This window comes from Cupressus sempervirens, chromosome 7 (assembly GCF_028749045.1).
Source record: "Cupressus sempervirens isolate cs-2001-9-10 chromosome 7, ASM2874904v1, whole genome shotgun sequence".
NCBI classification, from domain to species: Eukaryota; Viridiplantae; Streptophyta; class Pinopsida; order Cupressales; family Cupressaceae; genus Cupressus; species Cupressus sempervirens.
In genome coordinates this window covers 515712196-515784284 of record NC_143124.1, presented here as the reverse complement: position 1 = coordinate 515784284, position 72089 = coordinate 515712196, and positions in this window count along the sequence as shown.

The following is a 72089-nucleotide window of genomic DNA, read 5'->3' as shown; positions in this document are numbered from 1 at the left end:
CCAAGCAAAAACATGCCTGTAATTTCTAAGTAGGTCAATCATTGCTTTTCTGATTTGAACTGGCAAATCTTGGCCGATGTAAACTCTTTTAGGGAATTCATCCGTTCCCAAATTCATTTCTTCTAGCTCCTGCGGTTTGGGGTCCTTTATTCCCGATTTTACTCTGTCTTGGTTATCAAAAATATTCTCCAAGACTACCAACCCCTTAGGCATCTTATTTGTTTTTAATTGCATGATTTCTTGACCAAAAATGGTTTCCTTCCCATTTATGGTTTCAATCAGTCCATTGCAGTCCATCTCCTACCCATGGTATTTGTCTTCATTTAGCAAAAAATTTGTGATATCTTTGTCATCTTCAAACACCTGCCAATTTTCAATGTTGTCAGGTATAGAAGGTCTATTTTGGGCCTCAATCTGGGAGATTCTTGCAAATGATATTTCTTTTGGTTTGATAGCTACATTGGCCAGAAGATCAGCCATTTTATTCTGGGTCCTATCTCTCCATGAGATCCCAAATGCATCAAAGAATTCTATTTGATCCCAGACTGCGTTTCTATATTGTTTTAATCTCCTATTTTTTGAGGAGTATGTTCCTTTAATCTGAGAGATGATCAATTTAGAATCCCCTATAACACAGAATTTCTTAATTTTGTGGTGTGTGGCCACTTTGAGACCTAGCAGCAATGCTTCATATTCAGCAATGTTATTAGTGCAAGCAAACTTCAAGGTGAATGAATACCTGAAGGTGTTATTTTCAGGGGACACAAAGACTACACCTGCCCCTGCACCCTCTTTAGAACTAGCCCCATCAAAGAACATTGTCCACAATTTTGGTGAATTCATGCAACATTCAACCTCATTTTCAATGATATCAGGTAAGTTTTCCACTTCCTGAATAATTAATTCAGCCCTAAAAGCATTAATCCCAGTGTCTAGGAAACAGGTGGTATCTTTGTCAATTTCTTCACCTAAGATGTGGTTAACCCTTGGTTCCCTATTTACCCTGACAACTTTGTCCCCTATATGGAAGGTGGAATAAGTAAGGTCACATTGTAGGCTTCCCCCCATGGCGGCACTCCATTTTCTGGAAAGTAGCATCCCGTAGTGTGGGGGTATATCCACTACAAGGACAGACATGGTTAATTCTACCTTAGGAAATGCAGCCAATTTGAATGGTAAGGCATTTATAGTACCTATTACTGGAACCTCTCTAGCATCCATTCCTCGGCATCTACCTTGCTTAGTATCCACCTTCAATCCTAGGGCTTCCATTACTTTAAAAGGCATTATAGTGTTGGAAGCTCCAGAATCTATCATACAATTTTTCAAGGTTTTCCCTTTTATGATTAGACTAAGGAAAAAAGGATCAATATCTTGTATGAACGCAACTGATGAATCATCTAAGAACATTTGAGGAATCTAGGATATAATACCATTGTCCTCTATTATTAATGGGGTCTGTTGGGCTACAGTTTGATCATCAATACTATTGTTGTTTGCTATTCCACCCAACCATGACAAAGCCTTATTTTTATGCTCTTCAATTCTAAAAAGCTCAGACAAGGGTACTTTCACAGTAATTTGAGATAACATGGCAATCATATCAACAGGTTCAACCACAGTAGGTTTTACAATAGTACCTAGAATCGGAGTCTTTTGAGTAGTGGGCACCACTTTTTGCTTGACAACATCCGGTTCTGATTTCTCTGGTTGCACTACGGTCTTTGTTGCTTCACCTTTCTGAAATTGAACCTTCTTTTTTGGTTCCCATTTTTGACCCTTGTTCTCCTTGATCTTAGACACATCTATACTGGCTTTCTTGTGTTGATCATCTGTCTTATGAGTGGTGTCTTTGATGAACATACTAGATGGCCTTCCTGCCTCATTATTTATTGCTCTATTTCTCAAATTGTAATTACTATGGACTTGTGAAATCATCTCGGCTGTAATTCTATCAATTTCCTCCTTGGAGGGGATTCTTAGGTTTGTGAAACCTACTTCAGAAAATGTATTGCATACCTTATCTGTATCATTCTTTTCATCATCTGAAAATATTTGCTGATGATGTAACTGGTAAGCAATTCTCTAGCTGGTAACATCATTCTCAGGTTCTTCTGAATCAGAATCTATCAAATCATCAGATGTGTTCGCCATATTGCAGCTTATATCATCATGGTTTTTTTCTTCTGTTTCTTCTTCTGCTTGCACTCCTTGAGCTTGGGCGAATGACTGGGCAACAACACAATAATCAGCAAAATGAGGTGATTGGCATATAATGCACCAAGGTACATCATCATTCATATTTACAGTGTTCCTTTGCAGGGGGTCTGGGGTACCCTTATCTTTCATATTTTGGATCTGGTTGGGAACTGGTTTACCATCTTTCCATTGGGTGGTGTAAGGGTAATTCTGCATTCTAGGCTGTCTATTGAAATTGTTGTTATTCACAGGGGTTCTCTCAGTAACATTTGTCTTATTGAAAATAGTGGGATTCATCTTCTTGAGCATTTCTAAAACATGGCCTATAGTAGGTTCTTCAGGCCTTTTTCCTATGGGAGTTTTGTCACCTTCCCTTTTATTATTATTCTTAGGGTTGAAAAGCTTAGGATCATCCCTCCTCCCTAATTTTCCAGAGGCCTTTCTATTATTTTCTGTATTCACTGCAACTCTATAGGCATCTCTCAAAGTTTTAGGATCCTTATCTCTCAGTTGGTAGGCCATTTTGCTATCAAAGGCATTGAAATAGGTTGTAAGATAGACGTCTTCATTTAATCGCATAAACTGAAATAGTTTGTACATCCCTTTCTGAAATCTCACATTGAAATCAAATGTGGATTCATTTGGATTCTTCTTGATATTTTTGAACTCATTCAACATGAATCCTGCATTAGTATTGTCCCCATATTGTTCTTTGAACAATTTCTCCAAATCACTCCATGAAGTAATACTATCATCAGGCAACCTCCTGAACCAATCCCTTGCATCCTCTGTGAGTGAATGCACAAATAATTTCATCACCATGTCTTCATGTTCAACTTCATAATCATTGAGCATGTCAATGAAAATTATCAAATGTTCTTCACCAGTAACAGCATTATTTTTAGAAAACTTAACCACTTTATCCCTTAAATCAAAAGATATGGGATGGGGGGCACCAAGAATACAAGCAAATGATATTTGTCTATATTTTTCGAGGTATATAGGTTTCTTCTGGAAACCAGGAGCGTTAGAGGTACTAGCTGCATTAGCTTGAGTTAGGAGAGCAGCTTGGGATAGCTGTGGTGGGACAAATGGGACTTGAGTGCCAATATTGGAAGATGAGGTAGGAGCAGATTGGGGTGCTTTCTAAGTCAGGATTATGGGAGCATTAACTGGTGTAGGATTTGTAGGTGTGATAGAAAAACTAGGCCATGAATTCAATGCAGAATTAGACTTTATGAATTGGATTTTCCTTCTGGTTTCTGTGGCCTGAGCTTCATTTTCAACCTTCTCAAGTTCTTTTGCAAGGTCTTCCCTCTCCTTTCGAGCCTTCTCTAGTTCTAGATCTAATTTTGATATGGAGGGTTGTATAGGTTTGCTCAGTATGACTTGAGGCTCATTTATTTGGATTCCTATAGCCTTGCCTTTCCCTTTATCTGGAACTGTTCCAGTGGCTCTATTGGATTAACTTGAATGGGTTTATAAGCTTGAACTTGAGCAATAATTGGTTCTTGCCTTTGATTTAGGAGTTTTTCCTGTTGTTGAACTTTAGCTCTTAGATTATCAACATTTCCAAAGATGTCCTGATGGAGAGTGGGGGTATTCTCTTCTAATTTTTTATTTTTCTCTTTCAAAGCAGCCATCCTTCTTAGCAGAGTATCTCTTTCTATTATTGCATCCAAAGTGGCTCGCTCCCTTTCCTTTTTGAGACGGATGCGCTTAGCTTCTTCCTCAGCAATCCATTTCTTCAAAAATCCTATTTTAGATTGCACTTCTTTAGAATCAGCAGAGGTTGCCTCAGAATCAGTAGGATCATCTAGATCTATAAGGTTTGGTTCCATATATGGGGCTACTCTGGGATTAAAAAGGGTATCAGATGAACTCCTAAATCCTAGCCTACAATTTATATCTGCTACAGGCCCTGGTCTTGGTGAAGCAATTCCCATAGTAGATACGTCTTTATCTTGAAAGACTCTCTGATTTGGTAATGGGGTACTGAAAATACCACCTAAAAGTCTTGTATTTTCGGATTCAGAACTAAGCGAAGATGATTCTCTTGCTATTATCGGTTGATAATGGGAATTTACGGAGGCATTACCTCTAGGCTTCCAAGTAGGATTTGGATCGATTCTTTTCTTATTTTGGTTCTTCCTACCACCTTGGGGTAAATCAGTATACATTGATACATCAGGATTGGCTCTCATGTAAGCCCTTGTGTTTTTTCTCTTGTCAGCCATATTCTCCTTTTGTTACAATAAGCACTAGCTTCAAAACCTTGACTGAGTCGCCACCCTTTTTGGGGAAAATATAATAACACTTCTTACTGACAGAAAGAAAACAATACACAAGTGGGAATAAAAATACGGCACAAAGAGATCAATCACTGATGTTGTAAGACTGCAACTCTTGCTTGTTAGATAAGACACTCAGATAAGCTGGATGCGTCAGTGTGTAGCAATGGTACTTGGGTTTATATCTTCTTTAAATTCTCAAGTTTTGACACTAGAGATTCCCCCATAGCTACGGGCAAAATAAAGATCACACGACACAAACTTACTTAGTAAGACTAAAGACAACTGCAGTACTTTTTACAGATGTGTTAGACATTCCCCAACAGAGTCGCCATTTTGTTGGTGTTTTATTTTGATGTTAACAGTGCTAAAACTACTAGGCGACAAAAGGCTTAGTACCTAGATATCAGTACATACACAACCTAAAGAATAGCCAATTCTCATTATCACTTGCATATGCAAAGTACTAGGGCCCAACTCCAACAAAACCTTAGACGGTTTTCTACTCTTTTGGCTCTGTAAAACCAGGGCAGGTGCACCCGGGGATGGTTCAAAGATGGAATAATTGTATGAGAATTATCCTTAGTTTCATTTTGATTCTCATCTCTAAATCCTCAAACATATATGTAAATAACTGATAAACACATCCCTTGAACAGATATGGCCAAGAAATCTTCTATAGCTCTGCAGATGTTTCCAACAACAATGGCTAAATGAAGCTAAAACAATCCATGCAGGCAAGTGCTGGCCAACTTTGAAAATCTTACAGGAAAGATAAGTGAAAATTGATTTTATGATGTATTTTGAAAAAAGTTAGTTATAATATACTTCTCTTTTGGCTGAAATACTTTCGATCAGTGCCTAATCCATTGGGCATTCAGAGTCAAGTAAATTCTTAGATCTAATTTGTTGCCTTGCAACGAATTTTCATCAGCAATTCTTACCAGAATTTATCATTCAAAAATCCTTATTAACACCCAAGCAACCTCATCACATTCATCAGAGCCTTTATTTAATCCATTGAATTAACAACAATAACAAATGGATGTACAGTCTTACTATATTGCAATCAATTGCATAAGCTTTTACTTACACAACATCAAGGTAGCTAAGTATTAAAAAGGAGACAAAATTTAGAGAAGAACAGATATGGGGACAGTTCATAATTTGTATTCATTTCCTTTGAAAATGATATATCCTTTACAAAAGACCTAGAAAAATCTTCAGAGAAGAAGCACAGTTCTTTCTACCTTCATCCATATCTCAGAAGTTTTGACAGAAAAAGTATACTATAAATCTCTTTCCCAAAAATGTTTGGACCAAAAACAGAACTAAGCATAATACTTAGTGAAAACCAAATTCGGACCCATCTTTAGCCTTGGGATCTCACTTAAATAATGTGAGATGCAACAAGCTTCAGGCTACAGAAGGTGACAGGTGTCCTTCTTTTAAAAAACAAAAACAAGAATAACAGAAAGGTTGATTACAATAGCACTTCTTGGCGGGTCCCTTTCTGTTATGCTTCTTGGTCGTTATGATCTGCTCTCACAATCATTACTCATCTTCAGAGTACATACCCATAAGGTCTGTAAGTGATGTATCATCTTCTGTTACATGCAAACTCACTTTAACCTGGGGATTTTCTATGTCATCATTGCTGACTACAAAAGTAACTATTACTCTTACATCTTCCTCGTCATCGTCTCCTGACATCTGTTCACTAAACTGATCTTTCCATCTGTTAAAAGTATCATCATCTGGCCAATCAAAACTTAGGGTTTCTCTTTGTATCTTTATTAAAGAATTGGCATTTTCTTCTAAATCATCGAATTCTTTTCTTATATCAGCATAATATAATTGTATTTTTACCAGCTCTTCATTTGTCTTTGCCCAAAACCAATAGCCAGTCTCACTGATGATGTTTTTTATTTTGTTATCGAATAATTCATCCATTTCCTTTTTCCATTTGTCCTTTTCCTTTACTGTATCAACAAATTCTAAGGCACAAGGAAATAGGGTGAATTTTTTAGCAAGATATTTTGAAAAACAGAGTATCAATTTTCTCTGTAAAGAATCTCTTTTATTTTCAAAATTATCTAATTGATTCAATAAATCAAAAATCCTTTCAACCTGATGATAAGGCATTTGAACTGTAGATATACAAATAATTGTAACATCATTATTTCTCTGTCTCCACTTCTGTGCAAGAGAATCTAGTCCATTCTTTTCTTTATTTAACTCATCCATGAGGGTTACAATCCTTGTCAACTGATCATAAAAATTTGACCATTGTATTTTATCCCTCAAGTATGTCACACCTTGCCTCCATTTCTCTTCCTGGTGATTTCTAAATTCTATCTGCCACTCATGTAATTTGGTTTTTTCTGCTTCAAATTCCTCTGCAGTATAGAATTGGGGTCTTTTAGGGGTGTCAGGTATCTCAATAATAGGGGTTAATCCCACAGATGACTGTGGGGGATATGCAATTCTTAATGTACTGGATTCTGCCACTTTTCTCTTTCCAAGTACCTTTTCTAATTGAGATACCCTATTTTCTAACTCAATTCTCCTTTTTACCTCTTGGTTATAGGCTTCCACCACTATTTCATATTTATTATGCATATCAATCATTTCTTTCTCTCCTCTTTCCGCAGTAGCTAGGGGAAATTTAGAATAATCCACATTCATGTGGGCTGCCTGTACATTTGAAGTGTCAGCAACTCTTCTTACAATGATACTCCCTGTTAATCCTGAATCATCAGGCTGTGATGAAGTAATTCTGGATCCTCTTCTCAGGGACCACATAACAAGGGTAGCTTGATCATTGCTGAATGTTGTACCCAAGAATTCCTCTTTATTTGGATCCTGGAGTCCTAAATTATTTGAAACAGAATTAAAAATTAATGCGTCATCAATGTCCCAATTGGGAAATAATAAAACATTAGCATTTTTTACCATCTGTCTTCCCTCATCAGGGGTTATATTTTGGAACTCTTGCACCATTTGTTCCTTTATTAGATTTTGAATGGAGGTCTCATCCATTTCTGGATGTTCTGCTTTCATATTATTACACCTTTGCTCAAAAATGTGCATGTTTACTCTCCACGCAAACTGATGGAAAGCCCTAGATCTTACAAAATTGTTATCAGACAAAAAATGCTGACTGGCTTGTTCCAAAACAGGGTCCAATTCCCTTCCTCTGAAATCTGCTGTAGTTAATTCAAAACTTGGTATAGGGGGTTCCTGAGGGTTCCCTTCATCAATCTCTGCTTGTGTAACAAAAATTTCTCCTTGTGACCCCATTTGTTCGAATTGCTCACTGGTGAGCTGTTCTTCCTCAATTCTTATTGGGGTTTGAGAAGGTGAGCCACTTTCATCAGGGGATTCTTCCTCCCTTATTATTCTCCTTCTTTTGGGGGAAGGTTCAGGGGGTCTTTCTTCTAGGACAGTGCTGGTGGATCCACACCAAAAGAAGAGATTTGGGTGATCATATACATGAAGCTCACCGGAATAAAATCTTCTTCGCCCTCTCCGAAGACTCTGCACAGGGTCCTATATATCTCCACTGCCCTGGCATTAAAACATGATTTCTTGAAGGGCTCTTTAGAAGATGATGTTATGGTTGGGAGGCCTCCAATCCGGCCTATGTGGGCTTTCAGTGCACCCTGTCTAACTACATCCCTCTTGGATATATATTCTTTTTCTAAATCTATCAGATTAATGGGCACACGATACATGGTGAGGGGTCCCAGACTAAAAACCTTCCTAATCTCCTTGGGACTGATGGTAACTAAAGCCTCACCATCTATTCTTCTCACTACCTTAGTGGCTTGGTCATAGTTTTTTGCTATAGCTTCAAGCAGGTCAAAAGCCATCAACATGCTGGGGACAACAAGCTTCCCAAGATCAAAATTCCATATATTGGCATGAGGGGCATATAACTTCCTTTCTGCAAACCATTTTTTAAATAAACTCAAACCAGTTTGAGAAGTTTGAGCATCCCGGACCCAATTACCCTTATCATACAATCCATCAGCTACCCTAAGCCTAGGGTTGAGTGAGGTTAACCTCTTAACTTGCACCGTTTCTACAATAAACTCAGGAAGTAACTCAAGCAAATCATCATGCACATTTCTATCCAGGTAGTTTACTGCACCTGTAAATCCCTTCTTAGGAGGCATCTTGGGCTATCCTTTTTAAAACTTAAAAGCTCACAAAGATGATGGCAGTTTTACTTACTTGAATTCTGTCTCAATTCTCCTTTGTATTCCTGCAAAATTTCAGCGAACAGATAACTTGACAATTTTTTATCAACCTTGGCACGCTTTTCTTTCAGTAATGGCTTCTGCACAAGAATGGCTTCAAATCTTTTCTCGCGTGAAATAAAACTGATGCAATCTCTCTATATTATACTCTGTTTTTAGTCACGGACGAAGCTTTCTTGTCTAATTAATACAGAGAGTGGCACTACATTTTTTATTTAAAACTGCGCCATTGATCTTCAAAGATCCTACGATCATGTGGTACAAAGAGAACAACTAGGAGTTATATTTTCCATGTCAGTGATTTTACCCAATGAGAGCTTGCCACGTACAGAATTCTTTCTTTTGATGGCACTTACATTTAGACCCACTGACGACGGAGAACACGTGTCAGCATGTCGCTACTTCGTTATGGATAAAGAACAAGCACCTTGCCATGACGAGGCGGCGACAACCGTTGATCGGATCAAGAAATGATCGAAAGATACGCTACAGGACTTCTTAAGAAAGAAGGCGGCGGGCCCAACTCGCTATGTCACTGTAATTATCTTCCTTGCAACTCTTCATAGCGAGGTAGCGAGCTCCGTTGATCCACTTCAAGCTGACGTTCAAGATTTCTTGTACATTTAGTCAGATAGGTATTAATGAGAATCGGATCTCTGCATAGCTGGCACATGTCAAAATTTATCACAGTCATCTGTCATTGCACATCATCAAAGATCTTGCCAATCTTTTGCCATTTTACGGGGCCTCGCTAACTCGCTAACGGTGAAGCACCTCAATTTTCCGATAGCGAGGTAGCGAGCTTCAGCACTTAAAAGGATTCCGTGTTGGAAAATGCAAGGGTTACCCAGTAATTACTTCTGTTAATTAAAACTGATTCTGACAATGGTATTTATGACTGGTCATGCCACCTGGTGTAATTATGATACAAGCAAGATGCAATGTCATCATTTTTAGATTTTCACGTGGCCTCGCTACTTCGCTAACGGTGAAGTGCCTGAATTTTCCGATAGCGAGGTGGCGGAACTTCCGAAAAAATCAACATTCCAGCTCTGATGTCAGATATTCTAGTGGGTCCTTCTCCCCCCCTTTTTTTTTGTGGATGGCGAATTGCAAAGTGTACCTGCACAATAAAACATTTAAAGCAAATCTCCGATTGCCGCATCTTTACTTCATGGTCCCACCGCTTAAAAAAAACTCAACACTCGCTATCTCGCTATACTTAATGAGCATGCAACTCTCAATAGCAAAGTAACACCAGCGGTAGATCTAATCGGATCCGACGGTTGGGACAAATAGGAAGAAAGGTAACCCGGGAGAAAGGAAAAGGAATATGAAAGCATATTCGCCTTTTTTGAAATTTGAAAATTTCGCGCCTGACCATTTATGAATAGGGATGAATATAGGGCTTATATGGCGATTATTTCTTATAGATGGTTTATCCAAAACCCCATGCTTCACTTAGACATAGAACATCTGACTTTTCTATGGTTTAACTGAAAAATTTTTTACTGCAGAAAAAGTCAGATCAACAGGTACCTTGTTCAGAAGATTCACCTTCTTCCTTGTATCCAAGACCAGCTTTACCCTTTTGCTTATAAAAATTCTGCTCATTTTGCTGATTCAATTGAATCATGTCTGCTTGAGATTTCGTCATCCTTTCATTGACTTGCTTTTCAATATTTAGATCATTTTCCAAGCTTTCATTGATTTTTCTCTCAGTTCTTAAGTCATTCTGTAGATTTTCATTTTGTGCTCTGAGAATCCTGATTTCTTCATTTGCATTGGATAATTGATCTGCTAGATCTTCATGTTCAAGGGATTGATTTTGAGTTTCATGACTTCTATCTTCCAATTCTTCTTGTGCTTTGTTTCTTTGTTCCAAAACTTCACATAGCCTGATTGACTGTATTTCTTGCTCTCTTTTAAGCTTTCTTACCTCTTCTTGCAGAGATCCATTCTTTTCTAGAAGTTCTTTGATTGCTTTGTCAGCTTCTTTTGAATTACTTGATGGTAACAAATCTTCAATCCTTTCTTCAACATAAAAATGGTCATTTATTTGTCTTGCAAGTTCCTTTCTTCTTTTTAGGGATTGAGAAAGATGTTCCTTTGCTTCTTTGAGTTGAACCATGGCCATCTCCAAATCTAGCTTCTCATTCTCAATAGTTTTGTCAAGTCTGAATATCTCCATTGTCCTTGATCTTTGCTCAAGCTGTCAAGCTCTGTCTTGAGAACCACAAAGCTCTGATACCAATTGTTGGAAATATTCAGGTCTAACAATGTTACTGAGAGGGGAGGGGTGAATTAGTAATTTTTAAAATTTAAACCAATTTAGCATAATAAAAAATTCACCATTCATTCATCTACTTTACTGAACGCATGAAAAGATTAACACACTGATTTGGTGACCCAGAAACCTTTCAAATTGAAAGTAAAACTGGGGTGGGGATGATGCCCACGAAACTTCAATACTGCAGTATAAAGTTGGCCGGTTAAGGCTTACAATGATCACTTCTGGTGATCTGCCCTGTTAGGAGCAAGTAGGACTGCTAGATCAAATTGAAAGTAAAACTGGGGTGGGGATGATGCCCATGAAACTTCAATACTACAGTATAAAGTTGGCCGGTTAAGGTTTACAATGATCACTTCTGGTGATTTGCCCTGTTAGGAGCAAGTAGGACTGCTAGATCCACCTTGTTAGAGGATTTACAAACATACAATGAAGTATGCACTTTGTTAAGAGATTTACAAAAGACTGTTAAGTCTACCCTGTTAAAGGATTTACAAAACTGATTCACCTGTTAGGATGAAGAAGTGGATCTGCTTGCAACTAGTTTGCTGATTAGATCTTATGTACTGATCACTTGATGTGATGGATATATCTTTGTTGCTCCTTGATAACCTTGTTGAATATTCCACTGCTGATTCTCTTTCAATTCGCTCTTACTTCACTGTTACTTCTCTTCATCATATCTGTTTTCTTATATTGCAAATGGCACAATACATTACATATATACCATTCCAATATTTACAGCAACAAGGTCGGCCAAACACAAGTGGACAAAACATTACTGAGTCGGCCAGATAGTAGAAAACTCAGGTTCCTCAAACTCACTCGGTGACCTTCTGACACTCAGCATCCACTACATTACATGACATCGTCATGCACTTGGTAGAGGTAGGGGCTCGGTCCATACTAATCACTCTGAGTAGCTTGGAACTTGGTAACCACTGGTGACTCGGTAAACATTGTGTCACTCAGTAGAAACTAACTCCTTCGATTCACTTGGTAAGCACTGCATACTTCTTTTACCTTTCTGTCTTGATAATCACTGAAACCTTCATTTACCTTCCTGAATCGGTAAATACTAAATCCTTCATTTACCTTCTTGACTCGGTAAACACTAAATCCTTCATTTACCTTCTTGACTCAGTAAACACCAAAACCTTCGTTTACCTTTCTGACTCGGTAAACACTAAAACCTTTGTTTACCTTTTCTGACTTGGTAAACACTAAAACCTTTGTTTACCTTTCTGACTCGGTAAACACTAAAACCTTTGTTTACCTTTCTGACTTAGTAAACACTAAAACCTTTTTTTACCTTCCTGACTCGGTAAACACTGCTGAACATACTTGGTAACCAACGAATGCTCGGTATGAACTGTAAACTGAGTGATGAACTCGGTAAGCATTCAGAATCAAATAAGTGTTGTAACTAATGACAAATGTATCATTATTCCAACAAGTGGTTGTTATAATCACATGACTAGAGATAAAAGTAAGTTCAATTCCCTTGTGCATTATGATGGTAATAGTGTTAGGTTTGGAAATGATGCACCATGTCTTATCAAAGGAAAATGATCAATTAAGTTAACAGATAAGATCATATGTGACAATGCTTATTATGTAGAAGGAATTAACTATAATTTTCTAAGTGTGTCACAATTGAATAGTGCTAGATGTAAGGTTAATTTGGAAACATAAAAGCTAAGATCTATGATGCTAACAGAGAACTAATTGGCAATGGTGATCAAGTTAGAGGTAATCTGTTCTACCTTCACATGAATGATGCTACTTGTCTAGTTGTACAATTTGATGATCTGTGGCTATGGTACAAAAGATTATATCATGTAAAGTTTGATAATTTGTTCAGTATCAGTAAGGTGAAGAGAGTCAGAGGTTTGTCAAAACTGAAGAAACTAGATAATGTAATTTGTAAACAATGTTAGTCAGGCCAGATGACAAAATCTAGTTTTAAAAGTAAGACTCACTCTTCAAAAGATATTCTTGAATTAGTTCATACTAATTTATGTGGACCAATAATGTGATAAGCTACAAAGGTGACAAGTACATTATCCTATTTGTTGATGGTTATTCTAGGATGATGACACTTATTTTTTTGAAGCAAAAATCTGATGCATTTCAAATATTTAAGTTTTACTTGGCCAGAGTTGAGAAGGAAATTGGCAAGAGATTGAAATGTCTGAGATTTGACAGAGGTGGAGAATTTACATCAAATGAGTTTGAGATGTTCTGTAATGATAGAGGAATCAAAAGATAGACTTCTGCACCTAGAACCCCTCCACATAATGGGATTGTTGAAAGCAAGAATAGATATGTGATGGATTGTGTAAGAACACTCATGATGGAGAAGTATTTTGCTTTGAAATAATGGAGAGAAGTTGGCAGTATAGCTATCTATACCTTGAACAAAGTACAAATCAAGAAAGGTATGAATTCCACACCTTTTTAATTATGGTATGGATATTCACTCAATGTAAAATATTTTAAGCTATTTGGAAGTAAGTGCTACATTCTTCAGGATAATAGGACTGGAAAATTTGATGCTAAAAGTGAAGAAGGTATATTCCTAGGCTATTCCATAAGAAGCAAAGCTTTTAAGTGTTTAAATAATAACACTAACAAAATTGTTAAAATTGTACATGTTAAGTTTGATGAATATACAGAGGTACATGAAGCTAAACCTACAAAAGAACCTAAAGATTACAAATCTTTTTTGCATTTCTATGATGACATGAGTGATGATGATGTTGTAAACCATGTTGAAAATCAACAACAACAAGTTTCAATGATTGTCGAGTCACATATAATGAATGTCAAGTTGTATTCAGGAATCGAGCTACATTCAGTAACCGAGCTACATTCAGGAGCCGAGTTACAATCAGAAGCCAAGGTACATTTTGATAATGAGATCAATGCACATGAGAGTACCTGATAGAGAAGCACACAATGATTTTGAATTTGAAATATCTATTGAAGAAAACAAATCAAAACAAAGATTGTCAAAGTATGTCAGAAGATATCACCCTACTACACAAATTTATGGAGATAAAGAGGCTAGACCTATGGCAAGAAATAAGTTGAGAAGTGATACATGTATACTAAGCATGCATGAGACTAAGTCAATAAAGGATGCATTAGAAAATGATGACTGGAGTCAAGCCATTAGAGAAGAGATTGAGAAAGTTGGGAACAAAACTTGGTCACTTGTACCTAGACCAAAGAACAAGAATGTTAGTGGAACCAAGTGGGTATACAAAAATAAACTAGATGAGAATGGTGAAGTTACAAGGAATAAAACAAGATAAGTTTGCAAGGGGTATGCTCAAGAAGAAGATATTGACTATGGAGAAATATTTGCCCCTATTGCTAGATTAGAAGGAGTAAGAACTTTGCTTACTTACTCTGCATACAAAGGTTTCAAAGTTTATCTGATGGATGTAAAATCTGCATTTATGAATGGTATACTAGAAGAAGAGGTTTACATTGAACAACCTGAAGGATTTGTTTATGCAAACAACAAGAACATGGTATGTAGACTACTCAAAGCTTTATATGGTTTGAAGCAAGCTCCCAGAGCATGGTATGAAAGACTTCATAATTATCTTGTGAATATTGGTTTTGAGAGAACCGATGACAACAATAATCTATACTTGAAGACTAAAGGTGATAAAGGTATTTTACTAGTTGATTTTTTTTGTTGATGATGTCGTATTTGGAGGAAAAAATGCATTGTGTAAGATATTTGTTGATGAGATGATTAAAGAATTTGAGATGTCCATGTTTGGAGAAATTAAATTATTTGTTGGCTTGCAAGTGTATCAATTGAAGTATGGTATTTACAACACTCAGTCCAAGTATGTGAAGGAAATATTGAAATTATTTGGTATGGAGGATTCAAAACCAGTTAGCACACCTATGGTCACATGACATAAACTATTAAAGATTGATGATTCTGCCAAAGTGAACCAAAATTTGTGCAAGTCTATGATTGGAAAATGCAATATGTAGTTCATAGCAGATCTCACATTGCATTAGCTATTGGGATTGTTGCAAGATTTTCTACAAATCCTTAGGAGAATCATTTGATGGCAATCAAAAGGATTATGAGATATCTTAAAGGAATAGAGGACTTTGGTCTATACTACAAGAAAAATGATAATTTTGAATTGAGAGCCTAGACAGGTGCTGATTAGGCTGAAAATGTTGATGATACAAAAAGTAAAAGTGGTGGAACATTTTTCTTGGGAAAGAGACTAGTTTCATGGACTAGTAAGAAACAAAACTGTATATCACAATCTACTATAGAAGCTAAATATGTTGTTGTTGCATTGAATTATACAAATATTGTATGGATCAAACAACTACTCAAAGGAATGAAGAAGGAAATTACTGAACCTGTGATACTTTATTGTGATAACACAAGTGCTATAAATATATCTTAGAACCCTGTGATGCATACAAAGAAAAATCACATTGCAATCAAGTATCATTACTTGAGAGAGATGGTTCAAAACAAAGAATTGAAGATGGGATATGTGAATATGAAAGAACAAATAGTTGATATATTCACAAAAGCTTTACCTAAAGATGCTCATGAGTATCTAATAGGTAAACTAGGGGTGATACCCCTATCCAAAGTTATTTAAGAAGCATGAGAAGTTCCCTGCATCAACTAAGTTGAATGCCATATTTTACAAATTGATGTAGTGGATCTTACTTTAGGAGCTACCTAAAGTAATCAAAGAGATGGAACAAAAGATCAATCAAAAGTGAGGTGATAGAGGGAATTTTGAAATTGTTAACATTTGCATGTTGAGATGACAAGTCTTTGGCATTGTTGAAAAAGAGGGAGAAATACATAGAAAGAAAATTACCTTGAAAGAGGAAGAGTTACCTTGAAGAAGAAATAACTTGAAGAGTAGAAAGGGAGATATACATTAGAAAAGAAAGAGGGAGATATAGTCAGAGAAAGTTAGTAAGTTTGAGAAATCAGAGTAAAGGAGAGATTAGAGATATAATATAGAGGGAGAGATATGAAAGAAAGAAGAAGATTGACAAAGATACATTACCCTACATAGAGAAAGGACACATATAGATAGAGGGAGAGATTATAATTCATTGTATTAATTTTCTTTTTGGTATTGTTGTTGGAATTGGTTTGTCATCAATTCTAAAGAGGGATATTGTTGAAAACAAGATTGTTTGTATGGAATCTGGAACAACCATTATATTGTCAATGATGTCAAACCCGCTACTTGCTAGTGAGAAAATTTCTTGTTTGGCTTGAATGCTATCATTTGTTTGATTGATGAAGAGGATTTGACCAGATGAGATAATAATAGCACCTAGAGGAAAGGTTGGGTTATTTGGCATAGAAAAGGAGTACTAAGACCAAGTGAGACATGGATGATATATTCTATTATTTATCTACTTAAAACTGAAGTTGATGGATACACTAGCTAAGTCTTGAAGAACAAGGAAAACAAAATGAGTCTACTAAACTTGATTGAGTGATTAGTTGGTACCAAGAAAAGCTAGTTCAAGCTGAGTAGTAAATCAGTTAGTGCTGAGCAAAGTGAAGATCTAGTGTATGCCGAGTGAATTTAGTATGTGTCAAGTAAAGTCTAGTGAGTGCCGAGTGAAAGTAAAAGACAATATGTGCCGAGTGAACTTTAGTGGATGCCAAGAAACACAATATGTGCTGAGCATCAAAGGTTAGTTATTTCCAAGTGATAGCATTTTGAGTTTGATCATGGATTCACTAAATCTAAGCTGACAAAGTTGATTTCTTGGATTATGTGAAGCATGTGGAAGATAAGCTTGATAAGCTAGAGGCATAGAATTCAAGATAAAACATTTTGAGGTGAATTCAAAGAGGTTTGTAGAAGAAGTTTCTAGAAGGAACAAAATGGAAAAGAGGGAAGATTCAATGAATCTAACCTAACCCTATAATGGACGATTGTTATTGAGCATAAAAAGACCCAAATTCTCTATAATGAGATACAAGGCTTGAAGCAATAGTTGGCATGTGCGAGAACCCAAGGAAGACAAGGAGTCTAGGGTGTTGCTTCATATAGTGGCAAAATAATAGAGTCTATAATTGGCATGCAAGGCAAAAAGTTTTAAGAGGATGCATGCTTGAAGGGTGAACAAGCTATTAGAGCTGAAGTGAATGAAGCCAAGTAGAATGTAGGACTAAAACAAAGATTTGAAATTTGCAAGATGATTTGTTATCAAATCAAGTCCTACTGTTACTTTCTAATCATTGTATCATTTTAGGATAAATCCTTTGAATTAAGTTTGACCTAATAGTCATTTGTAAATCCTTTACCCGGGTGTCATTCTAATGGAATGTTCTAAAGTCCTCTAACAAGGCTCACTCCTAAAAGGGTGATTGAAATCCTTTAACTAGGTCACATTTAACAGTGTGTATTGTAACCTTTAACAAGGTTGGCCTTTCATAGGGCATCACTTTAGAAGAGTGAGAATTAGTAGCTTGTTATTGGTGGTTTTTCCCAAACTGGGTTTCCACGTAAAATCCTTGTGTCAAATGTGTGAATGATTTTGTAGTGTTTAATGTTTACATTTCTGCAAAGTGATTCTGACCTAGGACAGTGACCTACTAAGTTGATGGAATTTTTAGGTGCATGAAAGATACATGATAAGGATATATATATGTATGAGTTTTGTTAAGTGCCGAAAAGTTTTATTGGGAAATTTGGACCTTGAATAACTGATTCACCCCACCTCTCAGTTATTCTAAAGTATTCCAACAACTTCATTGTATGTTTTAAATCCTTTCATAAGGTGGACCTAATAGTCCTTATTGCTTCAAATAGGATAGATCACTAGAAGTGATCAATTATAAGCTTTAACAGGCTAACTTTATACTACAGTAAATAAAGCTTGTGGGTATCATTCCCACCCCAGTTTTACTTTCTATGTGGAAGGTTTCTATTTTACCAAATATTGTGTCAAAGTGTTATTAATGTTTTATTACTTTAATTCTTTCATGCATGCAATTAGATTAGATTATGTGGATGTTTGATTGGTGAATTAAAGTATAAGTTTTATTGGTTGTTGATTCACCCCCCAGTCACCTAGTCTATACTACATTTCCAACAATTTATAGATGCAAAATTGACTCTATATCAGAGTAGTATAATTGTATGTACAATTTTAAATGAAGAACTGCAAAGGTAGATTAGACATTAAAGATATCATCACTATACAAGGTTATTGTGTCTATCACTATCGATAGAATTGTATAGTTATTTATGCATGTTTGAGTAGTGGGTTCATCTTGAAATATTTTGTATTATAAATACCAAATCCTAATAGGACTGAGTCTTCTAACAAGGCCTAGTCCTTAAAAAAGGATAGATATACTATGCAGATGTAATAGACTCCTGATAAGGTCAATATCTTTCACAAGATACTTTTTATTAGTGGATCATTTTGTGGGTACCATCCCCATCAAGGTTTTCCCTTGTCTAGGGTTTTCCTAGTTAAGAAATAATGGTCTTATGAGTTGCATTGTGTTATGGTTATATTTACTTTTTAATTTGATTATCTATGCATGTTTAAAGACTATTAATTATATCCATATTTGGGGAAATGTACCTCCTCTTTGTATTCCCTATTTCCAACAACTAGATCTTCCATTTATTTTATTCCATGATATATAATCTTTAGTGAAAAATATCATGGACATTGAGATAAAGTGGAGCTATAAAACTAGATGTGAGAAAGAACATAATTGTGAAAATATTCAAAGACATTAGGAGAATTTATACCAAGGAAAAATAATTATGGTAACTAAAATAGTGGTTAAAATAATCACATTTAACTTTCCATAACAATGTATAATTAATGCTAACACTCTATATCCACTACAATGTGATTGACCCCATCCATTTGATTCTAAATAGACTAGATATTATTATAAGGTTGATTTATGTGATACTCCCCTTAAAACCACTTAGAAACTCAATATGATTTTTCATCTTTTCATCTTTCTCATATGTTATTGTCATCCTAGGAATTGACATGTTCTACATAAAATTAATGGAATTATTAGATTCATAAGAGTCTTATATCAAGTGATACCATGTCTACAATAATTTTGGCAATCTTATTAGCTATCTTATTTTCTTCCCAATCAATATAGGGAAAATAAAAGTCCTTATGAAGATTTATGACCTCCTTAATTTGAATAACTTGATTCTCTAGTTTTTAATTTAGTATTTTGCTTAACCAAATCACTTAAATTACAAGTTATGAATCTCCTTACATATGATTTTTAGTACAATTGAGTTTTCTTCCTACCAATAACATGTCAACCTTATCACCTTCTTCTTTTCCATTACAAGTATCTTCTCCTATTTTTTTTTTTTTACCATGACATGCCTTGATCTATCCATCTTCAAGTTTTCACATTCTTCTTGAGAGTCAAAGCTAAACTTTATGCAACCTTATTCTAGATATTTTCATTTAATATTTTTCCCCACATAGAAGAATACACAAGTTTTTTCAATTCCTTTTATTCTTATGTATCTTGTCTTTATTAGATCATATATCTATACTAAATTAATTGTGCTTTCTATTATGAATGTTTGTCTCTCCTTAGCCATGCTTTTGGAAAGGTACTTTGGTTTCTATTTTCCTATCTTCCTATATTGTGATTAAAACAATTCATTATGAGATACTACGAAAGACCAAATCTCTATTAATTTTGGGCCATATATTAGAAAATATTATCAAGTTATGCCACCCTACTTTATCCATGTTACACTTTTCTAGTAGAATTTCAAAATTTCACATCTCAAGAAAATACGTAGATAACTATATCCTTTTTAAAAAAATTTATTATTATTATAAATTTTTTGGTCATACAAAAAAAATCTTATTTTTCCTACCCTAATTAATATTATATTTTGGAATGCCACCAATTAACATGTATTAGTTTTTGGGATGAGTTTACAATTCCACATTAGATGTGTTGGCCAATTCACTTTTCGCACTAATTCTTTTTGAACTTTGTGACTCCCCCACCCAAACATATTTTAATCTTATCTTCTTCCTCATACAACTAGATATATCTATTCTAAAGAATCTATTTGAGTATAACATTCAGATTCTCATTTTTCAAGTATTTCCACATCCATAATAGATGTCAATCAATCATTTCTTTCTTGACATAGACCTTGTAATTCAAGTATAATTTCTCCTTCAGTACACAACATTTCCCCCTCTTTTCTATGTATTGGTTATATATATTTGAAAACTAAATGTTCTAGAGTAGCAAAGTGTAGGTTGAGAGATATAGCTCAATATTTTTAATAGATAAAAACTCATGGACTATGTCAATTAGCATACCTATTTGACACTTTTTCCAAAATTAAAAAAATGATTAATCTATAGAGAATCCTAATACAAAATATAAAATTTTAGTTAATGAAATCTTTTCAAGGACTAAGGCACCCAACATGTTGGTTTGACATGTGTCTAGGTTCAAATTTCAATGACAGGTGCCTTACTATGCCTCGTTCCCAAATCTATAACTCTTTGTTTTCTTTTTTATTGTTTTGGACCTAGTTGTGTGTAATAATGCCAGTTTCATAGTGTTTTACCTAGTTATTGCATCATCTTATCCCTATAATGTATAGTCAATCATTTGAAAAGGAAAATATTGGTCAATATTGGTAAATTCTTCTAAGAAATTGATGTTGAGACTAATTGATTATTATACAAAGAATGTATGGTGGGAAACAATTCTTAATTTTCATGTTTGATCTAGAAAATTCCAAGTTCTTGTCATTTGGTCAAAGCTTTTTGTAGTAACCTCTTCGGAGGAAGTAGCTTTAGGAGTAACATTAGTATTCCCCTTTCTAGAAGACATTGCAAAGGAAATAGTGGAAGCAATAACCATCTCAACCCTTTTATGCTTAAAATTTATATTCTTTTCTAACTTCTATTGTGATACCTACATAGATGCTATTATTTTGTTAACCATATCCTTACTATAAACCATTATGTCCTCCATATTTTTTGCCATTTATTTTCCAATTCTTTTGCATAAGCCTTGTTGGCTCTTGAATTAATAACTTTTCAATAACCTAGTGATAGGAACAAATACATCTAAGGGAAGCTAATTCCCATCTACAATATACCTATTTAGAAACTAGTGCCAACTATAAGGCTATACTCCTTCTTTAGGCTCTGCAAAACCTAGGCGGGTGAACCTATAGATTCTTCATATGGTACCAATGTCAAAAGGATACAACTGAATCTAGACAAAATAGATAAAACCCTTATTTATCCTATACTTATGTAATAACAAAGATGTGCAGTAGCAAATTGAAAATTCTATGAAATCCACAAGTTGAGTGAAGGCATCCTTTCAGCTCTTAAATAGAAAAGGAAATGGATGATTATAAATTTGATTTCAATAGATCCCAAATATACAATAGTAAGAAACATGTTGATCTTGTAGCTGATCAGTGCCTTATCTATTGGGAAGTTCCATAAATCACACACATACATCTATGATACAAGTGACATATTTCATACATCAAGATATCATATCTATCCTATCACTTTGTGAATCAGACACCAGTGTTCATAAAGATCTCACATTGATGTAATATCCTTCTTAAATAACCAAAAACTTTGTCAAATATATCAAGCATTTCCTTGGCTCTTTGTTCCAAAAACAAAACATACAACCTTAAGGGGATGCAAAAGAGTTTAAGTTCTTTGTCCCTAAACCACAAAGCATTACAAATTACAAAGATAGGATATAAGAATCAGAATGAAACTAAGAAGCTTGCTATTCATTGTATTCATTTCTTCAAAACTATACATTCAAGATGCATACAAATAACTCATAGAACCACTAAATAGACTAGAACTATCTATATTAGCTTCATTACTGCTGTTCATACAAGAGAGAAAGCCGAAGAATGGTGGAATCATAGCTATGGATCCAACCTTGTGGTATTATAGGCAAACTGGAACTAACCCTTACAAAGAGAGAGAAAGATGAAGATATAGGAAAGGAAGAAGAAGTTGGATCTAATCTAGAAGTGACACATGTCCACTTGAATCTCCATCCCTACTACTACAAAGCATCTCTCTTCTCTCTAAAACCAAATTCTAAAAGGAATCTCATCATTGTGCCCCAACAAACCCAACAAATCTCCTCTAACTAATGAGAAACCCTTGTTTTGATAAAATCATCAGATGTGCATCTGAAATGCTGATAAATCATTCAATGCTGATAAATCATTCATTAAACTAATTTATAGGTGAAAATATCATCACTAACTGCATCCTTACTACCTTTGGCACACATCCAGTTCATCATTTCACCAAAAATCAAATCTGAACTGTTATAACATAAAGTGGTTGAAAAATAGGCACCTGGTACAAAACCCTAAATATCTTGAACATGTGGCTTCTTATTCAAAATAAACTCCAAATCCAAAAAGTTCATTTCAAGGCCTTTCCAACACTATATGATAGTCCTATACCCACTTATCGAAAACACCTAGAAGATCAGTTTGAAAATCAGGTTCCTAGACATGGCTCTGAGTCGACATTTCTTTGCAAATGCAAAAACTTAACCTTTTCTAAAGTTAAAAAGTTTAGGATAATCCTCTAATTATTTAAAATGGCCTTGTACATGATTTCAAAAGGAAAATAATTAAAAATTAATTTTTAGCACTTTTGAAAATTTTCCTCAATTTATACATTCGAGTCAAACCTGGGTTGACCACCCTGACACATGGCAACACATGATTGGCTCGTCTTTGCTCCATCATTTCCACCTAGGTGCCACATGGCATCCTCTGATTGGTCCACTGATTTTCCACTTGTTTTTTGATAGATTTCCATGTGGCAACTTCTCATTGGATCTCATTATGTGGTCAGCTCTCCATGTCATCCACCTGTTGGGTGCCTAACCACTTCATTGCCAAGTGGCATCTCCTAATTCATTGGATCTACTATGTGCCATGTCATCTTCCACTCAGGTCCACTACCATGTGTCACGACTGTGCTTTCCCGTATTCCTTAACTTTTGAGCATCTTTGAATTGAGGGGATACGCCAGCCATCAGATCTGACACGTGGCAACATCCTGTGAATTGCTCCCAGAATCCTCCACATCACCATCGACCATCACATGTTGTAATGACACTTGCCCACATTCTTTAATGACCTTGCATCTTTAAAATGTGGGGAAGCATTCGATTTGACCACGTGTCACAATCTAAAGCCTTTGATTTTGGACCTGCCATGTCATTGTTCCTCATTTTCTGTACCACGCTCGGAACTATTTACCATGTGTCACTTTTTGGTTGGTCTGGCAGGTCTAGTCATATTGCCACATCAACTTCCTTGGGCCGCGTGTCTAGTCAAATTTTTTTTCACATCACCTGTAGTTGACTGGGGCCCACGCATGAAGTTTATCTTTTGTGCATAAAACATGTCTCTTAAGATAATTAGCTACTAGCTAATATATACTTTATATTTAAAATATGCTGAGATGTATCGAGGTGTTTAATTTTTCCAAATTTAATTTTTATTAAAAGTGAATGATGAAAAATTGAATGCCTCAATACATCTCGACATATTTTAAATATAAAGTATATATTAGCTAGTAGCAATCGCAACATGTGTAACACATTAGGGGTAGCATTTAGGATTGCAACTTATGTCATGGTGAGGTTTGCCTACAGGGGTATATTTTATATCATATTTATCCTTCTCATTAGAGTTAGTATTTAATTTCTAGTTTATTTTTTATTTTTTTTGGTTTGCATTTATTTGGTTAGGATTGGAAATATAATTAGGTTAAGGATAAAGGTTGAGATTTGGTTAGGGAAATGGTTTGGGTTTGGGTTTGGGTTAGGGTCAAGGTTAGGATTAAATCTTGGATTAACCTTATGGTTGCGATTTGGTTTAGTTTACGATGATGGTTAGGGTTAGGGTTAGCATTATGGTTTACTACTAAGATTTAATTTAATATGTTGAATCAACTAATATAATTAGGGTAAGGGTTTCATTTACAACATGGTTCGGTATGAATTTAGGTCCATGGTTTACCATTTACAATTAGGCTTTAACAATTATGATTAGGTTTTAGCAATTATGATTATGGTTTAGCATTTAATAAATATGACTTTGGCTAGAGTTAGGGTCTAGAATTATTTTGTGGTTAGGGCTAGAGTGGGTATTTAGGTTAGACATAGGATTAGGATTTAGGTTTAGGTTTTAGACTATAATTAATGTTCTATGGTATATGTCATGGTTATAGTTAGGGTTTTGAGTATGGCTAGTACAAGGCATAGAATTATCATTACAATTATGGTTTAGGTTAGGAATACAATTAGGTTTACATTAGGGTTTGGTTAGGGTTATGATTTAAATTATGCTAAGGGGTAGGGTTAGGTTTTGGTTCTAAATTATTCATCTTTTTATATTTAGATTTATTCTTAATTTAGAAAAATAGTTTGGATTTGGGTTTAGCTTGCATTTAGGGGTTAGGGTTTAGAGTTAGGGTTACTGGTAAGATTAGGGTTGGATTTAAGATTATGGTTAGGGTAATGGTTTATTTTATGAGTAGAATATGGTATATTTTCAATCCAAGAATCAGTTTAATGAGCCCAAGCAGCCTTAAGTTGCAACTCTAACGTTTTAACAGTAACAAAATCACAATTTCAAATTTGGATGCCGCTTGATAAAGCCATGGAAAGCTCGTTCTACAATGTTATAGTGATGTTACGTTCAAATAATGGAAAATGGAGGAAATGCCAGGCGCGAGGGTGATGAATGAAATGCTTATTTTCCCCACCAGCAAAATCTTGATAATCAACGGCGCCAGAAAAAGAACCGCCGACTGGCAATCAGCGAGAGAGCCTTCTCTGTTCGACATATGCTTAAATTATGTTGCAGAACATTCTAGTGAGGACGGAGTGTGGCACATAATAATTTAAGTACGCACATTCAGTATCTCCCTCCTTTCCATCATCTCCCAGCTCTCAAAGCCACCCTTCCTTAGTTGAGAAAAGTCAAAAAGACAACAGGGGAGGATCCCAAATGGGCATTTTAGAGAAGACGTCTCCATCTTATCAATCAAAACTTACGGGTGCCATCAAAGACTCCCCCTTTGCATGAGAAGTTTTGCCTCTGTTTGCAACTTTTTACTTGTAGCCAGATTGTCATTAAAATGTGTGGATTGCCCATCACCCTGAAACCTTCTCTCCGTATGCCATTCCTCAATCAGGCTTTCCAACAGTTCAAGAAGATGTAACCTCACTGGAAAGCTTTTGAGCAACCACAAGAAGCTCTAACCCTAAAAAAACTTGTCTAGACTTTCTAGTGAACGTTACTGCAAGAATATCCCTCTGAGAACCATTGGAATGTCATAAAGGGTGTTACATCACCATACTACTTTATTTACCCTCATTTGTGCACACATTCTCTAGATCTTGGACATGTTGTTAAGGCTTAAAATCAAACAACATCCCATCTGATGAACACTACCCATCTGGGACTGAATGATAACTTTTACGCACTAAAATCTTAATGATTATAATCATTATAATATCATCTAAACAACTTGAACCCCAAACAATTTATCAATTTGCTGAAGTTAGTCGGGTTCCCAGAGTGGGCCCGTCTAAAAAAAATTTCAAACTAAAACACCTGATCTCTTGAATTGATCCTTTAAGCCTGCTATAGTGATTAAAATCTAAAATTCATCACTAATTGACTGTTTAACACTCATTCTACCTCTTTCTGCAACTTGTCAATTTCATGACAAAGGGGTCCTCCTACTGGCCTTAAAAACTGACTAAAACTGACAATTGGGCCTTGAGAGCTATCATACTGATTCTCTGTTCCACATTCTCTTACCCTAACAAATCTTGTATCATGACAACACCTGGGTCAAAATATATTGACCAACAAAGTTTTCCAGTTGAAACTGCCTGCAAACAATCATGTCAGAAAACCATAAAATGCATTCAGTTCTGGCTTTGGAAATGGGTCAAAGTGACACTTAGGAGCTTGAAAAATGGGGCATTTGTTCATTATCATGAGGAGAGTATTAATCTCTGATTTGGGCTCATGAAGAATAACTGAGAGAATTTGGAAAGCACGTGAAGCGGGGTACTTGGATTTGCAGAACTACGAACACTGATAGAAACATGATTTTTACAAATGGAATGGACTTGGGAAAGTGTGCAAACAGATTTGTCAAAACTTGAAAATTGAAAGACTTAAAGAATTTTCAGAGTAGAATCCAGCAGTATAATCCATTTGGTTTCACCTATCAAAAATTTAGAGTTATGACATCTCGAACAAGGATACTGATCAATTTGTATTTCTTGACACCAGTAAAATTTTAGAAATTGCATATGGAATCAAGTTCAAAAACAAGTCAAATGGATTCATCATAGGCTCAAATGTGAAACATAACAAGTCTTTGACCTCTAGAACACAATATAAAAAGAATTTTATCATTTTGGTCAACTGGGTCAAAGTTACAATTGGTCAAATAGGGCTTCCCATAATTCTAAACAATTTACATAAGCATGACAATAGTAAACAACTGACTTTGAGGGATTCAAAACCAATTCAAAACATGTCAGATAGATTCTTTGATATGTATAATAAATACTTCCAAAGCGGTGAGTTATGAAACATAACCGGGTGCAAGATATTCAAATGTAAACTAGGATTCCTATCGTTGTTTAACACTTAGGCAAAAATGTAGATTTGAACATTTCTCAAAATGAGACTACATAGAATGACTCAGAATGACAATTTATCTTCACGGGATGTATGGATAGACTGAATGCTAGGTGTTAGAAACATTAAACACCTCTTAGGCCTTGAAAGGATAGTCAAGTACACATGCATTAAATGCACTTATAGGGGCTCAAAGTGAATAAAAAAATTGGAATGGCACTCAAATTGGGAATGCAATTTTGAGTCCCAAAAAGCCCAAACCATATCATCAGTAACATTTGAAGGCTAATCCATTATCGTATCCTAGTGCAGAGGCTTGATTTTTTTTATTATCTTGACCTTTGTCATGCTGAGTTGATCCAAAATCATTTTAAGGATCCCATTTTGAATGCAATAGGTATTACAAAATTCATTTAATTTAGCTTATACTTATGGGTTTAAAGAAGGGACTACATTGAGCCATCTTAATTTAGTAGACAATTCCTTGCAAATGACCAATAATGGGTGGTATAAGATTACTAGAAGATAAAGACTATTCAAGGGCCCTTGACAAGAAAGGGGGGCACATTGAGTCAATGTCATCAAATCTTTCTTTCAAGGCTCTCAAAATCAAATTCTCTAATTTCAAAGAAGTAGACGAAGAAAAATCCATAGTCATAAGGATATCTAGTGTTGGCATTTTAGGTAGGGAATTATCTCCTTAGAAGTGGGGGCTTTCTAACACAATAGAGAAAGAGGTTACAAGGTAGGGAGTGATTCAAATTTAAAATCGATGAGGGATTAACAATGTAGGAAAGAGAGGCCTAAGATGGGATGAGGCTAAAATAATGGTTTTAGAGCCTAGAGACTTAGCCCAAATGAATAGGGAAACTATTGGTTTATAGTAAACCACATTGATTAATTGCATACAGAAGATTGAATGTGGAAGGAAAAAATCATTTTCATACCAAGTCTAAAATGGTTGCAAATAGGAAAATGTTGATAGAAAAAAATCTTTTAAACTTTCCATCTAGGATAACACAACCCATGAAGACCTTGACATTTGGTTTCCATCCTATGTGAAGGTATTCATCCATTCTATAAATGGTTGATCTCTTCACCTTTGGAAAAATGATCATATTATAATATGATATAATATGATTTTAGTCATGTCTATTTTTATCACGTATTTATGATTCTTGAATTCTTTATATTACTTGATTATCTTATCAAGTCACAAATAACTTTACATTTTTATCTTTCTTATACAATTATCTTATCATATTTCTCATATTGTCAATTATATTTAGCATTATATATATTTTTTATCTCACACTATTTGGTCATCTTTACATTCTCACTTGTGTAGCTAGACATCAATTATGTTCTTTATTCTCGTATCTTACTTGTTGAACCTATTTTGTACTGTGTTACCCATGTAGTACAAATCACTTTGGTACGTACTCTCATGAACATATCCTATATCATTTTTCTTGCATCTATATCAAACCATATTCTATGGTACATATCATTAAGTTAGATAGTATTATATATTGTGTATTTTCTATCTTATTTTTGTCAAGCTATTATCTTCACAACCATTTTCACTTTCCTTTGACCTACAGAACCTTTAAGGAATTATTACTATAATCCTTCCATTTTGTTTGCATATAATTTGAAGTCACAAAAAATACACTTTTAACTTATTATTAATCCCTCCTTATATATAGTAGGCCATTCCGAGGTGCTTCTGACAATTAATTTTTATAACCAACATTGATGAATTTGTGAAGTTAAAAATTACTTTTATTTTTAAATTAATTTTCAATAATTTTTTTTTTGATTAGCTAAAATTAATTTTAGTAGGGGTAAAATTGATTTATTGATACAAAAGTTATAAAAATATTTATTTTTAGAAACTTCTTCTAAATCCTTTTCAACCATTTAGGAACCTCTAAAATTTTCTCCACTACTTCATTCCAAAAGATTGATGTTGCTCTTGCAGAAGCACTCGAAAGGATGAATTGATACGCACCCATCAGACACAAGCATATGCATCTTTTTAAGAGGCCAAAATTCCCAAATGGTGCACAATATTATCCCCTCCAAGTCTGCTTTGGTGCCAATACGAGGAATTAGAGTTTCCTTATTGAGCCATTCGAGAGAGTTGAAGCAATCTTCATAGGATACAGGGAGACGGTGCTCTGGAACATGCTTGTAGTCCATAGACACACAAATGTCTTAATTGGATTCTCTTGCCAAGAGGTTTAGATAGTTGCAATATGTCAGGGTGTCGTCCGATTCTATGCAGAAGCCCACACTAAATATCCACAAGCATTGGTAGATTTTTCTAGATGTAAATACCCTTTGTTGCGTCCACTATTATAAAAGTCTTGGAAAGCCACATGCACTCCACTATTCTCAGGAGGCATAGTAAGTCATACATTCCGCGGGCATTAGTGAATTGATAGTAAAAAAACCATTGTCTCCCAGTCTTTTCTTATCTTTGCACTTTCTACGAGTCTACAAAATCTTGTGTATTCTCCAAAAGTTCACAAACGATGAAATAACATATTTACACTTATAGAACATACTACAATATTTGACATTTCATTGATTTTATATGGAGTCGACTTTCGTTTTCTCAATCTTATTTGTCATTTCTTTCCATTATTGCCTTGAACAACCACTGTTTGTCATTAGATTATAAAAATTGCTTGTACGCACTATACCCGTGTGAAGGAATATCACAATTTACTCACTACAACAAAGTTTTCTAATTAGTATAAAATTTATGATTTTTTTCTAAATGTAATCTGAAGTCTTTAGATTAAACTAAGTTATTTGAATTCATATTTTTACTATCAGTAAAATAATTTTTAAATAATATTTTTTTTACCTAAAATTATATATAATTTTTATTATACAAATATTCTAAAAACATTTCAATTACTTTGTATTTAAAATTTAATAGAATTATTATTTAATATTAAATAAAAATTGCTTAATTCCAATTTATTATTTATAATACAAAATTAAAATTATGTTACTTTCTAACAACAACGATAATCTTAATTAAATAAATCATTAAATGACTCCTTAAAAAAACTAAAAACTAATATTCCCTCCCATAATATATTGCTATGGAGTGAGTTCAACTGATATTTTCCTTTGATTAGCCATCAAAGTGTTTGCATACAAAAATTAGCAAAAAATAACATAATTTTGTTCTTAGTTTTAAAGTAAAAGGTAGTTATCATGACTAAGATGTGGCTTCTCTTTCTTCCTTTACATTATTAGTATTTTCTGATAGGCATATACTATTGTAATTAGTTTACTTTAACTAGTTGTTAATAAAATCGATTTTAGAATATTTTCTAAAGTAAATGTACAAATTTTAAACAGTGAAATGATGAAATTGATTTATCTTCACTCTTATTGGATAATAGACATCTTATAGACGAATTTCACAGAAAAGCTCTATTTTTTTATTTGTTCGTATTCACTACTTCTCACTTAATAAAATATAGAAATATAATATGTTATTTGATTTGATACTATCAATTAATTAATATAAAACTTTATTGTCGAGATTTTCAAATTCAATATTTTAATATTAAGATAAGTTTTTTTATGTAAATAAACTAACATAAACATTAAAATTATGAAAAATTAACTTTTTGTATACTATATATAGTTTTATAGTGTTATTTAAAAATTTAATTTTTAATTTATCATTTACACTTAAGTTAATAAGAAATAATTAGTTCTATTTTAAATTAGATCAATAAATTTAATATAGTTAAATTATATGTAATTAAATATTTTAGAAATAGTTATAATGAATATTTTAATTATAAATATATTAATTATTCTAACTATAATCAATTATTGGACAAATACTAGCTAGGCACTTGTTTTATGTTAGTAAGTATTTACTCTTACATGCCAATCTTTATGTAGATTCTCATTAATAATTCTAATAGCTCTCACATGTAATTTTTTATTCTTAAATCTATACTTAATTTTAATGGATCTTTTAAATTTTATTCATGATTACAAATAAGTATTTTAATAAAAAATAATTTTATATTTTATATTTAATTAAAGTGATTTTTATCTTTAATTTTTAAAAATAAAATATAAAAGAGAAATGATATTTTTTACTCATAAGGTGATTTATACATTGAAAAAAATTGAAACCACAAAAACCACAAATTGCATAGGCCTTTTATGGATTAAAACAAAATATACAATTAATTTATTAAAATATGTTTAATGCAAAAAGTTTAACAATGTGTCATTAACAAAATTACTAAATGTTGAATCATCTTAAATCTTAAAATATATTTTATCTTCTAAATTTAAATAGGTGAAATATTAATTTATAATACAAAGTGGTCGCTAATACAAGAAATAGTACAATAAAAAATGATAAATACATAAATATTTGAATCTTAAATTTGTAAAGTGGATAACTATTGAATGTGCAATATTTTATTTATTTTTAAAATTTATTAATACAATAGATCAATAAAAAAGAAATTATATTATCCAACTAAACTCTATAAGTTTTTGTCCATCTTCCTTCAAACATAGAACAAATTATCAATCTTTTTAACAAAAGACAAGACTCTAGCTCAATCACCTCTTGTCTTATATACTTTTGCTAGATTACTTTTTCTAGATAACAATCGAATACCAAATCATTTATCTTCTCATGGAGGATTTTGATAGGGGCTAGGTAAGACAAAATGCACCAAAGATTTTAAAAAAGATAAACTTTATTTTTCCCCTAATTTGCAAAAACACAATGGTATTTTTAATTAATTATTATTATTTTCTATTACAAAATATTTAGATCATAAAGAACAAATGCTAACATTGTGTTTTTAATTTTTAAAATTAAACAAGTACACTTGTCTTATTGTAATTAATTGTATTTGTAAGAATCAAATACAAATTATAATTTTTTAAAATAAATTTAATTTAATCTAATTCAATAAAAAAATTATTGTGAAAAGTGAAAAAAAATTATAATTCATTATTTCTTAAGTATAATTATAAATAAATAAATAGAATAGTGTAAAAAATCATTATATTCACATTATCTCATTGATTAACTACAAGTTCATTGTACAAAAAATTGACCATGTTATTAAATTTATTACGTACCAAACATTTGTTGCATTATTTGATTTTGTGACATTAACCAAAACATATTGAGAGAAACTAAAACTTGCATTAACCTTGAATATAGCCAAAAATACTGTATTTGGAAATTAATTAATCATTTAAAAATGTAAAACAATACCAGTTTGATTTTAAATTAAATAATAATTTTTTTAAACAAGGTCATTTTATCGAAGCGTCCATGCAGCCAATAAAATGATCTTGTTTAAAAAAATTATTATTTAATTTAAAATCAAAATGATATTGTTTTACATTTTTAAATGATTAATTAATTTCCGAATAATCTCCACTGTATATGCAATCATATAACGGCTCTCGCTGTATATTTCGACAAATAAATCAACGTGAAAGCGTCTTTCCTATAATATAATAAAATAATAATAATAATTTGACACGTCTTACACTTTAGTTTGCTAGACATTTCATCATTCCAGACACACCTCCACGTCTCACAACATTATTGTTTCAATTTAAAGAAAAAAGTATCACCAGTGTAAACACAGTTGTTTCGAATCATTTAAAGTCTTTCAGAGGCTTTATTATATTTGTAGCTTTTCCCTTTATTCTTCACAACGATGGTGCCAGTAGATAAATCACTTTGACTGCCTTGAAAATGTCGGTAAAAGCTCGCTGGCCACGGAGGCGGCAAAAGCTAAATTTCCACAAAATGTGACAAGGAATGGCACTTTCGAAGAAGAGGGCTTGACAAGGCATGCATGGATCAATCCATACATGTTTGATACGGCCAAAGTGAATGAATAAGTGAAAAGTTATAGAAAATGCTTGAATTTGGTGAAATGCAATACAATTTTTGAATTTAGTATGATAGAGATGTGAAAAAGTCTATAATGTGGCAAAAACAATTAAAATAGCAAAATAAAAGATTGTACATGTTTAACTCTTTCATAATAATTTTATAATAAATATTTAATGAATAAAATAATTATTATTCAGATTTTTTAATAATAAGTAGTAGAGAGGTTGAATAGTTAAATTCAAGTAAACAATTAAAGTGATTAGATAGGATAATTACAATAATAGGAAGTTAAAATTGTAAATGATTTCAATATAAATATTAAAGAAAATCTACATTTGTATTTATTAAAAAAATAAAAATAATTATTTATAAATTTGGAACATAAAGATTCTTTGAACATTTTTTTCTAGATCTTTGATTATAAGTATGCACAAAAGTGCATTCATATAAACTCAAGAGAAATCAATTATGGTATAGTGAAGATGAAATACTACAAATGATGCAAGAATACTTCATTATAAGAAGATTTCACAAGTTACAAACATAATTGTATCATATTCAAAGAATAAAGCAATGTGTGGATTCTAAACAAACATTATTATATTTTTATAGAGAAAAAAACATTGAATTCTTGTATCTTTATCAATCATTTAGAAAATTTCTACTTAAAATATTTACATGGAAGGCATACCTAATATGAAATGGATGAACTTAGTTTGTCCATGAACAATTCACAACCATAGAAAGACAATGCAAAATGATTGTGCTCTTTGCAATTGACAGTACACTTTCTGTAGATGCTCATTGAAAGTCCTCATAATTCTAACATACAAGGGATGATATTTTGCAAGGGTTGATTGTTTTGGCTAACAAGCTCAAATTCTCCTTCGACAAACTATCATGATGAATTTTCCTAACATCTCTTAAAAAAAGTTAAAACCTCATGCTTTAAATCTTATTATAGTCCAATCACCACCCAGACTCATTAGCTTGTTTGGTCTTTCATTAAACATGTGATTGATTTTCATAGCTATTTATCTTTCAAGACTATGCCCAAGAGAGAAATAAAGACCTTATGTGACATTGTGAACTAGAACATCAAGTCTTTGCTTAAATCTATTTTGCACCTCTTCATGATTGAGGAGAGATTTCAGAAGTAGAATTTTTCTAGCACTAGACATGGAAAATACTCCTAGACAAGCTACCTATACAAGGAGAGATGAGTGAGAAGGGATGCAAAGGAGAGTTTTCAAATAAAGGAGATGCAAAGGAAGAGGATGTAAGAAATGATGATGAAGATGAGCCTAAATTTTTCCATGCCGATGTGTTTCTTTCCTATGGGTTTCATTTGTAGTGGTCATGTGGGGAATCTATTTGTGCCCTTCAATGTGGAATTTCTTCTTATGCCAACAACAGTTTTCATGCAAATTGCTCTTCCTTTATGATTGGTATGTTTGAGTTGTTTTAATTCCAATTTAAGGGATTATGAGATTGATAGGAGACTGCTCTTAGATTGACTTTTTGCTTGGTCTATACTTTTTCGTGCAAGAGTATTCTATGTCCTTGTGTTGTGGCATTGAGTAACCATTTTAATTTTGGTGACTACATTCATTTCTAGGTAGGCCTTTCCTCTACTAGGTTGTGTTGGTATAGTTTTTCTAGTTATTGTTTGTGAATAGAGGAGTGGTGGCTCTTTGATTTTTTGAAAAGTGAGAGGAGTAACTAGCGAGGAAGCCTTTGTGGCTCTCTTTTTTTCTTTATCTCTGTTCTTTTTCTATGCTATGATTTTTGGAGAAAAGGTGTTTTGGGGGGTTTGAGAGTTGATATAGAGATTATTGAAGTTGCGACCTTCTAGGTTTCTTGTCTCATTTTTTAGGGAGTCATCTCTTCTTGGGTTTGTGGGATCTTAGTTGTAGAAAGGGTGGAGGGGCTTTGAACCAAAATTTTGAGGGGGATAACTTTCATGATTTCTCTTTTTTATCATTCTCTCTATATTTTGGTTTCCCTTACCTTGATGTTTTTCCATCTTGGAGTAGGTGTTTGGTGGAAGTATTTCTAGTGGTTTTTTGTTGTGATTTTTTAAAGAGATGATACTTTATTGTTTTTCTCATGTCATTCCTCCCTCTCTTTGTATTAGAATTTTCCCCCTTCTCTTTCTTCTCTTATCTAGAGCATGCTTGCTGTTTTTTTTTTTTAATGAATAAAGTTGGTCCTTTGTTGCTAGATTTGTGTTTTCTTTAGAAGTGGATGTTTTAAGAGGGTGTTATTTATTGTGCTCACTTCCTTACTCCTCCTTTTTGGCTCTATTTTATCTTTGTTGGTGGGATTTTTTTTGGGTATAGTGCTTGGTTCCTAGAAATAGTGTTGTTGGATGTGGATGGTTGTGAATGTTTTCAAAGTGAATTATATATTGTTCTCACTACCTTTTTGTTCCTCTTTTTGTGTTGGGTTTTCTTTGACCTATTATTATTTTTATGTTGCATTTTCTTTTTGGCTCTTGCATGTAGTATCTCTAGTTGTGGTTGATTGTTAGTGTTTTTATAGGTTGATAATTGATGTGCTCATACCCTTACCTCTCCTCTTCAAATCTCAAGTGTCTTCTACCATGTTTTATTCTCTCTTATCTGTCTACCATGGCTCTCTTATTGAGGTGGAGTTTTACCATATTTTTATGGCTAAGAAGTTGTATCTTCTCTTAGGTTTCCCTACTGATCTTTCCTTTTGAGGCATTGCTTTCTTATATTGATATGAAGTTCATTTGTAGAGGTGAATATTTTTTTAGGATTAAGAGTTTTGTGCTAGTGTACACTTAATTAATGACTATACTAGTCTCCTAAATGCATAATCTTAACATTTATGAATTTGATTCCATCTCTCCCTAAAGCATGCTTCTCCATTTGGGAATACTTTAGTTCATGATCTTTGAGAGGTATACTCATGAAGGCAATGGGTACGTGCACTCCCTCTTTGTTCTCTTGCATTAGAATGGAAGAAAGCGTATGTGTGATGCATAGCAATATATGATATACTCCCTAGTGTAATTTGGATGCACCAGAATAGGGGCCTTAGCTATGGCTATCTTTATCTCCTCAATTTCCTTATTTCCAACAATACTCCATTTTATATTTTTATTGCCTTCCATTGGTTCTATTATGCATTTCATAATCTTAGAAAAGTTTGGCACAAAATGCCTCAAAACTTTCACCTAGCCAATTTTTTTTTACTCCAGTCTTGCTTGATGGTAGGTTAAGTTGTTGGATTGCTCTTACTCCATCTAGATCAATTATAATAGTTTCTTGAGACATAATGTGACCCAACAAATTGCCTTATGCAATATAGAAGACTGACTTCTTGGGGTTCGATGAAATGCCATGCTCTTTGCATCTTTGTGGTACTTTCTCCAAGTTCTTAAGCTAATCTTTCCTCTTTTTGGAAAAAAATGTAAGGTCATCCAAATAGACAATGTAATGATTTTTATCCTTCAAGTCACCAAAAGATAGATTCATGACATGCTGAAATGTTGCACTTGCATTAATTAATCCAAATGACATAGTATTCCATTCGTTAATTTGGCCTTTAAGGTGTTGAAGTTTTTATGGAATTGAAATATTTTAGATCCTTTATGATATGGGGAATTGATATACCAATGCCTAATAAGGGGCAAGAATTGAGTGTGTCTCAACCACATCCTCTTAAATTTGAAGGAATGGTGATGCCTAGGAAGGGAAGATGTAGAGAAATTGGAAAAACATAACTAAATAGGGAAGTAATTTGATCTAGGAAATGTCAAGATTTCATAATGGATATTGAACCCCTATAGCTTCCATTCTTGAGAGATAAGGAACCTGTCCAACCTTTCAAAAATTTGTAAGAAGCCAACTCTTTTGTTTGTCCATGTGAAGGGTCCATTAGATGGAACCATGTCTTGCAAGACATTTGTAACAATGAATGCTTCAAAAACCTCCATTACTTTTAGAGGAGAAATAATTCAACCTTTCTTTTCTTCCATGTTTCTATTAGCACTGAAATCCCCCCTAGAATGATGTTTTGATCAAGCCACTGGTGGATGAGGTTAGTGAGGGAGTTCTATAGTTTTTTCCTATCTATAGTAGATGATGGTCCATAAATGTTAAGAAATGTTAGAGGGACATTCAAAAGATTGAAGTCAAGAAGTTTCCAACCAAGCCCTTGAATTACTAGACCATGTGAAATAGTCTTTAGATTCCATAATGTGGTGCTCCCACTTAATGCACTAGAAATTGAGCAATGTGTTGACTTCCATTGATACCATTTGGCTATATTTTATTTCTAAGTAGCATCCAATATCTTGGTTTCATGAAGAAGAATGATGTCACTTTGAGAAGAATCTTGATTCTTCCTCTTTTCTCAGGGGCATTTATACTCCTAAAATTTCAAGAAGTGATCTTCTTAGTTCCCAAGGAGAACATTTGGTTCCCCTAATGATTCTCTTAACTACTTGGGATTTTTCTTCAATGGTAGATTGGGTACCTACAACAATTTCCCCCTTTTCTTTAGTTTTTTTGGATTTTCTCACTTTGCTTTAAGGAATAAGCTTCTAAACTGCCTTACAAACAAATGATTTTTGAAGAGAGAGTAACTGTGAAAAATCAAAAGATGACTTGATATTATTTTCTACAATTGGGTCCTAAGACATACTGATGTTAATTTGTTCTTCCTAGGGTAGGGAATCCAATTAGAATATAGATAATTTAGTAAGAATAGAAGAGCTTTCATTAATTATTTACATACTTAGAAAGCATAAAAGAATCAACAAGAATTGATCCTTGTTTAAAAGCTAATTATATTACATACATGGAAAAGGAAAGATTATGTCAAGTATAAAATAATTCTAAGATAAAAGAGAAAATTGTGAATATAAAAAGAAGATCTTACAAGTATATAAATAATGTGTCAAGTAGATACTAAAGAATAAATTATGATGGAAGTGAAAGAAATAGATGGAAAATTATGTGAAAGAAATAGATGGAAAATTATGTTAAAGAAATTATATGTTGTTGCGATGAAAATATTTGGAAATTTGAAAGGAATTAAACCTATTCATTTTTCACCCAGATAATATAAGCAATAAAGTTGATATAGGAAAATAGTATGTCATTAACATCTAAGTTATTTCAAGTATAAGATTTAATAGAATGAGTCTCTTGCAATTGAATTTAAAGAAATTAGTTATAATTCTCATGGGACTAGAGAAGAGACACTGGAGTGGTATGCACAAATTGGAGATTATAATACACATTAGTATTGATCAAAATAAATGATAAGAATAAAAGGAGTAACATCCATATGGCCAAGATAATTTTATATTGGGAAAATACATTAGAAAGTATAATTTTGGAAGTATGTACATATGTTATATAATATTCTAGAAAAGAGGAAGAATAGAAAGTTGAAGAGTTCATAAGATTAAAAATAGAGATATAAAATCATCAAACTTATTAAGGGACCCTTGAGGTTTAAGGATATGAATCAAACAATGAAGAATAAACAATATAGTAGTTATATACATTGTTCAAGCATCCATTTTCTAAATCAAGAACATATAAGGATAAGTATTTGCATAAAAGAACAAATCATTGGCTACAAGGTATGGTATATGATTAAGGAGAGGTATATGTTACTCCCATTACATATTCATGTCATCATTAGTGCAAAAAATATAGAAAATGAAAACATAGACTATTGGTCAGTAGAAATAGTCACCGAGTTATAATATAGTGCCTTAGAAAATAAAGAGAAGTATACGCATAACCATTACAATAGTTACGGTTGAGCTTAGTATACACCAAGAAATTCAATACTCACTGAGTATAGACATTATTGAGAAGATCAAGCTTAACCAATAAGGAAGGTCATTGAGTGATAAAAAAGTTACCGAACAAGAATATGATATTCACCAAGCTACATAGAGGGTACATCAACATTTGAGATGAAATAGAATCTTATGTATAACAATCACACCAAGTAGGAAACTACATTTTCAAAGATAGAGGAAATGATTTGGTAAAATTATTGGTAAATATGAATTGATTATTTATGATTCATGTTGGAATTCTATTGGGAAAGCAAAATATTGAGAGGGGTTGGTGAATCAGGATCTACAATTTTTTATCCTTTGAAATAATTATCAAACTAGTATATTCACCTCTAACCCTTATCTCAATAAATACATGAATCAAATTAACATATACTAAAATTATAACATCTAATCACATCCATAAACATGAAAGTAAACGATCAACACATAACACAAAGATTTGGTGACTTATAAACCCTCCAAAGTGAAGGTAAAACTGGGGTAGGGATGACAACCCTAAATCTTCACTACTATAGTAATAAAGTTCCCTTGTTAGGGCTACAAGTTTGATCACTTCTGATGATCTACCATATGAGGGGTCCACCCTGTTAAGAGCTTACAAGACTTATTTCATCTACCTTTATTAAAGGATTTAAAACTTATAACTAAGTAAGTACTATGTTAGGAGATTTACATAGGCTTGTTAGTACCACTCTATTAAGAGATTTACCTTGTTTCACTGTGCCAAAATGTATTAGTACTTGATCCTTTGGTTAGAACTCTTAATGCTTGATAATATATCTCCTCTTTCCAATGTCTAATCCTATCCCTGATCTTATTTAACCCTTCTCTACACTACACTTCTTTGTTCAGTCACTCTATCTAATTCTCTTTCAAAACTTTTCTTCAAGCATTCAAACACACACGCACACACGCACACACACACACACACACACACACACACACACACACACACACACACACACACACACACACACCTCACTATGAAAATAGGGTTTGGATCCTTCTTTTATAACCAGCTAGAGAACCAGCTAGAGAATTTTCCAGATGCAAATCAACAATTCATATTTCTCACTTTTGTTGCTTAAACCTTCCATTTTTTTATTGGTTAACCACCTTTCATAAGGATTAATGATCCATAAAATAATGCACAATCATCTCATTAAATTACTCCTCAATCATTAAAACATGCATTAAGTCAACAAAAAATGGCTTACCTCATTGTTTGTACAATTCCAAACAAATATATCAACACTAGCTTTCTCAACACATGAATACTCTGATGCTTGGTCATGAAAAATCTTCATGTTGTCCCTTATCTTTTGTATGATTTTCACCTACTACACGACTCAACATAGACTAATTCTATATGGCTCAATTTATACTAACTTCTATCTCACTTGACATGTATAGGAGTACTCGATGACCATAGACTTTCCCAAGAATAAAAATTGCTCAACTCAAATGAAAATACAAACAAGTCTAACATATATCACTCTACCTTCATTGGATGGCTCGGTTGTAGTGACTAACCAACTCTACCATATGAATGACTAAGTGTTTGACACTAATAGAAAATAAACTATAGGGATAAAAAATCTCCCCCTTTGACATTAGTGACAAAAACACTTTGTCATGATTCAACAATACATCCAAGATAGAAAATAGTACTCCCCCTTATACTATGACTTGGTCTTCATAAATACTTGAATATATACAACATATATACATGAATTCTCACATACTCAAACTTCAAAATGAGCACCCATTACAAAAATTTCTTTAAAGATTATACCTTTTCATTTCCACTTACATACATTTCCCTTTTCATAACATCTCTTTGATGACATATATTCCCCTTATTTTTGTCATTCATGGCTGTTGGGGTGAAGGGCTCAAACCATAACTATCCAAAAATGGTTTGTGAATATGTATAACCATGGCTAATGTGTTATCTCAACTTGATCTAATAGATTCCAAAACTAATTTTTTTTATTTCTAGTTGAGTAGCTAGGTCAACTAGACTTTTAGGCATATACAAGCCCATTTAATGCCTCAAATCTAACTTTGAAGTGCTCTTAGGAGATCTCAAGGCAACTTAAAACTATAATAACCTTCAAACTATAAAGACTTTTGACCTAATTCTTTTTCTGGAGTGATTTAAATTACAAGTATAATCATCTCTCCAACTTACACCATCTAGCTCATTATAATTATGGCTTAGTTACAAAATAACCTATTTTCTACATTGGCACATATCCCAAGGTGCTTAAAAACTCTAAACCAGAAAACCAATAGTGGAGCTATGAGAGTTGGAATGTTTATTTGACCCAAATGGGTATCCAGAAATGAAAACACTTTAAATAGAAACTAATACTAAAAATATTTTTGGGTGATATAGGATTGCCTTTACACCACTGGATGCTCCTGCATCAGACACTAAGGGTAGATTGAAAAGTGACCCTATCACTTTATAGCTGGTAGAGGAAAATCCAAATGGGCAATCTCCATTGTAGATATCCATGTTGAATCTTCTATTGGTTGTCCTTTCCACTTCACCAGGTATTCTTCATACTACCTATTTCTGGTGCTCCGACCCACATGACTATCCATAATTTATTCAATCTCTTCCTTCGTAGAAGTAGGAATTGGATGTGGCTCCAACATCAACTCCTCATCTGCACCATAATCATGATATTTTGTTAAGTCTACAATATTGAAAATAGTAGAAATGTGAATCCCATCTAGCAACTCCACCTCATATGCATTCCCTGAATCATGTTTCTTCAAAATTTTCTAGGGGTCAAATTTCTTCATCTTTAATTTGTTGCAGGTACCCACTGAAAATCGTTCCTTCCTCAAATATACCATAACCTGATCTCCAACATGGAATTCCTTATGTCTCCTCTTTTGATCAGCCCTAGCCTTATATTGTAGGTTAATCTTGGTAATATGTGCTTGCACCTCCTCATGTAGGTTCTTGACATGTTCAACAAAGTCTTTGGCCTCAACACTTGTCCTCTTCCCTTGCTCCATTTTCCTCTGGTATAGTCCTTGGACTACTCCCATACATAATTTGGAATGGTGATCTACCGATACTCCTATTTACAAAATTATTGTAAGCAAATTCCGCTTGTGGTAGAATCAAATCCCATCCTTTGGGTTTATCTCCTACTAAACACCTTAACAAATTGCCTAGACTCCTAGTCACTACTTCTGTTCGTCCATCAATTTGTGGATGATATGTAGAATGAAACATTGATTTTGTCTTTAACTTCTTCCACAAATTCCTCCAGAAGTACCCAACAAATTTAGTATCTCTATTAGAAATAATACTTTTTGGGAGACCATGTAGCCTCACCACCTCTCTAAAAGAAAAATTTGCAATATGCACTTCATCACGAGTCTTGTGGCATGGAATGAAATGTGCCATCTTGGAGAACCTATCAACCACCAAAAATACTCAGGCATTACCTTTTTGTGTCCTTGGCAATCCAAGAACAAAATCCATATTTATGTCCTCCTAAGGCTTCGATGGAATAGGCAATGGCTGATGGAGTCTAGTATTTTAACTAAATCCTTTGGATGTTTGACATACTTGACAACTTTGCACAAATGTCTTCACATCCCATGATAATTGAGGCCAAAAATAATATTCTCTAATAATGGCAATGGTCTTATCTCGACCAAAGTGTCCTGGCATCCCTCCACTATGCTTCTCCTTGATCAAGTTCTCCCTCATGGAACTCCTTGGAATACACAATTGACTTCCCTTGAACAACATACCATCCTGAATCATATAAGCTAGCCACCTGGTCCTATCTAGAGTAATAGGTTTAGTTAGGGGTGCACATATACTACTAAAATTTCTAATGAGCTTATAAAAACTAGCTAGACCATGGAATGACCTCACCTAAGTGGCAGACCTTGGAGTAGGCCATTCCAAGATGACCTTAACCTTATCTAGGTCCATTTTGAGACTCGAAGATGATACAACAAACCCCAAATACACTAACTCCCTTTTGACAAAGCTACACTTCTTCAAATTAATCAATAATTTCTCTTCCCTCAACCTTTCAAGGACACTACGAATGTGCAATAAATGTACATCCAAAGACTTATTGGAAATCAAAATATCATCCAGATAGACAATAAAAAATTTTCCAAAAAATTTCTTTAGTACCTCATTCATGAGAATGAAGGTGTTTGGCACATTGGTTAGTTCAAAGGGCATGAATAACCACTCATATAGACCCTCCTTGGTCTTGAATGCAGTCTTCCACTCATCTCCCTCTCATAGTCGTATATGGTCATAACCACTCTTGAGATCTATTTTTGTGAAGTACTGAGATCCACTCAAATAGTCCATAAGATCATCCATTCTTGGCAAAGGAAACTAGTACTTGATGGTTATTCTATTTATAGTTTGAGAGTCTGTACACATTCTCCACTCTCCATCCTTCTTTGGTGCTAGTACTATAGGTACTACACATTGTCATGGACATAGGATCTCTCAAATTAAACCTTTCCTCAACAACTCCTGAACTTGTCTATTTAGCTCCTTAGTCTCAGTAGGAGTCATCCTATGAGCAACCTTGTTAGGAAAACTAGCTCCAAGGACTAAATCTATTTGATGACTGATTTTCCTTATTGGTGACAACCCTTCTGCAACATTATCAGAGATGACATCTCCATACTCACTTAATAGACCTAGAATTTCAAGTGGAATTTCACTACTACCTTCCTTATCTTTTCTAGGAATTAAAACACAACACATATGCTGATGTTTCATGCCATCCAAAAAATTTCTTTCATCAACAAGACACACCCTAGCACTACTATATACCTTTTCACCCTCCTTTATCAAGGGCTTTAATTTGTGGTGAACTCCATACTTTGTCAGAATTTGCATGACCATCATGTATAGAATGCCTATCAAACTGCCATGACCTTCCCAAATATAAATGGTAGACATCCATTGGAATGATGTCACAGAGAGCCTCATCATGGTAACTTCCAATCTTGAATTTTACCAAACATTGCTCACTAAGCAAGACCTTATGATCATCCTACACCCAAGCAATCCAATAGGGTTGGGGGTGATTCTCCCTCTTGAGCTTTAGCTTTGAGACCATCTCCTCTGACATCAAGTTGTTAGTACTTCCACCATCAACAATCACATCACAACATTTACCCTCACACTTGCACCTGGTATGAAACAAATTCCTCCTTTGTCTAGGTTCAATCTCACCCATCAGTAAGACCCTTTCATTAACTAGAAGCACTCCTCTTTCTACATCCTCTGAATGTGATGACTGTGCATCATCATCCACATGAGCAACCCTTGCTTGACCATTAGCTCTCTTATATGTCCTTCCTTGGCATTGAGGGCATTCAAAGGCACGATGACCTTCATCATTGAAATGAAAATAGGTACCATGGAAGCCTCCTCTTCCTGAAGCTTTTCCATGTACTCTACCTCTTCCTCTCTAATCTCCAAAGTTTTGATCATGGGAGTGGTTGAAACCCTCATTCCTTTGATTTTGGCTAGTACCTACATCTTCATTTTTCTTCCAGTTCTCATTTTGGGCTCCAAATGACCTACCACTACCCCTTCCTCCTTGACTATGCCCTCTTTGAATTCCATCAAACTTTTTGTTTAGCTTCTCCTCAACTTGCAAGGAAAACTAGTATGCCTCTTTAATTCTAGTCATTCTAACCAAACTTAACTCCTCTTGAATGCTAGGTCTTAACCCACTAAGGTAACGAGCAACCTTCTCTTTGTTTGTTTCTACATGCCCTACCCTAATAAGGACTTAGTAAAATTCCTCTGCGTATTCTTGGATAGATTTTCTCACTTGCTTTAACCCTTGCATCTTTTTGAACAAATCAAGCTCGTAATCAATAGGAATGAACTACTTCTTTAGTTTGTTCACCATGTGATCCCATCTTGTGATTTTCTCCTTTCCTCTTCTATTTCTTTCCAACTGAATCTCTTGCCACTAGATTTTGGCATGGCCTTTCATTTTGGCCTTCACAAACTTAACCCTATTAGGGTCCCCAATATCTTCATACTCAAAATATTCCTCTAGCTCATTGATCTAGTTGATCAACTCATCGAGGTTTAGATTTCTCTAAAATATGCCGACGTCAATTTTAGGTCTTTTTCCAAGATTGGCAATGGACCTAAAAAGCTTCTCCTCTACCTCATTTAGGACTTCTCCATCTCATTCCTCTTCCTACCCAATATTTCCTTCTTCTTTATTTTCTTCCTCACTTTTGTTGTCTACAACAACATTCATCCCTCTACAGATCTCCTCCTGCAATGTCTTGAATTGTCTCTAGAGGGCTCTAACCTCAAGAGTAACAACTCCAACCCTTCCAATATGCTCCCTTAATAGAGGTATCTTCTTGTATCAAAACCCACAACCACATAGTTCTAGTGCAAACTGCCTCACAATCGGTGCTCTGTCTACAAACTTAGGAAAACTTACTCTAATACCACTTGATGGAGGCACAATCTAAGACAAAAATGAACACAACAAGAAAGGAGTAATATTATTATCAGAAATGATATGCTATTACATTTAGTACAAAAAAAATAGACTCCATGAAATTCCCTATGGCTTACAATGTTATCAGATTCTGGAGAAAACCCTTCTCACGGTACCTTCTCCCAAACTCCACCAAAAATTGCCTTTACAATGCCAAAAATGTCCTTAAGTAAACTAAATTAGGTTTAGGTTAGGAATACATTTTAAAATATTCCATTTGGAATCCTCTACCAAAATAGAAGGTTCTAGAAAACATGTCAGAAGTTGGTGTAAAATTAGAAGAATCCAGAAATGGTAGTCCAACTTCTGGGAGGCATAACTTTTGATTCAGGACTTTGATTGACAAACCATTTATATTTCCAAAAACATCTCCAAGTGCTCTATAGCCCTATGGAAATATTTTTTTTCCCTCCATTTTTTGGGCCCGTATGAGGCTGTTTAGTGCCTCAAATCTAACTTTGAAGTGCTCTTAAGAGGTCTCTAGGCAACTTAAAACTGCAATAACTTTCAAACCATAAAGCCTTTTGACCTGATTCTTTTTTCAGAGTGCTTTAAATTACAATTATAATCATCCCTCCAACTTACACCCTCTAACTCATTATAATTATGGCTCAATTACAAAAAAAGCTATTTTCTACATTGGCACATTCTAATGTGCTCAAAAACTCTAACCTAGAAAACCAATAATGGAGCTATGAGAGTTGGAATCTTTATTTTACCCAAATGGGTATCCAAAAATGAGAATGCTTTAAATGGAAACTAAAACTAAACATATTTTTTGGTGATACAGGATTAACCTTACACCACTGGATGCTCCTACATGAACAATATACACTAATTAGCCCATTACAGGGGCTTTATCATCAATATCTTTGATATCAAATGCATCAACAAAGATATCCTTAATCTCTTGAAGTACCTACTTCTATTGATGTTCCCTTCTTAATTATTCTTTGCTAGTCTTTCTTTCCAAAAGATCTTGCAATATTTTCATTTTCTCATATGTTAAGTGATCAATATCAAACTTGGAAATCACTATAACCTCATCTAACATTATAGGCCTTGCCAGGTGACCTTGTCTTCTTCTTCAACATTTTCATCTTTGGTGTATTGTTGCTCAACAATTCTAACTAAAGTGAGTGTGATTAAGCATCTACACTTAGTCTCTACAATTCTTGTGCTACGCTAGCATCTAGGATTGGTAAATATCACTCCTTAGGAGTTGTAGTCACCTACTATTCAAGTGTAGAACTTATTTGGGCTTCAATTTGTGTAAGAGGTTCTACACTTGGTCCTTTCTCTATTTCCTTATTCTCTAGACCTTGTTCATTGTTCCTTGTTGCACTTGATGGCTCTGTATCCTTAATTCCCTCAGTGAAAGGTCCTAAGACTGGTGCTCTTTCTTCACCTATAGTATATTTCTCTACTTGAGTTTTATGTACATCAGTATGACCTTTTGTGGTTTGATCTTCCTTAGTAGGCTCTTCATCTCTCTTCTCTTGTACTACCAATCTACTCTATTCCTCGATATCTATGACTAATGTCTTTTGTTGCATTTGTTGTAATTGTGCATTAAAGTCAAGAGTAATAATAGGTGTTTTAGTTATTGATACAATTACCTGTTGATCTATTCCTTTCTCTCTAATCTTAGGATATTCCATGATTTGAATAATTACCGCATTAGAGGTATCTATCTGAGTGTCTTTAATTAACTTAGGAGCTTTCTTCCCTTATTCTTGCTTTATAAAAACTATCTTCTTTGACTTGTCTGACACTATAGTCACATTGGGAATAGTATTTTTAGGAGTCTCATCCTGAATGATGATTGTCTATGTCTAATTTTCCTTCTTTTGAGCCATTTTCTCTATTTTCTCTACTAAATGTTCAACATCATTATACAGATCCTCTATGTTATCTAATTTTACTTGTTCATCTTCCTTTTTCCTATTCTACAAGGGTCAACATTAGTCCAAATGCTTTGTTGATCCACACCATCTTTCTTTCTTGTACTACTTCCTTTATTTTGTTTCTCAAAATTTAATAAGCCCTTGCCTTGGGCACAAATTTCTTTGCAAAATTTCTTAAGGCTATAGATATATGAGTCTTGCCTAAATATGTCATTGTTTGGGCTAAGGTTGTTTTCCTTATTTGTCTGTCTATACTCAATGCCCATCTACACTAAGAATCCATTTTATTATATAATTCCTCAAGTAATTTTTTACCTAACTCAATGGGAGTATATTTGAAATTAACCACCATATCGAAAACTACTTGTACAACTTTTTCTTTATCTCCTCTATGTAAAGAATCATATTTTACACATTTAAATCTAATTAGGCTTTTTGAGCTTCTAATATTCTCACATACATTTTCTATATCCCAAGGAGCTTTCCTTGGGATAATCTAAAATTTACTTAGATCAAATGATTCTATCCTCTCCCCTTCATCACCCTCTTCACCATCACATTTAATAATAAGTATCCTCCTTGGCCTCTTCTTATGACCTTGAAAAATTTTCTTGGGCTCTGTTGCTTCTTCTTTCCCTTTGTTGGCCTATTTATTTTTGTTGTCCTTTCTTTGGCTTGGCAACTATAGGGGTCACTCCCCTTGATCCTTGCCTAGTTACTCTTCATTAAGGTGTAGAAGTGGGTGGTGTAACCACTTTATTTAGACTCCTCTTGACCTTATGATCAAAAATCACATTCTTCTTTCCTTTAGGTGCCTAAGACTTGAAAACCATTATCTCTTTACCCTTGGATTCACTTCTTCATCATCACTTTCCCAATCTTCCCCTTTATCTAAAGTGATTTGAAGGGGTGCCTCTCCAAGTTTTCCTTCTACATCTTGAATTATTCTCTTTCTTTTCTTGTCCATCTTGGGGACCTTTTCTTGCATCATCATTTTTATCTTTACAGCTTCATAAGTGTCAAATAGCTTGACATTTTTGTCAATCTCCTTTGATAATAATTTTTTTACTACTGCAGACACTTCATCAAAATTTACTTCATATTGCATTGGCCTCAACCATGAAACCCTTGGTATAACAACTTGAGCATAGGTGTGGTTGGTATCCACCATAAAACATATGTGATCATAATATTTATCAACAAGCGACTTAGGGATTCTCATCCTATTCTTTATTTTCCTTGTGAATTCATCAAAATAACCATCCAAAATTTTCTCAAAGATCTCACCTAATTTCTCAATTTAACCATTTATTTTCTCAGTTAGAGGCCTTTCTTGTCCCACACAATATCTTCAATGGTAGGAAATGAATTTTGTACATAAGAAAATATACATAGAATAAGTTAGCCAAACTTACATGAAGTGCTCTTTTCCTTTCTGATGGCTCCCATATTCTCTGCTAACTAAATCAATGGTAACTTAGCTAAGTCATAGCTATGGTCCTTCTTGACTATCTTGTAGCATAAGGAACATTATTTAGTTAGCTTGAATGATAGAATTTATGAGCAATCACTTGGACTGAAAACTCAATAACAAGATCATCAATTGCATCAATTTATATTCCTAGGCCATTCCACTTTTCCTTTGTAAGTTCTTCTATTGTATTCTTGGCCTAAAATCATGTAGTCTTCACTCAATCGAGGGTAGGGTAGCTAGTAAATTGATGGATGATTGATTTAGTGATCTTTACAAGTCCATTTTCCAACCATAATTTCATGTCATGCATTCTTCTCAAAACTATTTTGATCCATTTGACCTTGAAAACATTAGGAAATGCTAGGGCATGTGTAAGCCCTTTCTCGGTGACTACACTATTTTGTTCCTTCAAAACTCTATTCTTATATAGCTTGTTGTATGCATTCCTTAGCTCAAAATTTCTATTTTTTCCAATCTTACACACCTAGCATGATCACATACTATGTAGCATAATTAGTCATGGAGGGATAGATGATAATGCTCCAAATGCATCTCTAGTCATTGCAATTTTAGCATATGCCTTAAATTTTGGTGGGGGGCATGCATTATTTCACACAATTTAGGCATTTCTATCCTTCAATGCCTCCTTTCCACTTCTAGACACATAATGTGCCATTTTGAACTAGGGTTTCTTAAACTTCAAATGATTCCATAAAGTAAAAAACTCGATTTAGATAAACTTTGCAAACTTACTCAATTTTACCAATGACACACACAAGATCTCTACAAACTTCACACAATTTTCTCTAGAACCACCTTAAAATCACTTTGCAAACTCTCAAATTGCTAGGTGAACAAATAAATGAACTCAAAATCCACTAAATATCTCCAAACAATTGAAATACCCTTGAATTCAATGTTATGTACATATAGTAGGTAGGTTCAAAATGCATGACAATTGTCTTAGCATACATAAGACAACTTGGTGTTCATACTTCCATTCACTGGCTCGGTCATGACACCAAATTGGTTGTAACAGTGTTTCTAATCCCCAATCACAACTTAATCAAGTATATCTATTCAGATACAATTGAGATTGATAATAATGCTCAACATCAACTTAGCTCCAACTTGGTATATGTGTTCTTTTCTCAATTCACACTTCAAATTGTCCTTATGCATATTATCTGATGTGGATATTGACTTTACTACATCTCATGTAGGAGTTGATGTATGATCAATCATTTTGAAATAAAGTTCATTACATACCTTCTCTACTTAGTTTGAGGAAGTGTGACCACTTGGTCCATTAGATTGGGTGATCTCACCTTGAGTATTTCCATTGTTATTTCCTTCTTCTTTCTTTCTCTATGTTTGATTCATCTCATTTCTTATCTATTCCACATCAATAGTGCCTCTACCTTTTTTGTTCATTTCTTGGTGCTGGTGCTTGGGTCTTGTAGTTCTTGCTCACATGTTTAATCTTGTGATAACTAAAACACACCAATCTTCCATTCATCAAACACTTGGATCTGCATATGAAATGTGTATGCAATTTACTACAACATGACCATGCTCACCACATAACTGATAGTTGTACCATGTTTTGTAATCCCAATTGATTTTTTTTCCTTGCTTAGATGAATTTCTTTGATTCTTATGTGTCTAGTTAGGTTTTTCATTTGATCTACATTCTTGAGCTCTATGTCCATACATTTGAAAATTATCCCAATAACCTTCAAATCTTGGTCCTACTAATGTATTTACGAACCTTTACTCTATAAAAATGGGCTTGATGTCCTTTTTTCTTGCATTAAAAAAATAGCAATGAATTTGGGCTTAGGATTTTTCTTACCAATTTTTCTTCTACAAATATTTTTTGTATGACATGGTTTTCCACAATCATAACATGTAGGCTTTCTATTCTTTGGCTTTTCATTCCTTTTTTCTCCACTCTTTGATGATTCTCCTTTCTCAATAGATGATAGTTGCTTGGCATAGCCTAGACTAGATGTGTCATGGGGTCTTCTTTCTAATCTCACCATCTCTTTATAATGTCTCACAACTTCTTTGGGTTTGTTCAACCTTTCAATAAGTTTCATCTCATGTTTTAGTTCAATCTTTAGATGTTCATTCTTAGATTTTAGATTTGCAATCACCACATCCTTCCTATTGAAGTCTTGAATTGTAAGGAGCAACCTATTAGCCATGTCCAATTAATTTTGAGTAAGCCTTTGTACATCATTTTTCCTTTCATCAAGTCTTGTAGGCATGTGACTCTTGTCCTCTTTAGCTTTCTTTTTTTGTTTGGTCACTTTACACAATCTTATTGATTGGATTTCATGTTATCTCTTTAATGCTCTTACTTCTTTAGGATGTTTCTCTTCTCCAATAGATCTTCTATTGTTTCATCACTTTCACTAGAATTTCCATCATTGATTAGACTTTTAATGTCTTCTTTCTATTGTGTATCATTATGCTAGATTGTACACTCCTTCCTTTTCTTCAAGGATTTCCTTAGTTCTTATATTGCTTCTTAAAGATGTTATAGTACAAGTTGTATATCAAGATTGTAATTTTCAATGATCTTTCCCAACTTATAAGCCTTCTTCTCCAAGATCTTGACTCTCAAGTGGTTAAACTTATACTAAGAGAACACTTCTCTAATACTAATTATTCGAGGTCTATTAGGAAAGAAAGATACTTAGGGGTGGGGGTGAATTAGGATCTAAAAAAATTATCCTTTGAAACAATTATCAAACTAATATCTTCACCTCTAACCGTTACCTCAAAAAATACATGAATTACATAAATATATGTTGGAATGATGTATCTAATCTAACATCTAATCACATCCATAAAAATAAAAGTAAATGATCAACACATAACACAAAGATTTGGTAATGCAGAAATTCTCCAAGGTGAAGGTAAAACTGAGGTAGAGATGACACACACAAATATTCAGTACTACAATAACAAATTTTTCCTATTAGGCATACAAGTTTGATCACTTCTTATGATTTACCCTATAAGGGGTTTTCCTTGTTGAGAGCTTACAAGGCTTATTCAGTCTACCTTAATTAAAGGATTTAAAACTTACAACTAAGTACAAATTCTATTAGGAGATTTACATAGGCCTATTGGGACCACTCTATTAAGAGATTTACCCTAATTCACTTTGCCAAAGTATCAGTTCCTAATCCCTATGTTGGCACTCTTAATGCTTAATAATAGATCTCCTCTTTCCAATGTTTGATCCTCTCTATGATCTTATATAACTCTACTCTGCACTACACTTCTCTACTTGGTCACTATGTCTAATTCTCTTTCAAAATTTGCTTCAAGAATCCAAACACAGGCACACATTCACCATTATGAAAATAAGGTTTGGATCTTTCTTTTAACCTATTGGAGAAGTTTCTAGATTCAAATCAATGATCCAGATTTCTCCCTTTTGCTGCCTAAACCTTCTATTTTTCTTATTGGTTAACCACCTTGCATAGAGATAAATGATCTATTAAAAAATATTCAACATCTCCTTAAATTACTCCTTGATCATTAAAACATGCATTAAGTTGGAAAAAAATGGTTTACCTCATTATTTGTGCAATTCCAAACAATTATATGAACACTAGCTTGCTCGGTACATGAACACTCTGATGCTTAGTCATGACTAATCTTCATGTTTTCTCTCAACTTTTGTATGCTCAACACCTACTGTATGACTCAACATAAAATAACTCTATATTACTTAGTCTATACTAACTTTTATCTCACATGGAATGTATAGGAGTACTTGACGACCATAGACTTTCCTAATAGTAACAATTGCTCAGCTCAAATGAAAATACAAACATGTCTAACATACATCGCTCAATGTTCATTGGATGGCTTGGTCATAGTGATGACTGAACAACTATTCCATATGAATGATTAAGTGTTTGACACTAGTAGATAACAAATTGCAAGGATCAAAAAATTCCAGGGTAGAAAAGGGACCAATAAAAATAGGGAAAGGAAAAGGAAGAGATAAGGATTACTCCAGATTGTTAATTTTGATCTATGATATAATCTAGATGATTCCTAAAACCTAATTAGATTAAGAATTTAAAAAAAAAATTCTATATAAGGAGGCATAATGAATTATGAAAGAGGTTAAGATGAGAGTAGAAAGGTTGGAGATAGTTATTATTTATATCATGTTATATTGTGGTGAACAAAGAATGAAAAGAAATATCTATTATAGGGAAGATCATTGAGTAGAAGAGGACAGAGTATTTAATATAAATTTATTAAAGTGGGAGGTCAGAAATTAAAAAAAATAAAGATCTAATTGGAAAAGTAAGTTGAGCATATACATATCATTTACTCCTATTCTTTAACCATTTTAGAAGACTAAATCCTTTCACAAGATAGATCTATTAGTCTTATTTCTTACAGACTACACACCTAGTTGAGTGTTATAAAATCCTTGCAAAAGGTAGATCCTAGAATATCTTTTGTATTACTCATAGTAGAGTAAGATACCATAAGTGAAACCCCATTGTATCCCTAACAAGGAAACCTCTTATTGCAGTAGTGATGGGTTTATGGGTACCATACCCATCACAGCTTTCCCTCTAACTAGGGGTTTCTATGTGACCAAATACTTGTGCTATGTGTTATGATTTTATGGTTTATGTTTACATGCATATGTTGAGATAGTTTAGTTCCACTTACTTTTATTTTAGTATTTGAAGTAGTGTATAATCATGTTTATTGAGTGAGTAAATCATCAATGGTTAATCATTTTTGAAAGGGTACATAAGTTTTTTATGATACCAACTCATCCCACCCCTCTCAACATCCTAGCTTTCCTTGACATTCCAATAATTGGTATTAGAGCTAGTACTCTAAACAAGGAGTTTCTTCACCTTAGAGAAAAGATCCAAAACATGGAAAGGTATAGACTTGACAAGACTATTGATAACTAGAAGCTAGAACTAAAGATGACCCTAAATCAAGTCAATGAAATGAAGGAGAAATTGAAGCACTCATTAAATAGAGGGAAGGAACTTAAACAACAAATGCATGACACGCCATTATAGGAAGAGATTCTAGAGGAACTATGCAATGGGAATATGTCTGAAGAATCTGATGCTAACATAGCCAATTTGATGGAGAAAAATAGTAATATTACCAAGTAGATAAAGTTACTAAAAAGAGAATAAGAAGTGCAATCCACAAGGATGTGCGAAGTGTTGGAATAGAAGAGACAAAAAATGATGATAAAATAATGGTTGAAGATTATAAGAGATAGATCATTGCAAGAATGGATGCAATAGATGATGAGATCATGAGGTTAACATAGACCCACTATGATTTGGTAAATCACATACTTAGTAAAAATAATGAAATTGGCAGAAAGATGTAAGAAATAGAACTAAGATTTGAGAATGATAAGTTAAAGAATGAATTGAATGCTTAAAATGATACAAATGAAAAGTTAAAGAGACTAGAGGACATCATGAGAAAATGGGATGAACAATTGAGAGGACAATAAGACTAAGAGATACTTCTATATTAGGCTATACTGAGAAGTCTTCTACAACTTAGCAAGGAGAATCATCAAAGATATTAGAATAAAGGAATGTATACACAAATCCTAAGCCAAAGAAACCTACATGATACTATTATGGAAAACCTAGAAACACAACCAATGTATGTAGGAGAAAAAATAGCAAGACTAATGTTATTCCTAAATCTGGTGGTTATTATAATAATTGTAATAAATATGGTCACCAAGAATATGAATGTAGATCCAAGTTTAATAAATCTCCTAACCAACATGAGTTATATGGATATTTTTTTACTTTTAACAAGTATGGACACAAGTCACATACTTATATATATCAAGAGAACTCTATCTAGTTACCAAGAAAGAAAGGTGATATATTCAATTGGGATTATAATACATGGATTAATTTACTAGATGTGGAAGATATGGTCATATCACTAGTAGAATTTTGGAAAATAAATGACCACAACATGACTAAAAGTGATCGAATTCTAGTATTTTTTTATAATTTATAAGTGACTAAATAAATGACTAATTTGGTCACTAACTAAAGTAATAAGGTTAGACAAAGACAAGTGACTAAATTAATGATCAAATAAATGAGTAAACATTTGGTCACTAATAATTAGCCACCCAAACAAATTATTAAATGAATGATCGATAGATTTTTTTTATCATTTTAATACATTCTTTAATTTTTTAATAATTTTTATTACTCACCACTGCAGTTTTTCTCCTATCAATACATCATTATCAATTAACTTGGACTTGAATGTCCTCTCAACTGATAATGAACTAGAGATGAAATTAAAATCACCCCAATCTTCACTCAAACTCCTCAAAATCTATCTATGAACTATGGAAGAAAATCAAAACCATCCATGCACTCAAAAGAAACATCCAATTTTATCTCTTCATATCAATAGTATTAATTATCAATACATAGATAATTAAATTTCAAAACATTGATTAATTATTTTATCTTTTAAATCTAAAATTTATTTTTATTTTTTCATTTATTTTCTATTATATTTATTTTATAAAATATTTTTGTAAAAGTATAATGATATTTGCATATACATATTTTTAATATTTGGAAGAATGAAATCATTTTGTTTAAGATTAATTTTTAATTTTTATAAAGTAGTTCAGATGTTTGACATAAATAAATGAAATAATTTTGTGTTTAGACTTAAATACAATGTTAGCTAAAAATATTTAGTGTAGAAATTTAAAGAAAAAAGCAAAATATTAATACTTTGACAAAGTCAATTGGTTTTATCATATATAACTTTTCTTGTAGAACATTGATATTTTTCAAGACAATTTTAATAATATTATACATTAAAAATATATGTAACTTGGAGAATTATCAAAAGATTAATATGTACACAAATTCAATTTTTTTTAAAAACTACTTTCATTATATTTTTAAAAATTTAAATTAAATTTTAAGTTGATTTTTGTTGTTTTGATTAATACATGTATATAATTAAATAAGACTTATTAATTATTAATAATATGCTCAATATCCACACAATTGAAAATTGACAATTTTAGTTACTAAATATATTTTTATTTACAAGAAATGAGAATGTGGGAAGGTTCGTTTAGTAATTTATATAGCCCTAAAGATAAAGAAATCACAAACTTTGATTTCTACATAGATCTAAAACTTCTAAACAATCTATTTTCATTGTATATGTTGTTAATCAAATTATTTATATGAAGCCTACTCATACTTATTAGCACTTCAATTGTTGTATATTTGACATAGGATTATTGAATTGATGTGCATGGGAATCCAAATTTAATTATGAGATATCTAAAATATGGTTTTGTAAATTTGTATGTCTAATTGAATATTTTGTCATCAATGTCATAGAAACCTATGATGACTATCTAGAATATTGTGTGGTTGATAAGGTAGACATGTTCTAGAATGGTTACACACCTTAAATAAACTTCAATTTAGAAGATGGCTGTTTTGATTTCCATTCAATACAAATACCAATATACTTTAATTTAGAATATGAGCATTTTTATTTTCATTCATAAAAATAAACTTCAATGTGTGTGTGTGTGTGTGTGTGTGTGTGTGTGTGAGAGAGAGAGAGAGAGAGAGAGAGAGAGAGAGAGAGAGAGAGAGAGAGAGATTCATCTAGGCCCTTCCTCTCCATCTCCATCTCTACATAAATTATCTCTTCTTCTCTACTATTTTTTCTCTTCTTCCCCTCTTTTTCTATACATCTCCTTTTTATCTCTAAATCTCTCCCCATTGCTCTTCCTCTATACCTCTCTATATATTCAATATGTATCCCTCTTGCTCTATTCTCCTTATACCTATACTTTCATATTTATATACATGTCTCTCTATCACCATCTCTCCTTACTTCTTATTTCATCTCTCCCTTCATCTCTATTTTGATATCACTTCATCTATCTCAACCTTATATATCTACCATGCACAACCACTCCATAAAAAAAATCATAAATCAAGAACTCTAAAAAACCCTAGTGCCTAAGGAAGGCTTTATCCATCTACCTTAGGAAAAAAATTAGTTTTACATATTGGCCTAATCCCTCATAGATTACTTTCTCACAACCCAAAATCCCTTTCTAAAAGGATTGCATTAGCTTCACCAATGCAATAAGCATACCAATTTAAATCAAGTGCTCCATTTGAATACTAAAGCTACTAAATAATTAGTAGGTTAGAATTATTAAAAGATTAATGAATATTATCTGAATATTGAACACTAATCTCAATAACCTATTTAAAAATGATTTAACCTAGTTTGTAACTTTTATCAATACACTTCTTGAAATTATAGATATCTATTGATCTATCAATTAGTATAACCATGCCTAAACAAATTAGGCATAATACAAAGATATTTTCTTTAAGCCTAAAAACCCTAAAAATGTGCACAACGTTGCAAATTGTTTGATCATGTAAAGTCATATGCTAAGGCCTTACAAAACTAAAATACAATAAATATGGAAAATAGCTAAAAAATATGAATTCCATTAACTAACAATATAGTAGGCATTTGAAATGTACCCATGCGTTCAAAAAATTAATGGATATAAACAATTTGAAGTTATAATAATCCAAAGATTATGATATTGATATCAGAACTTAAATGTGTAGTTTTTTGAGTCAAACTCATTGACCCATGTTTCATGAGTTGTGGTTCACACAAATTTATCTCTCATGTGAATGAATGTAATACTTAACACTCATTGTATCTAGTTGATGCTCATAGACGTGAAGCACCAAGACTTTGTAGGAGCCTACTGTATGCATGGAATGTGGCCTCTGTTTAACACACACACTTCAAGATGGTCTTTATATGTGGATTCATCTTGGAATGAATATGAGGTTGTTCACCCAAGAAGAGTCTTGCAAGATGACTTGTTGCCTTCTATCTAGGTGGATTTTTCCTATTTATGCTCCGAGATTTGAGGTAGAGGCAATCAAACCATGCTAGATCAAGGGATTTAAATGAAATTAAGCTTATATGAGTGCAATTATTCTAAAATGAGATATGCATTTAATCTAAGAACATATAAAGTAAGATTAACTATATGTATGCATATTAAAACTAAAATGATTCTTAATCTAAGAAATGAAAGTGTATGCTAATAATGAGTAAATAAGTACATAGTTTAGCAGAGTTTCGATAGCAATTCAATTCCACCTTTTTAATGAGGAATTATGAGCCTCTTAAATAGAATTCCTGGAATCCATCAATGGGTTAGATCAACTCAAATAGATGGTTAGGATTGAAGCAAAGATTCAGTTAAGATGGAAACTTCCTTGTGCAGATGGAGTTAATTGTTTCTGATATGAGTGTGATGAGTAGTTAATTGAACTTGTCATAGGGTGTGAGATCAAGTTAACTAAATTGTTTCCAATTTGAGAGATAGTTCACTCAGAGTTTCCATTTAGAACTAAAGAGAGGATCTTGAAGATATTATTTAATTTAATAGAGTGAGACATGATCTCATAAGTGCATTTTCCATTTAATTGAATAATCATATTCAATTAATTAAAATAAGAAAAATTATTAAATTAAATAAATTCAATCCCTTAGTACATTAGCCTTAGGTGATAATTTAATTTAATTAAAGTATAAATACTTTAAATTAAATTAAATCTTAATCAGTAGGTTTAATGTGACTAATACAAGTCAATACTTTGGGAATTAAATAGAGAGTATGATTAATGCAGATTTAGGTTTTCTACATTTGACAATTAAGTCAAGTAACGATAATCAGAATGAGAATTGCCTAATAAGATAGGTCTTTAGGGTTGATTAGAAATAGACCAGAATTGGTGATCATGGCAATGAGCCAATTTTGGGGTATTACAGCCACTAATCCTAGTACTACTCTAGCTTTTGTGTAATTACTATTAAGATTAAATATTATTTATAATTTTGTCTAATTATAATATATGAGTTTTATATTATTTTTCTTAGTTTTAAATGTTTATTATTATTAGTTTAATAACATTTAGAAATTGAATTATAAATTTTGAATCTATATTTATCTATTATATTTTAACATTTTATTTAGATAAATTTATAATTAATTTAATTATATATTTTTGATATGTAAGAGGCCAAAACCATGTTTCATTATTATTATGATTAATTATTATTAGTTATGAGTAGACTTGAACCCAAGATCTCTTGAATAAGAGACTCACAATATATTGTGGTGTTGTAGGATCTTACCTAATATGATTATTATCTACTAATATTTAGATGTTTATATATCTAGTTTATATGTTTAATTTATTGTATTTTAATTAAAAATTCTTCTTATTATTTTCTTCATAATTATTTATATGTTTCAATATAGATTTGACTAGTAATCATTCTAAAAGAAGATTGTAATCATTATGAAAGACTTGATTAACAACAAAATTTTACATGTATTAATACAAGACTACCATTGCCTATATCCAATGATTGCTAAGTGTTCCATTTATTCTCATGAGAGATGGATTCATGTGTGAATAAATACTCATAAAATATGAGTCAATGAGTTCAACTCACAAACTACATAGTTAAATCCTGATAGTAATATCAAAATTTAACTTGCTATGGAAGTATCTCTTACTTATCGTAAGACTACCTAGGTACCATATTATAATCCTATTTCTTTGATAAATTATTGTAAATAATAATGAAAATAAGAATGAATGAATTTTGTGTTGCCTGCCCATATAATATTTTATTAGCACATTTTTGTCAGAAAATATGTTACCAGTGTCCCTCTTTTCCACACCTCTAGATTGCATTTCTTCCTTTGTATAGTTGTAGACATATATAGATAGAAAGATGTAATTTTAACATCCATGAGGCTAATCATAGCCTATGGGAAAACCTTCCCACTAATAAACAAACTTAGTTAATTTGGTTCTTTTTTTGTGTAAGTTGATGATGAGCCCACCTAATTGTTCAATGTTCTCCTTGCTAAATAAGTCATGCCAAGAGTTGTTAGATATAATATCCACAAATTTGACCCTATTGTCCCTGTATGCATTGTATTCTAAAATAAAGTGTTGTTCAGTTTTCACCTTCCTAGAATTGAAAAACATGCAAACTCTCTCTTCCCAAGGCACTTTTGGCCTCTTTCACTACACCGTCTCACATCAGAGCTAGTGAGAGTTGGTTCTCAGTTGAGAAATAAGAGTTTTAGCTCTCCAAGAAATTTTAGCCTCTATGTATGCCTTTTGGAGCTGATATTATGTAGGGTTGAACTTTCTGATATAATAAGTATTTTTCCATCCGAACCCCTTTCCCCAATTACTCTTATAGACTTTTTCCATAACAAAGGTCTTACTATCTTTATTGTTGGTGGGACACATATTGAAAATAATATTTCATTTCTTCATCCACTTGATATTTTTTTGCATCCATGTCTTTTTGTGTTTGCACAAAATATCATCAAAGATCATTTAGGCCACCTATTCACATACAATTTTTTAATTCTTTTAAGATAGCTAATGAGGTGAACCATAGCAAGAGCCTCCATAGGGACAACTCCCACTTCACTGAGTATGATATCATATGTTATAGCTAGCTATTCTTTGCATGTGGAACTAGTAGGTGCTCTATCTATTGGCCATCCATGTGCACAAAGTATAATCCCTACCTACTTGGAAAATACCTATTCACTCAAATTACAGTAGATTGTCTTGTAGAGAATCGTTAGCTGCCCATGATTAGAGATGAATTTTTTTCTCTTTGTTGATCAAATTTTAAACCCTAGTACTATTTCCATAAACTTTGGTCCATAATTTGTTAGGCTTTCTAGTCATTTCCCCCAAAAAAATGTCACAAGTGACCTCTCATTGACCAAACCCCAATTAGGAATAATGGATTCCAAAACCTATTTTTAATGACCTTTATAAATCTAATTTATCCATAATTGATTGTATAGGTCTAAAAGTACATAAATAAAATGAAGTAATAATCGATGTATTATTATTGAAGTTTACAACTAGGATGGATGAAATCAATAGTCTATAGAAGGAATGTTTTCATATTAAAGAAAAGTTATTTTTGAATTTTTTCCTATAAATTATTGTTGATTGTTATATATTTTAAAATTGTCTATCAATTTACAGAAGATAGTCTTACTATTATTCTCATTGCAAGAGACACCAATAGAGTACTGAGTGTTGTGAACACTCTCCATCATCAAGGTTTCTATAATGTTTTGTTTCTTGAGTTGGATGTATGGAAACCCTACATCATTTTAGATTTTGGAAGGTTGAAGAAGGATAATTATGTCAACCTCAACATCCTAGTAAAACCACAATGACTTAATTCCAAACAAAAACTGATTTTTTTTCATGAATACTATATTCACATGCATAGAGATGATTTTTGGAATATCCAATTGCATTTTCTTGAAAGTTTCTAAAGCCTTTTCAAAAAAACCATTGTGTGTATATATTGTAGTTGGTGTTGTCCATGGGACAAAATTTCTTTGAGACAATTTGTTAAATATTTCAAATCCCTTTTTGATGCTTCTAATTTTTATATATGTGTCTACTAGAGCATTATAATATTCCAACAAAAACCTCCTTCTATTATTCTTTAATGGATGTCAATGCAATGTTCCAAAGCTCTCATTTTGGAATAGTTAGGAAGAATGTTGGAAAAGGTTGTAGAATTTAAATTTACAATTGTTAATCTATTTTATTAAAAGGATTATAAATTATTTACAACAATTTGGCAAACAATTCTTGTGCTCTGTGTTGCTTCCACATTTTTCATACATGTCTACTAGGGAACTTAAGACTATAATATGTGAAAATAATTCCTCTTCATTAATGCTTAAGATGGATGTTTGTACCATGTATTATTGCTCTTGTTTCAGCACATGTTGGGGATATTCTAGAAAGGGTGTGGAGTTTGGTTTTTCACTTTCCAATAGTATTTTCTTAAAATTATATAAGGCTTCGGTGATAAACCCATTTTGTGCATATCCTGTATTAATTACAACCCATAAGAAAACATCTATGTAAGTCATTCCATAAAATGCTTCACACATCTTGTCTAGGCTTCCAAATTTTTCATACATGTTTACTAGGGTCTAATAGTCCACAAGACTTTTTCATACCAATTGATAGAGTATCAAACAATAAACTAAAACAAAGATTCAAAATAAGAGAACACAACTTCACTTTTCTAGCAAATCAATAATATTTTGAGCTCTATATTATACATGTTGGAAGGTATTTTCGTGTGAGTCTCTGAGAGGTTGTTAGGTACAATGCCCTTGGCATCAAATACTTCACACACCTTAGTAAGGATTGCACATTTTACATACATGTCTACTAGGGTTTGGAAGTCCGCCAGTCTTTTGCATAGCAATTATTAAAATATCAAACAACAAATTAAAATTAAGATTAAAAATTAGAGAGCACAACTTCACTCTTCTAGTAGAGAAATAATATTTTGAATTATTAGTATACATGTCAGAAGGTATTGTCATGTGAGTAACTGAGAGGCTATTAAATACAACACCCTTATCTTGTTAAAATAAAGGATTGTAGCAATGGAGAGAGAGAATTAAATAGAGATTAGATAGATTTCCACTTCACTAGAAATTTATATAGAGTTGGTGTAAGAGATTGATGTTTTTCATCCAAGGAAACAAAGAGCATCATGAATTGATGGGAATTTATAAGGAAATTCATGTAAAAAGAAAAGGTAGTAGCCTTATAGATGCTAAGTTTGTGTCAAATATGAGGTAGAGTTGTTATGTATGCTCTTTTTAAATGATTTTTTAGCTCCCCAAGTTTTAGGGAAGATGACAAGTGAATGAAGGTTGGAAGCTTGAGAAATGGTTTTAGAAGACTAGTGTTTTTTTTATTGTTGAGTTTAACAAGATAAATGATTACGATATGGATCAAAGTGTTGAATTGTATATTATGGAGGAGATGTGTCCCTTGAACATGGTCTCTTATTTTCTATACCTTTAACATTTTGGAGGTGTGCAATTTGTAGGTATGTTATTCTATGAATAGTTGAGTAGTTGCATAGTTTAGGGAAAGACAAAGCATTGTATGCAAATGAAATTGTATTAATGTCTAGTGTAGGATGGATAGAGAGAAACAAAGATAGGGATGTGATATATATTTTTGTTTTTTCTTGTGTGTAGATTACTAAATATCCTTCCTTAATCTTAAATATTTGTTCTCAATTTCTCTTGCTATGCATGTTACTGAGTTTGGCAGTGCTATGGAATCAAAGAACACAACTTTACTCTTCTACCAGACCTTGTGAGTTTAGTCTAGTGGAATTTTACACTCAAATAATGTGAAAATGTTGAGACATATCAATTTGGATGGTACCCACAACTTATTTTGTCAATTTGGTCAATTTTGTGAATTATTTCACCTCTCATTGATCATCTATTATGGCTAATCTTGTAATATTGGGCACAAAGTAAAGCTATGGTAGATGGAATGGGTATAGGATTCCTAGTTGGAGTTGGGCTTCACACAAAATTTGAAGGATACTTTGTTAACCAAAAATGCCTTCCCTTTAGAAAATTGATTTCAAAATGTTGAGCCATCTAACGATCATACTTTTTCAAATATTCAAATGATCAAATGTTACACAAGGATCTATTTAAAACTTTGGCCATATCTTTTATCCTAAATCTCATGGAATTATTTAATGTATTCCTTTGAAATATTTCAAGTTGTGATCGTGCGATCACCCTTTGGTTTCACACAGTCATGATGGGTTAAGTGTTAACTGGAGTTCAAGTGGTGAAGGCACAATTACATTATGTTTGCATTGTCACATAGTTAGTTGGGTCAACCAAGGTTAGGGTCCTAACAGATTGATTGCATTATTTTTGCTTGATTGCAAGGTGAATTTGACATACTATAGTTTAGGATGTGACAATTTGGAAAGGGAAAAATCTTTAGTGTTTCAAGGACGCATTTCACACCATTAGATCTTTCAAATCTATGGCCAGCATGCTATCGTGACATGTTAAGAAGGAAGCTATGATTAGAATTGTGATCAAGTGATTTCTTCATTTCACTTGGTTGCAAGGTTAGGAGGTGACCCTTGGGTCACAACAGTGATGGTGTGAATGTGGTCAGGGTCTTAGTCTTCACAAGGTCATGATAGTTAATGAAAGGTGTCAAGGGAAGGCAATGAAGTAGTGATAGCCAGTTGGTCATAGTTTTTCAAGTGATAACTATTAATAAAGAAAGGTAGTGGCAAAGCTATGACCATAGATAGTCAAACATAAGACATAGGGTTGAATGCTAACAGAGTGGCAAAATGGTAAAGGATGACTCGTCTATGTAGCAAGGCCTAATGGTTTGACTCCATTTGACCAATGACATAGCTAATTTGACACACTTATGAAAGAGGAAGAAAATATTTGATGATAGATCTAATATTTTCAATCTCCTACAACCACTTTCATGATTCCCCAAGTCTAGTAAATGCAAAAGAACAATCCATCACCACCTGTTGATCCATCTACTCAATCATATATTAATGGCCATTGTTCCTGACCTCTCAGAGCTTTGTTTGGTAGACAAGTAAATTTATAGCATCTAGTTTTGTACCATGATTAGATATTTTCTAGAATTGCAATAATGGTTGGATGTAATGGTTGTGAAGTGATTCTCAGTTAGAAATATCTAGTTATGCTTAAGCTATAAAAGCACATTTTGTAACCCTAAAGGATAGATTATTCTCTATTTTCCTTGGCATGTTTTGCATGTGCATTATAAATTCCCTCTACCTTTGCACTATTCATGATATTCTACCTTATCTCTTTCATCCATTGATGTACTATGCAAAGATCTATTTGTCTTTCTCCAATTTTTTATGGCTATCTGCAATTTGCATGATTGTATCTCTTTTGACCTATGAATGATATATAAGTGAATTTACTTTTTTCTTGTGTTATTCATGTTGGTTGTCTGATTTAAATGTGATTGTAGGATTTAAACAAGTCTAAATCTATATATCTTTGATATCATAACAGTTCAAGTGTGCATATATGGGCAGAGGTAGGATTGAACATCCTATTTTGGTGCATCACCTCCTTAGAATAGATTAGGTAGTTTCTTTCATGTATTCCTTCTCCCTTTTCCTTTTCAAATGTAGTTTAGGTGCATCCTGATAGCCAAGGAAATTGACCTTCTTCATAGACTCAACCTAATAGTTCAAGTCCCATAGCTTGAAGATTGTTTCCATGTTTCACAAGGTTGTCCTTATATAATTACTTTTGACAAGAGTGCAAGGTTTTGTGACAACAATTTTTGGTATGCCTAGTGGGACAATATTTAGAAGATTTCAAGTTCACTATTGTCAAAGAAGAAAAGTTCCAATATGTGCTACAAAGATAGTGTTGTTCTCAATATTTTTAGGCCTTTGAGAGGCTCATATCCAAGCAATTGGCGACTCTACTCTATTTCACACCTAGTTTCTAGACCAAGTTTCTATGATTCATGCCCAAAGTTGAAACAAGGGCATCTTCTAGAGGTAAGTTTTAATACTAGGATCTTTCATTTTCTAATCCAAGAAGAAAGGCTAGGGTGTCTGTATCACTATTTAGGAGTGCAACAATAACACATACCTCTGTAAGTTCCATCTCCACTCTTCCTATTATTAGATCTCAGCCTAGAATACCATCTCCTCATATCAATACATCACTTTCTTACATGGCTAGAGCTCATGCTTTTGCCACCTTTAATGGTGGAAGTACTCTCTTATTAGCCCAAAGACATGACATACTAGTATCAGATCTTAAAATTATATCTAAATTTACTAGTGAAACCTCCATCTCCCCCTTAGAACACATCCAAGAAGTTGCAAATATTTGTAATATACATAGAATATCTGAGGATGATCTTGTTGTTAGGCATCTAGCTTCATCCTTGAAGAGGAAAGCACTACAATGGTATAAAGGCTTGCCTCATAACTCTATTGATGATTGGGATGGGTTAGGAGAAGCCCTATGAAAGCATTTTGAGGACAACAGTGATCACCTATCATTTTTAGAATAGTTGACAACTATAAAGAGGGCACCCAATGAATGTATGGTTGATTTTCATTATAGATTTCAAAAGACATAAGACATAATATCTATTGTAGTAGAGCCTTCTCTTGGTAATGCATTCTTATACTACCTTAGAGCCTTTAAAAATGATATTTTTACCACTCTACAATCTATGGGAGGAGACACTACTAAATGCTTATGAGGTTTCCATAAGAGCAAAAAATATCTTGATACAAGGAGGGAAGTTAGCTCCAAGGCCCCTAATGCATTTCTTCCCTAACATGCCCAATAATTAGCCTATTACATCCCCTATTCATACTTCCTCTACAAGTTAGCCTCTTTTTATGGTCCCAATAGCCTCTACATCCTATAATGGAGTTGATAGGATTGAGGCCATGATGTAGACACTGATGTAAAATGTGGATAAGAGGATATAGGATCAAGAAAAGAAGATGGAGGAAAAAAATGTAGTAGTATAAAAAATGGGCAATGAGTTGGTGACTATGAAGAGGTAAAAAGCTCAAAATAATAAGCCTTCCCAAATCCAGTATCAAAGTCCAATACATAATAGACCTCCGAACTAGAGTCATGTTCCCCACTATCAGAATAGACCTATCAACCACCCCTAAAATCATAATAGACCTATTGAAAAAATCAAGAATACAAACACCAACCTAAATAGGGCTTTAGTCCCTTAGAACAATCTTTCCCAAGATCAAGATTTTTGCTCTTCTTGTAACCACTCCTATGGTATTGCATGTGTTAGAAGGAAGAATCTTGGCATTAATTGTACTAGAGCAAGTAGTTTCTTAGCAACATAATGCTAATCAACTTGTTGATACTTTTTAGCAAGGTGGTTGTTCTTTCATGAACCAATAGGTAGAAGAGAATTGTAATGTAAACTAAGATTCTTGTGCTTATAATACTAGGAACAAGAGAAGAGTTGTTGAAGTTGTTACTCCCCTTCCCAATCAGGCTTCAATATCAAGTGAAACACCTTGTGTATAAGTAGTGGATTAGCAAAAAAATGTGAAGAAGCCTGTTAATGCTCCTCAAGAACAAAGAAAAAATGATAGTAGAGGAGATGTGAATGACCCTCAGGTTGTTCCACCTTAACTTCCTAAACATGTAGCTCCCAAGTTTTCTACCAAAGCACCTAATGCATCATTTAGTGTGGTAGAGTAGATGAATAGGAAAAATGTGAATATTTCTATGTGGGATGTTGTTGCTATTATAGCATCACAAAGGAATCTACTATAGTAGAAATTGGAGAGCATTGGATCAAAGGATCAGTCACCTAGAATGCAGAGCATTATAAGTTTGGTACAACCATCAAAAGAGGTAGAAACAAGTAAAAAAAGTTAGACCTCCTCCATTTTATGTTTCTATGATTATAGGAGATAAGCTAGTCGACAACTACATGATTGATTCAGGGGCTAGTAGTTCAACAATTCCCTAGTGTGTTGTTGATATCTTAGAAATGAAATATGAACCCATTGTTAAGGATGTTTTGCAATTAGATGGTAGTATTGTCAAAACTATAGGAATCCTTAGGAATTTTGAAATGGCCCTACATGCATTCCTTGGTTGTACTATAGTTTAAGATATATCAATTGCTGGGGTTAAACCACACTTTGCCATATGTCTTTCAAGAGATTTCATTGCCCAAATAGGTGGTTACATATCCTCTGATTAATCATACATGTTTTTTAGAACAAGGTATGGAACAAAAGCTTCAATCAAAGAAAAACCATTAGCCCTCCATCATATTGAGCCCTACACTCCTAATCTCATCAATATGAACTACACCTTCCTAGAGATAGATGAAAATGATAGAGAAAATGAGCCTGCCACTTCTCTAGCAAGAATACTTGATTTTCTCTTAGATGAATGGGCTAACACATATCAATTTGATCCTATATCAGAAACCTTGGAGATAGAACTTAGTACTTATTGTATATCAGAGAAGGATTCTCTCATTCCCAACTTGATAAAGAGTAAAGAGGACATAAGTGGGAGATGAAGTATGTACTTTGATGGATCAAGAAATAAAAATGGATTAGGGGTTGGTGTGATGTTGGTTTCTTGTGCACTAGAAAAGTACTACTTCTCATTTAGGCTTGAATTTAGTTGTACCAATAATGTGGCTAAGTATGGGGCATTAATTCAGGGTCTCCTACTTGCTTCTTAAGTGTATATGGAGATAGTGAGTTGGTGATTAATCAGGTAAGGAAGAAAAAATAAATAAATGGTTTAATCAAGTCTTATAAACATAGAGTATGGGATTTTCTTGAAAGTTTTAATGTATTTAATATTTAAATCATCCCTAGAAAAGGAAATAGACATGCTAATAGACTTGCAATAGTGGGTGCATCTTATGATGTCCCAAGGAGTCTTGAAGATGAGAAGAGTTAGAAGATTAAAGTGGTGGTTAGATCTACTATCCTTGATAATAATATAAATTGGCAAGTCTTTGAATCTGATGCACAAATTGTAAGTTTCTTGCAAAATGAAGTAGAGTTCTCAGATAGAAACCAGTCAAGATTGCATGACTAGTATGGTGATCAAATTATCAACCTCAACTCCAATAAGTTTCCTAAGGGTCCTATTACCTTAGAAAGTGTCTTCTATCTTGATGACCAAGCAAGGAATAGAGGCATGAACCTTTCTACAAACAAAGATGATCATATGCTAGTTGTAGTTGCTGATGGAAGGATGCTAAACATGGGGAAGGTATGTTCTAAAACTAAGCAAGACAATTTTGTTCATCTATATCAAGAATTTAATGATGTATTTTCTTGGACATATGATTATTTAAATGGTTTTGACCCAAGTTTGTTTCAACATACCGTAGATCTATTTTATAATGTCAAACATGTTAGGTAAATCAGAGACTAGTAAATCTCAAGATTGAGCCATTAATGAGAAAAGAGCTATCCAAATTAAGCATTCCTCTTGGGTAGAAAACCTTGTCCCTATTATAAAAAAAGTGGAGAAATTAGACTATGAGTAGACTTTAGGGATCTTAACCAAGCCTCCCTTAAGGATCATCATCTCATCCCTTCCATGGAACAAATATTGTCAAAATTTAGTGGTTTAGAAAGATTTTCATTCTTTGATAGATTCTCTAGTTGCAATCAGTGTTAGTCTAAGAGGCTGATAGATATAAGACTACTTTCACCACCAAATGGGGAACCTATGCCTATAGTAAAATGCCTTTTGTACTAACAAATGTAGGTGCCACATTTTAAAAGGCAATAGGATGGAATTCAAGAACATGATTGAAAGGTTTGTGTTGATCTACCTTGATGATATCACAGTGTACTCAAAAAATGTAGCAGATCATTTTGGCCATCTCAGACAAGTATTCATAAAATGTAGAGAGTATGGAGTATCTTTGAATCCAAGCAAGTGCATCTTTGCCACTAATCAAGGGAAGTTGTTAAGACACATTGTATCCAAGGATGGCCTGACTATTGATCCAAAAAGAACCAAATCCATACTTCCTCTCTCTCTCTTTCTAACCATAGGAAAGGTCTACAAAGTTTTCTTGGTAGAATAAATTTTGTGAGTAGATTTATTCCTAATTGAGCTACCATGGTGAAACCTCTTACAACTATGCTTAAGAAGAATATGGTCTTTTCATGGACCAAGGAAGGGAAAATAAGTTTTGAAGAGATCAAAGCAGCCATAGCTTCAGCCTCTACTCTCATCAATCCAAATTTTGAGAAGGATTTCATCCTTTACACCTTGGGTAGTGAATCAAGTATTTCTATCATTTTGACTAAATTGAATGATATGAATGAAGAACAACCTATTGCTTTCTTTAGTGAAAGGCTGAAGGAGTATGAAGATAAGTAAAACTATGTGTAGAAGTAATCCCTTATAGTCATAAGAGCTTTGAAGAAGTTTAGGCATCTTCTATCCCACAATAAGGTCCACTTATTGGTCCCTCATGAAAGTGTTACAGGTTTTCTATTGAGAAAAGATTTCAATGAGAAAAGAGTAGGTTGGGTCACTAAGGTGATGGAGTATGATGTGGACATCTAGGTCACCAAGCTGGTAAGAGGGAAAGGGTTGTGGAAGTAGATGATCTCATCTCATGAATCAGATGAAGAAGTTGCCTTGGTGTTGATGGAACAAAAGGAGGTGAGAAACAATAATCTAAGGAGTTAGATAGATGATATGAAGACCTTCTTAGTAGGAAATGGATATCCTCAAAGGTTGGATAGGGCCAAAAGGAGATAGTTTAGATTGCAATCAATCCCCAATGTTATAGTTGATAGTGTTCTTTTTAGGAAGGACTTCAATGGAGCTTTGCTAAGATGTATTGATGAAGACAAAGTAGAGAGAATGATTAAAGAGCTTCATGATGGTCCTAATGGTGGTCACTTTTTAGCAAGGACAATTGCCATGAAGATAATGAATGCTGGTTACTATTGGCCATCCTTTTTCCATGACTACCACAAAAATGTAAGAAAGTGTGAAAAATGTGCCTTCTTTTCAAGTAAGAAAAAACTCATAGCCCTTCCATTGCATCCCATTCAAGTGGATCAACCCTTTACTCAATGGGGATTAGATTTTTCTGGCCCCATCAATCCACCTTCTAGCTCTAGTCACAAATGGATTTTAGCTACTATGGATTACTTGACTAGGTGGACAGAGGAAATTGCATTAAAAGATGCTACTGAGAATTCAATTTTTGAATTCTTAGATGGACTTGTTACAAGGTTTGGTGTCCCTTCCACCATAATGTCAGACAATGCAAATTTATTTGTAGGAGCTTAGATTTTTGCATGGGCAATTGATCATGGCATATACCTAAGCACTTCTTTCAATTACTAACCTCAAGGTAATGGCTTGGCTAAGTCCTCCAATAAGAATTTGATTAGAATAATCAAGAGGACTATTGAAGAAATTGAGAACTACCCTTAGGATGATAGAATAACACCTCAAAGGGCTATTGGAAACTCTCCTTTCATATTGGTTTATGGAAGAGAAGCAAGACTTCCTATCTGATTGGACTTCCCATCTCTATAATTAGCCCATAAATTGGAACTAATTGAAACTAATGCTATGATAGTAAGGATAGAAAAATTGATGGAGTTGGAGGAGAAGAGACATCAAGCAATACAAACCTTGTAAACCCATCAACAATAAGTGAAGAAAAGCTTTGATAAGAAGGCCAAGTTTAGAATTTTTAGAGAGGGTGATCTTGTGCTAAAGTGGGATGTAGATAGAGTAAAGGAAGGAAGAAATTTAAAATTTGATTCACAATGGACTGGTCCCTATGTGATCATCAGTTGCAACCAAGCCAATGCTTTCCAGTTAAGCATGCCTAATGGTGAAATATTGCCTATTCTAGTCAATGGAATATATATCAAGCCTTGTTTATGATAAGAATAAATGTTTCATGTATATAGTTAGTTAGTTTTCTTCTTGCTCTTTCCTATTTTCCAAGAAGTGCACGGGCACATGTTTTTGTAGCAGAGAGTTTTGGTTCCATTTTCGCAGAGTTGCAGAGATAGAAAGGTTTATTTTATGGTTCAAGATGCAGTAAAGGTGATGAAATGGATATGTTATCAATTCAGAGACTCTATAGCCTGATGGATCTTTAGTGGTCACTAGTATTATGCCAAGTAGGCTCGTATCCTCTTTGAGTCACCAAAAAATGTTAACCAAAAATGCCTTCCCACTAGAAAATTGATTTTAAAATGTTGAGCCATCTAATAGTCATACTTTTTCAACTATTCAAATGATCAAATTTTACGCAAGGATCTATTTAAAACTTTGGCCATGTATTTTATCCTAAGTCTCATGGCCTTATTTCATGTATGCCTTTGAAAAATTTCAATTTGCGATCGTGCGATCACTCTTTGGTTTCAGATAGTCATGGTGGGTTAAGTGTTAACTGGAGTTCAAGTGGTGAAGGTGTGATTGCATTATATTTGAATTATCATAGAGGTAGTTGGCTCAACCAAGGTCAAGGTCCCAATAGGGTGACTACATTATTTTTTCCTAATCACAAGGTGAATTTGACATAATATGGTTTAGGTCATGACAATGCAATAAGAGAAAAATCTTCAGTGTTTCAAGGATGCATTTCACACCATTAGATATTTTAGATTAATGGCTAGCACACTATCATACCATGTTAAGAAGGAAGCTATAGTTAGAGTTTCAATCAAGAAATTTCTTTGTTTCACTTGGTTTCAAGGTTAGGAGGTGAACCTCGAGTCACGAAAATGACAATGTGAGTGTGGTTAGGATCTCAGTCTTCAGAAGGTCATGGTGGTTAATGAAAGGTGTCAAGGGTAGGTTGCAAAGTAGTGATAGCTAGTTGGTCATGGTTTTGAAAGTGATAACTGTTAATAAAAAAAGGTGGTGGAAAAGTTGTGATTACAGGTGGTCAAACATAAGACATA